Raw genomic sequence first — 72,089 nt, 5'->3', positions numbered from 1 at the left:
AAACAAACATAAAACTTACGCTCTGTAAACTACAAAACACTGTTGAAAAAAATTAAAAGATATAATTAAGTGGGAAAACATCCCATGTTCATAGGTTAGAAGATTCAACATTAAGACAGCAATACTCCCAAACTGATCTGCAGACTTAGGCATTCCCTATCAGAATCTCAGCTGACTTCTTTGTAGAAATCGACAAGATGATTCTCAAATTCATACTGAATTGCAAGGGACCGAAAACAGCGAAGACAGACTTGGAAAAGAAGGCCAAAGTAGAAGGACTCATACCTCCGGATTTCAAAACTTACACTACAAAGAAATAATGAAGACAGCATGGCTGAAATGTGTAAGAATAGACATATAACGGGAACCACACAAGGATACCCTTTATCACCACTCTTATTCAACATTGTGTTGGAGGTCCTAGCCAAAGCAATTAGGCTAGAAAAAGAAATAAAAGGCCTTCCAAATTGGTAAGGAAGAAGTAAAATTATCTCTATTTGCAGATCATATGATTTTATACACAGAAAACCCTAAAGAATCTACAAGAAAACTACAGGAACTAATAGGAGATTTTAGCAAAGTATCAGGATACAAGATAAACATACAAAAATCAGTTGGATTCCTCTACACCAACAAAGAGAACATTGAAAAGGAACTCACCAAATCAATACCATTTACAACAGCTTCCAAGAAGATAAAATACTTAGTAATAAATCTAACCAGAGAAATAAAAGACCTATACAAAGAAAACTACAAGACACTATGGCAAGAAACCAAAAGAGACCTTCATAAATGGGAAAATATACCATGCTCATGAATACGAAGACTCAACATTGTAAAAATGTCAATTCAACTCGAAGCTATCTACAGATACAATGCAATCTGGATACAAATTCTAATGGCATTTTTTAATGAGCTGGAGAAACAAATCACCAACTTCATATGAAAGGGAAGAGGACCTGGATAAGTAAAGCATTACTGAAAAAGAAGAACAAACCACACTACCTGATCTTAGAACCTATTATACCACCACGGTATTCAAAACAGGCCGGTACTGGTACAACAACAGATACACAGAACAATGGAACAGAACTGAGAATCCAGACATAAATTCATCCACCTATGAGAAGCTGATATTTGACAAAGGCCCAAAGTTCATTAAATGGGAAAAAGACAGTCTCTTTAATAAATGGTGCTGACATAATTGGATATCCATCTGCAAAAAAAATGACAAGACCATACCTCACACCATGCAAAAAAAACTAACTCAAAATGGATCAAAGACCTAAATATAAAATTTAAAACAATAAAGATCATGGAAGAAAAAAGAGGTACAATGCTAGAAGCACTAATACATGGCATAAAGAGTATACAAAACCTTACTAATAACGCACAATCGCCAGAAGAGAAACTAGATAACTGGGAGCTCCTAAAAATCAAGCACTTATGCTCATTCAAAGACTTCACCAAAAGAGTAAAAAGACAACCTACACACTGGGAAAAAATTTTTGGCTATGACAAATCCAATCAGCGTCTAATCTCCAAAATCTACAAGATTCTGCAAAACCTCAACAACTAAAAGACAAATAAGCCAATGAAGAAATGGACAAAGGATATGAACAGGCGCATCACCAAAGAAGACATTCCGGTACCTAACAGATACATGAGGAAATGCTCACAATCATTAGCCATTAGAGAAAGGAAAATGAAAACTACAATGAGATGCCATCTCACCCCAACAAGGCTGGCATTAATCCAAAAAACACAAAGTAATAAATGTTGAAGAGGTTGTGGAGAGACTGGAACACTTATACACTGCTGGTGTGAATGTAAAATGGTACAACCACTTTGGAAATCTAGAAATAGATTTTAGAAAGCTAGAAATAGAAGTACCATATGATTCAGCAATCCCACTCCTTGGAATATAACCTAGAGAAATAAGAGCGTTCACGTGACTAGATATATGCACACCCATGTTCACTGCAGCACTGTTCACAATAGCAAAAAGATGGAAACAACCAATGTGCCCATCAATGGATGAATGGATAAACAAATTATGGTATATTCACACAACGGAATACTATGCAATGATAAACAACAATGATGAACAGGTGAAACATCTCATAACATAGAGGAATCTAGAAGGCGTTATGCTGAGTGAAATTAGTCAGTTGCAAAAAGGACAAATATTGTGTGAGATCACTATTATAAGAACCCACGAAAAGGTTTAAACACAGAAGAAAAAATTCTTTGATGGTTACAAGGGTGGGGAGGGAGGGAGGGAAAGGGGTATTCAGCAATCAGATAGTAGACAAGAATTATTTAAGGTGAGAGGAGGGACAATACACAATACAGGGGAAGTCAGCACAACTGGACTAAACCAAAGCTGTTTCCTGAATACGACCAAATACTTCAAGGGACAGAGTAGCAAGGGCAGGGGTTTGGGAACCATGGTTTCAGGGATATCTAGGTCAATTGGCATAACAAAGTGTATTAAGAAAACGTTCTACATCCTACTTTGGTGAGTGGCATCTGGGGTCTTAAAAGCTAGTAAACAGGCATCTAAGATACATCAATTGGTCTCAACCCACCTGGAGCAAAGGAGAATGAAGAACACCAAAGATAAAATGAAAATATAAGCCCAAGAGAAAGAAACAGCAACATAAACCAGAGACCCCATCAGCCTAAAAACAGAAGAACTAGATGGTACCCGGCCACCGACAATGACACAACAGAGAATCCCTGATGGAGCAGGAGAGAAATGGGATACAGACCTCAAATTCTAGTAAAAAGACCAGGCTTAATGGTCTGAGACTGGAGGGACCCCAGAAGACATGGCCCCCGGACTCTCTGTTAGCCCAAAACTAAAAGCATTCTCGAAGCCAACTCTTCAAAGACTAGAATGGACTATAAGGCATATAATGGTATTGGTGAGGAGTGTTCTTCTTAGCTCAAGTAGACCCATGAAACTATGTGAGCAGGTCCTGTCTGGAGGCGAGCTAAGAAGGCAGAGGGGGACAGGAGCTAGCTGAATGGACATGGGAAATACAAGGTGGAGACAAGAAGCATGCTGTCACATTGTAGGGAGAGCAACTAGGGTCACATAACAATGTGTGTATAAATTTTTGTATGAGTAACTGACTTGAATTTTAAACTTTCACTTCAAGCACAATTAAAAAAAAAAAGACATATAGATTAATGTAATACAATTGAGAATGCAGCAATAAACTCATGTGTCTATGGTCAACTAATTTCCATACAACTGATTTGTATGGTGCCAAGACCATACAGTGGGGAAAGAACAGTCTTTACAACAAACAGTACTGGGACAACTGGAGAGCCACAGGCCAAATAATGAAGTTGGACCCTTACCTCATACCACATACAAAAACTAACTAAAAATGGAGCAAAGACCTAAATGTAAAAGCTAACACTATAAATCTTCGAGAAGGAAACACAGGGGTAAATCTTCATGACCTTGAATTTAACAATTGATTCTTAGATATGAAACCAGAAGCACAAGCAACAAAGGAAAAAATAGATAAACTGAACTTCATGAAATTTTAAAACTTTTGTGCTTCAAAAAGCACCATCAAGAAAGTGACAAGACAACTCACACAATGGGAGAAAATAGTTACAAATCATATCTGATAAGGGACTTATATCTAGAATAAAAAAAAAAAAAACCCTTAAAACTCAACAATACAGCCAAGGATCATACATCCAGCAAAACTCTCTCTGAAATATGAAGGTGAAATTAAGATATTTACAGAAAAACACAAGCTTAGAGAATTTGCAAAAACCAAACCAAAGCTACAGGAAATACTAAAGGAAATTGTTTGGTCAGGAAACCAATAATATCAGATACCAGCACAACACAAGGTCACGGAACAGAACATCCTGATATCAGCTCAAATAGGGAAATCACAAAAACAAATTAAGATTAATTAAAAAAAAAAAATGCTCAAAACAGGGAATCATGGAAGTCAGTATGTAAAAGATCGCAATAATCAAAAAGAGTGACTAAATACAGGTGGCATAGAACTGCCACATGGAGAGGGATACAAGGCGATATAGGACAATACAAGTTAGGTTTTCACTTAGAAAAATAGGGGTAAATATTAAGGTAACCACAAAGAGGTATAACAACTCCATAACTCAAAATAAAAACCAAGAAAAACGTAACGACTCAGCAAACATAAAGTCAAATACTATGAAAATGAGGATCTCACAATTTACAAAGAAAAACATCTCAGCACAAAAAAGTAAGTGGAAAAAATGAAATTGTTAACAACACACATAAAAAGACATCAAAATGACAAGACTAAACACTTATCTATAATTACGCTGAATGTAAATGGACTAAATGCACCAATAAAGAGACAGAGAGTCTCAGACTGCATAAAGAAACATGATCCGTCTATATGCTGCCTACAAGAGACACACCTTAGACTTAGAGACAGAAACAAACTAAAACTCAAACGATGGAAAAAAATATATCAAGCAAACAACAAGCAAAAAAGAAGAGGAGTAGCAATATTAATTTCTGACGAAATAGACTTTAAAGTTAAATCCACCACAAAGGATAAAGAAGGACACTACATAATGATAAAAGGGACAATTGACCAAGAAGATAAAACCATATTAAATATTTATGCACCCAATGACAGGGCTGCAAGATACATAAATCAAATTTTAACAGAACTGAAAAGTGAGATAGACACCTCCACAATTATAGTAGGAGACTTCAACACACCACTTTCGGAGAAGGACAGGACATCCAGTAGGAAGCTCAATACAGACACGGAAGACCTAATTACTACCATCAACCAACTTGAACTCATTGGCTTGTACAGAACTGTCCACCCAACTGCTGCAAAGTATACTTTTTTTTCTAGCGCACATGGAACATTCTCTAAAATAGACCACATATTAGGTCATAAAACAAACCTTTGCAGAACCCAAAACATCGAAATATTACAAAGCATCTTCTCAGACCACAAGGCAATAAAACTAGAAATCAATAACAGAAAAACTAGGGAAAAGAAATCAAATACTTGGAAACTGAACAATACCCTCCTGAAAAAAGACTGGGTTATAGAAGACATCAAGGAGGGAATAAGGAAATTCATAGAATGCAACGAGAATGAAAATACTTCCTATCAAAACCTCTGGGACACAGCAAAAGCAGTGCTCAGAGGCCAATTTATTTCGATAAATGCACACATACAAAAAGAAGAAAGAGCCAAAATCAGAGAACTGTCCCTACAACTTGAACAAATAGAAAGCGAGCAACAAAAGAATCCATCAGGCACCAGAAGAAGACAAATAATAAAAATTAGAGCTGAACTAAATGAATTAGAGAACAGAAAAACAATTGAAAGAATTAACAAAGCCAAAAGCTGGTTCTTTGAAAAAATTAACAAAATTGATAAACCACTGGCTAGACTGACTAAAGAAATACAGGAAAGGAAACAAATAACGCGAATAAGAAACGAGAAGGGCCACATCACAACAGACCCAACTGAAATTAAAAGAATCATATCAGATTATTACAAAAAATTGTACTCTAACAAATTTGAAAACCTAGAAGAAATGGATGAATTCCTGGAAAAACACTACCTACCTAAACTAACACAATCAGAAGTAGAACAACTAAATAGACCCATAACAAAAAAAGAGATTGAAACGGTAATCAAAAAACTCCCAACAAAAAAAGCCCTGGCCCGGATGGCTATATTGCAGAGTTGTACCAAACTTTCAGAGAAGAGTTAATACCACTACTACTAAAGGTATTTCAAAGCATAGAAAATGATGGAATACTACCCAACTCATTCTATGAAGCCACCATCTCCCTGGTACCAAAACCAGGTAAAGACACCACAAAAAAAGAAAATTACAGACCTATATCCCTCATGAACATAGATGCAAAAATCCTCAACAAAATTCTAGCCAAAAGAATACAACAACATATCAAAAAAATAATTCACCACGATCAAGTGGGATTTATACCAGGTATGCAAGGCTGGTTTAATATCAGAAAAACCATTAATGTAATCCACCATATAAATAAAACAAAAGACAAAAACCACATGATCTTATCAATTGATGCAGAAAAGGCATTTGACAAAGTCTAACACCCATTTATGATAAAAACTCTCACCAAAATAGGAATTGAAGGAAAATGCCTCAACATAATAAAGGGCATCTACACAAAGCCAACAGCCAACATCACCCTAAATGGAGAGAGCCTGAAAGCATTTCCCTTGAGAACGGGAACCAGACAAGGATGCCCTTTATCAACGCTCTTATTCAACATTGTGCTAGAAGTCCTAGCCAGAGCAATTAGGCTAGACAAAGAAATAAAGGGCATCCGGATTGGCAAGGAGGAAGTAAAATTATCACTATTTGCAGATGACATGATCTTATACACAGAAAACTCTAAGGAATCCTCCAGAAAACTACTGAAACTAATAGAAGAGTTTGGCAGAGTCTCAGGTTATAAAATAAACATACAAAAATCACTTGGATTTCTCTACATCAACAGAAAGAGCACCGAAGAGGAAATCACCAAATCAATACCATTCACAGTAGCCCCCAAGAAGATAAGATACTTAGGAATAAATCTTACCAAAGATGTAAAAGACCTATACAAAGAAAACTACAAAGCACTACTACAAGAAATTAAAAAGGACATACTTAAGTGGAAACACATACCTTGCTCATGGATAGGAAGGCTTAACATAGCAAAAATGTCTATTCTACCAAAAGCCATCTATACATACAATGCACTTCCGATCCAAATTCCAATGTCATTTTTTAATGTGATAGAGAAACAAATCACCAACTTCATATGGAAGGGAAAGAAGCCTCGGATAAAAGCAAAGCATTACTGAAAAAGAAGAAGAAAGTGGGAGGCCTCACTCTACCTGATTTCAGAAGCTATTATACAGCCACAGTAGTCAAAACAGCCTGGTACTGGTACAAAAGACACATAGACCAGTGGAACAGAATTGACAACCCAGATATAAATCCATCCACATATGAGCAGCTGATACTTGACAACGGCCCAGTGTCAGTTAATTGGGGAAAAGATAGTCTTTTTAACAAATGGTGCTGGCATAACTGGATAACCATTTGCAAAAAAATGAAACAGGACCCATACCTCACACCATGCACAAAAACTAACTCCAAGTGGATCAAAGACCTAAACATAAAGACTAAAACGATAAAGATCATGGAAGAAAAAATAGGGACAACCTTAGGAGCCCTAATACAAGGCATAAACAGAATACAAAACATCACCAAAAATGACGAAGAGAAACCAGATAACTGGGAACTCCTAAAAATCAAACACATATGCTCATCTAAAGACTTCACCAAAAGAGTAAAAAGACCACCTACAGACTGGGAAAGAATTTTCAGCTATGACATCTCCGACCAGCGCCTGATCTCTAAAATCTACATGATTCTGTCAAAACTCAACCACAAAAAGACAAACAACCCAATCAAGAAGTGGGCAAAGGATATGAACACGCACTTCACTAAAGAAGATATTCGGGCAGCTAACAGATACATGAGAAAATGCTCTCGATCATTAGCCATTAGAGAAATGCAGATTAAAACTACGATGAGATTCCATCTCACTCCAACGAGGCTGGCATTAATCCAAAAAACACAAAAGAATATATGTTGGAGAGGCTGCGGAGAGACTGGAACTCTTATACACTGCTGGTGGGAATGTCAAATGGTACAACCACTTTGGAAATCTATCTGGCGTTATCTTAAACAGTTAGAAATAGAACTACCATACAACCCAGAAATCCCGCTCCTAGGAATATACCCTAGAGAAACAAGAGCCTTCACACAAACAGATATATGCACACCCATGTTTATTGCAGCTCTGTTTACAATAGCAAAAAGTTGGAAGCAACCAACGTGTCCATCAACGGATGAATGGTTAAATAAATTGTGGTATATTCACACAATGGAATACTACGCATCGATAAAGAACAGTGACGAATCTGTGAAACATTTCATAACATGGAGGAACCTGGAAGGCATTATGCTGAGCGAAATTAGTCAGAGGCAAAAGGACAAATATTGTATAAGACCACTATTATAAGATCTTGAGAAACAGTATAAACTGAGAAGAACACATACTTTTGTGATTATGAGGGGGGGAGGGAGGGAGGGTGGGAGAGGGTTTTTTACTGATTAATTAGTAGATAAGAACTGCTTTAGGTGAAGGGAAGGACGATACTCAATATACGGAAGGTCAGCTCAACTGGACTGGACCAAAAGCAAAGAAGTTTCCGGGATAAAATGAATGCTTCAAAGGTCAGCGGAGCAAGGGCGGGGGTTTGGGGACCATGGTTTAAGGGGACTTCTAAGTCAATTGGCAAAATAATTCTATTATGAAAACATTCTGCATTCCACTGTGAAATGTGGCGTCTGGGGTCTTAAATGCTAACAAGCGGCCATCTAAGATGCATCAGTTGGTCTCAACCCACCGGGAGCAAAGGAGAATGAAGAACACCAAGGTCACACGATAACTAAGAGCCCAAGAGACAGAAAGGGCCACATGAACCAGAGACCTACATCATCCTGACACCAGAAGAACTAGTTGGTGCCCGGCCACAATCGATGACTGCCCTGACAGGGAGCACGACAGAGAACCCCTGAGGGAGCAGGAGATCAGTGGGATGCAGACCCCAAATTCTCACAAAAAGACCAGACTCAATGGTCTGACTGAGACTAGAGGAATCCCGGCGGTCATGGTCCCCAAACCTTCTGTTGGCACAGGACAGGAACCGTTTCCGAAGACAACTCATCAGCCATGGAAGGGACTGGACAGTGGGTGGGAGAGAGATGCTGATGAAGAGTGAGCTAATTATATCAGGTGGACACTTGAGACTGTGTTGGCATCTCCTGTCTGGAGGGGGAATGAGAGGATAGAGAGAGTTGGAAGCTGGTAAAATTGTCATGAAAGGAGAGACTGGAAGGGCTGACTCATTAGGGGGAGAGCAAGTGGGAGTACGGAGTAAGGTGTATATAAACTTATATGTGACAGTCTGACTTGATTTGTAAACGTTCACTTGAAGCTCAATAAAAGTTAATTAAAAAGAAAAAAAACTCAACAAAAAAGAGATAACCCAATTTAAAAATGGGCAAAGGATCTGTTATGGAAAGAATTTTGTCCCCCAAAAATGTGTGTCAACTTGGCTAGGCCATGATTCCCAGTATTGTGTGACTGTCCACCATTTTGTCTTGTCACCTGATGTGAATTTCCTATGTGTTGTAAATCCTACCTGTTTGGTGTTAATGAGGTGGGTTTGGCGGCAGTTATGTTAATGAGGCAGGACTCAATCTACAAGATTAGGCTGTGTCTTAAATCAATCTCTTTCGAGATATAAAAGATAGAAACCAGCAGAGAGACAAGGGGACCCCATACCAACAAGAAACAAGAACCAGGATAATGACACATCTTTGGACCCAGGGTCCCTCGACTGAGAAGCTCCTTCACCAGGAAAGGGTGATGACAAGGATCTTCCTCCAGAGCCGACAGAGACAGAAAGCATTCCCCTGGAGCTGGGACTCTGAAATCAGACTTCTAACCTCCTAGACTGTGGAAGAATAAATTTCTCTTTGTTAAAGCCATCCACTTGTGGTATTTTTGTTTCAGCAATACTAGATGACTCAGACAGGATCTGAGTACTCTCTCTGAAGAAAATATACAAATGGCCTATAAGCACATGAAAGATACTCCGCTTCATTAGTCACCATGAAATGCATATCAAAACCACAATGAGATACCACTTACACCCACTAGGATGGCTAGAATAAAAAAGTCAGTATCAGGTGTTAGAGAGAATGTGGAAAAATCAGAACTCTCATACACTGCTAGTGGGAATGTAAAACGGTATAGCACCCTGGAAAAGAGTGGTAGTGGTAGTTTAAATGATTAAATATAGAGTCATCATATGACCCAGCAATTCCACGCCAGGAGAAATAAAAACCTATGCACACACAAAAACTTGTAAGCAAATATTCACAGCAGCATTATTCATAATAGCCAAAAGGTAGAAACAACTCAAATGTCCATCAATGGAGAAAACTGAAACAAAATATGATATATCCGTAACAGTGGAATATTATTTATTTGGTCATAAAAAGGAATGAAGTACTAATACATGCTACACCATGGATGAACCTTGGGAACATCATGCTAAACGAAAGACGCCAGTCACAAAAGACCACATATTGTATGATTCCACTCATATGAGATGTCTAAAATAGGGAAATATAGAGATAAAATACTCATTAGTGTTTTCTTAGGAATGGGAAGGAGAGGGAGAACGCGGGTGACAGCTGCAGGCTACAGCACTTCTTTTCGAGGTGGTGAAAATGTCCTAAAATTGACTGATGGCCGCTCATACGTGGGTAAATTTATGGCACGTGAATTATATCTCAATAAAACTGTTTAAAAAACTAGAAGTTCGTAATAAAATGTTTACTTATGACCAAACCAAATAAGATTTTTGTAACTTCTGACAATCATTTCCTTGTTTTGTACCGTCATACTATCATTCCCTTAACCATACATTTTGACAAAGATGTAAAATTTAAATAAAAACTGGCCAGTTACACCAACTTTGTGACTGAATTTCAGAATTCTCTCAGAATACAGACTGAATATAACTAAAATGTTTTCTGGATGCAGGTGAGTGGGCACTATCCCAGTATCTGAGTCATCCACTGAATCTCTTGTTAAGTAACCAAATAGTAAAATTCTACATGCCTTCATATTATTGAGGGGCCCTGGTTAAAAGCTATGGCTACTAACCAAAAGGTCGGCAGTTCAAATCCAGCAGCTGCTCCTTGGAAACCCTATGGGGCAGTTCTGCTCTCTCCTACAGGATAGGTATGAGTCAGAATCGACTCGATGGCAACAAGGTTCGTATTATTGACCTACCACACCATGAGTAACCTTAGACAGCTCACTGCCAAAGCTTCCCCAGGCAGCCTCCACAAAATATAATTCTGGCCATATCTGTCAGCGACTTGACAATCTATTGTTACTGTCAGGGGCCGTTGAGTTGGTTCCAACTCACAGCCACCCTACGCACAACAGAACGAAATGCTGCCCAGTCATGTGCCATCCTCACAACGCTTGCTATGCTTGAGCTCATTGTGGAAGTCACCATGTCAATCCATCTCGTTGAGGGTCTTCCTCTTTTTCGCCAACCCTTGCTTTACCAAGCATGTCTTTCTCCAGGGACTGAACCCTCCTGATAACATGTTCAAAGTATGTGAGACGAAGTCAAGCCATTCCTGCTTCTAAGAAGCATTCTGTCGGTACTTCTTCTAAGACAGACTGTTCATTCTTTTGGCAGTCCATAGCATATTCACTATTTTTAGCCAACACCATAATTTAAAGGCATCAATTCTTCTTCGGTCTTCCTTGTTCATTGTCCAGCTATGTACTATTTTACTTATATATATACATATATATACACACACACATATATGTATACACATGTATACATATGTAAGTCCACTCTATATATTATTGTAATTTTTGATAGGTTTCATGATAAGTACCATAAGAGACAGGTGCCTTCCATATTCCTACCTCTAGGGTAGAACCACTAAAATGAGAAACAGAAAATTGGAATGGTGGCCTGAGAGGTGATCAGCACTTTTTTTTCAAACAGAGGGCACAGCAGCATCTCCCAGCTTATGGCATCATAAAAATTCTTCCACATTATCTGTTGGGTGGTTACTTAGTCATACGCAATAATGCCATCCCGCAGAAAGAAAAACCTTAATTTGTACACTCAGAGATACAGCAAAAAGAAGTAAACAAAGTCAGAGTTTGAGTTCTGGAACTGATCTACCACTAGAGATATTGGGCAAGGAACTTCGCTGAATCTCCATTTCATTAATCTGTAAATTAAGGAGTCTGGAAGCCCTAAGATTCCTTTTAAATCCAAAATGGAGTAATTCCAGGCCATAAAATATGAAATGACATCAAAAATATAAGAGTCTAGTGTTGATCAGATGCCAAAAAGGGAGAGGGGGGAAAAAAAAACACAATAGCTATATTCAAAAACACTAGAAAACATCTGCTTTAGAATACCAGCACAGGTCTAAATTCAGTGGCATCGGAGAAAAAAATCTTTCATAGGAATGCCAGCTAAGAATGTCGCCTTTCTTTTAACATGACTATTTCAACACTAGTGTCAAGTAGTTAATTCAAAAACCAAATATGTCAAAGTTAATTACAATGAGTATACCAAATAAACTCAGAAGATAATATTAAACAACATCCAAAACCCATATTTAAATACATTAATGATCACAACTAAACTTCTGCTTTAAATGTAGAATATGCTATACACAATATGTAAAGACACTTCAAAATTGACTGGCTTCCAGTTCAGGTTCAGCTACTTTGTTTTTAAGATTTTTATATAGCCTTTGGCCAATCTCAAATTATTTCTCAAATAAAAGCTGCCGCAAAGCAACGCTACTCTGGAGCGAACAGTCGCCACGCCTGGCTGCTAACCGAAACGTCGGTGGCTTCAGTCCACCTAGAGCTGCCCCGCAAGAAAGGTCTGCAGATCTACCTCCAAAAAATCAGCCACTGAAAACCCTATGGAGCAGTTTTAATCAGGTAGACACTGGGTTGCCATGCGTGGGAACCGATACCACAGAAACTAGTTTATCATTGGTATAAAGGTTAAGCACATGTTAAAAACAGACCCTCCGATTCCTGTACTTACGTACTAAAGTACAGAGTACTTAACTGTTATCTAAGAGTCAAAGAAAAATCATTTAATCGCAAACTGAAGTCTAACCTAAGCTATTTTGTTTAGTATAGGGCACGAACCCCCACGTGTCTGTCAGTTTATCGTACTGTGGGGGCTTGCGTGTTGCTGTGATGCTGGAAGCTATGCCACTGTTATTCAGCTACCAGCAGGGTCACCCACGGAGGACAGGTTTCAGCTCAGCTTCCAGACTAAGACAGACTAGGAAGAAGGACCCGACAGTCTATTTCTGAAAACAATTAGCCAGTGAAAACCTTATGAATAGCAGCAGAACACTGTCTGATATAGTGCTGGAAGATGAGCCCCCCAGGTTGGAAGGCACTCAAAAGATGACTGGGGAAGAGCTGCCTCCTCAAAGCAGAGTTGACCTTAATGATGTGGATGGAGTCAAGCTTTCGGGACCTTCATTTGCTGATGTGGCACAATTCAAAATGAGAAGAAACAGCTGCACACATCCATTAATAATCAGAATCTGGAATATACGAAGTATGAATCTAGGAAAACTGGAAATCATCAACAATGAAATGGTACGCATAAACATCGATATCCTGGGTATTAGTGAGCTGAAATGGACTGGTATTGGCCATTTTGAATCAGACAATCATATAGTCTACTATGCTGGAAATGACAACTTGAATAGGAATGGTGTTGCATTCATCGTCAAAAAGAACATTTCAAGGCCTATCCTTAAGTACAACACTGTCAGTGATAGGATAATACCCTTATGCCTACAAGGAAGACCAGTTAATAAGACTATTATTCAAATTTATACACTAACCACTAAGACCAAAGTTGAAGAAATGCAAGATTTTTATCACCTTCTACAGTCTGAAATTGATCGAACATGCAATCAGGATGCACTGATAATTACTGGTGATTGGAATGCGAAAGTTGGAAACAAAGAAGAATTGGTAGTTGGAAAATATGGCCTTGGTGACAGAAACAATGCCAGAAACTGAATGACAGAATTTTGCAAGACCAACAATTTCTTCACTGTGAATACTTCTTTTCGCCAACATAAACAGCGATTATACACATAAACCTCACCAGATAGAACACATAGGAATCAAATCGGCTACATTTGTGGAAACAGATGATGGAAAAATTCAATATCATCAATCAGAACAAGGCCAGGGGCTGACTATGGAACAGACCAACACCTGTTCAATGCAAGTTCAAGCTAAAACTGAAGAAAATCAGAGCAAGTCCACAAGACCCAAAACACACCCTTGAGTATATCCCACCTGAATTTAGAGATCATCTCAAGCACAGATTTGATGCATTGAACAGTAATGACTGAAGACCAGACGAGCTGTGGAATGACATCAAGGACATCATACACGTAGAAAGCAAAAGGTCACTGAAAAGACAGGAAAGAAAAAAAAAAACAAGATTAATGTCAGAAGAGACTCAGACTTGCTCTTGAACACTGGGCAGCTAAAGCAAAGGAAGGAATGATGAAGTAAAAGAACTAAACAGAATATTTCAAAGGGCGGCTGGAGAAAAGAAAGTAAAGTATTATAATGACATGCACAAAGAGCTGAAGTTAGAACACCATAAAGGAAGAACATGTTCAGCGTTTCTCAAGCTGAAAGAACTGAAGAAAAAATTTAAGCCTTGAGTTGCAATAGTGAAGGATTCCATGGAGAAAATGCTAAACGACGCAGGATGCATCAAAAGAAGATGGAAGGAATGAATACACAGAGTCATTATACCAAAAAGAATTAGTCGATATTCAACCATTTCAAGAGGTAGCATATGACCAGGAACCGATGGTACCAAAGGAAGAAGTCCAAGCTGCACTGAAGGCACTGGCAAAAAACAAGGCTTCAGGAACCGACGGAATATCAATTGAGATGTTTCAACAAACAGATGCAGCACTGGAAGTGCTCACTCTCTATGCCAAGAAATATAGAAGACAGCTTCCTGGCCAACTGACTGGAAGAGATCCATACTTATGCCTATTCCCAAGAAAGGTGATCCAACTGAATGTGGAAATTATCGAACAATATCATTAATATCACACACAAGCAAAATTTTGCTGATGAGTATTCAAAATCGGCTGCAGCAGTATGTCGACAGGGAACTGCCAGAGATTCAGGCTGGATTCAGAAGAGGACACGGAACCAGGGACATCATTGCTGATGTCCGATTGGTCCTGGCTGAAAGCAGAGAATACCAGAAGGAGGTTTACCTGTGTTTTATCGACTGTGCAAAGGCATTCGACTTTGTGGGTCATAACAAATTATGGATAACGTTGAGAAGAATGGGAATTCCAGGACACTTAATGTGCTCATGAGGAACCTGTACATAGATCAAGAGGCAGTTGTTTGGAAAGAACGAGGGGATACTGAGTGGTTTTAAGTCAAGAAAGGTGTGTGTTAGGGTTGTATCCTTTCACCATACCTATTCAATCTGTATGCTGAGCAAATAATCCAAGAAGCTGGACTGTATGAAGAAGTACGGGACATAAGGATTGGAGGAAGACTCATTAACAACCTGCGTTATGCAGATGACACAACCTCCCTTGCTCAAAGTGAAGCACTTACTGATGAAGGTCAAAGACCACAGCCTTCGGTATGGATTGCACCTCAACATAAAGAAAACAAAAATTCTCACAACTGGACCAATAAGCAACATCATGATAAATGGATTGAAGTTGTCAAGGATGTCATTTTACTTGGATCCACAATCAACACCCATGGAAGCAGCAGTCAAGGAATCGCAAGACGCATTGCATTGGGCAAATCTGCTGCAAAGGACCTCTTTAAAGTGAAGAGCAAAGATGTCGCCTTGAAGACTAAGGTGCGCCTGACTCAAGCCATGGTATTTTCAATTGCAGCGTATGCATGTGAAAGCTGGACAATGAATAAGGTAGACCAAAGAAAAACTAACACCTTTGAACTGTGGTGTCGGAGAAGAATATTGACTATACCATGGACTGCCAAAAGTACACACACACGTCTTGGAAGAAGTACAATCAGAATGCTCCTTAGAAGCAAGGATGGGAAGACTGCGTCTTACATACTTTGGACATCCTTCCAGGAGGGATCAGTCCCTGAAGGAGGACATCATGCTTGGTAAAGTACAGGGTCAGTGGAAAAGAGGAAGACCCTCAACAAGGTGGACTGACGCAGTGGCTACAACAATGATCTCAAGTATAACAATTGTAAGGATGGTGCAGGACCAGGCAGTGTGTTTCATTCTGTTATGCACAGGGTCCCTATGAGTTGGAACTGACTCGATGGCACCTAACAACAACAACAAGGTAGGGCATGAAATTAGCAGTATGAATGAGTTCAAGCAATTTATGGTTCATTACTAACACCATCTGATGATTGGATATCCGGCACAGGATACTACTTTATGAGCAATATTCTTTTCAAATATAAAACCTTCATTGGCCTCAAATCTTGCCCTCATTATGAAGTTAAAAAAAAAAAAGGGCTTCAAATGTGTGCACTTTCCACAACTGCCAAGTTACAGACGTGTTTTTGCAGATCATAGCTAAAAATGTACATTCAATATTAGAAAAAATTAAAACGTCAATTAGGTGTACAATTAAAACTGATTTTAATAAGTTTTATTTTAACAAATTCATGCTTGAGTTATAAAAAATGAAGTTTCTAGGTTTCTGGTATTTTCCTACTATATAGATATTCCTCTAATACATATATATGCATATAGAGAGAAAGAGAAAGAGAGGGAGACACAGACAGAGAAGGCTGGTAGTGCATACAGTGGCAAGAAGAACACATTACAGACATTAGAGAAACATTTTATGTTTTTAATAAAAAAATAACTTTTAAGACAGAGCTAATTATAAAGGGTTAGCTTAATTTTTAAAAAGAAAAATTGTAAGTAGGAAGAGCAGCAGAATTCTAGTGATAAGTGCACTGAGATCATCTTCTGAAACAAATCATCTTCAGAGAAAAATATTCATTCATGTCAGTGCCCAAAAAGGAAATTTGTCTTAGGATTTATACCAAAGGAACACCTGAAATATGTGTGTTACTGTGGTACAGTAGGCAGGAAGCCCTGCCTTCGGCTTCATACAGCCTTGATGTAAATACAGTCTGCCTTTCTGTACATACCTCACACTTTGTCACAAAAGTTGATAGTTACAGCAATTTTGGCAACATAATAAAAATGTCTTAATTCTTATTTTGCTAATTCTCTCAAGTCATGTCAATCTCACAAGGTCAGATTACTATTTTCAATTAAATGGTAGAAGAGGGAATAATAACATTTTAAAACTTTTTAAACAAGCTAAATCGTAAATATTTACCATAAAACAAAAAGTAAACGTAGAATGCCCTTAGATTTTAATTTTTTTTAAACATTAAATCGCTTTGTTTGCAATGGTGCATTAAAGTGATAAAAAGGACTAATGATGTGCATAGCCAACTTGTGTACAGTAAATAGGAAGACTGATGGATGAAGCAGCCCAATTAAGAAGCAGATGAGAGGTCTAAATGGATGGTCAAACCTATCACGTCATGCAGCTTCTTACAATAAGTCAAATTGCTATAGTCTTTTTTAGTGCACACTTTTGCTCATTTTTAGAACTTTTAAAATTCGCTCATTTTAAAACAAATAGCATGTTCTCAATGGGCTCACACAATGGATCTCTCATATATAGTGTTTTCATCACTACAGTGGAAAAAATGAGAGAGAAAAGTGGTTTCAGAAGATGGAATCTGTGGAAGAGGCTAGTAATGAATCCTCTGACCACAGAAATCAGAGACAGACAACTAATATGAATTACAGAAGACAACTTACCAGTGCCAGAACAGAGCGGCCCAATACATTTTTTCTAAAATATTCTATTTGTTTTTGTAATGAAAAGGTCTAATATTTGTTCTTGTAATGACAAGATCTAATATAAGTATTTATAAATTATGCACGTACTTTCACACGAGGTTAGTTTTGTTGTTAATATTTATGCTTTTCTGGCATTAGTTTTTCCTAATCTTGTTTCAAGATCTTCTCATCAACCTCTGAAAGTCACAAAGAGTAAACTACAAACATGATAATCCATCACAATGTATTTTTACCTATGTAATAAATAAATCTGTTGCGTGGTTCATTTCTCTCAGTCTGTATAAAACAATCCCATTAATCTATGAAAATTAATGATCATATGATTTTACTATGGCTCAAATCCTTAGAGAAATAGCTTTCTGATTACTTACTAACATAAAGAAAATTGAATAAATTTTGTATTTGTATTTAATCTACTGAATGTCTGTAAACAACGTAACATTTATTAAAATAGAATATGCGCTTAATTTATACTAAATCCTACTCATATTTATACAGGTTTTTCATCCTTCATTTTTTAAATACACACATCATTATTTCTGCAAACATCATCAGTCAAGTATACACAAAACTGATATCTGACATGCAAGCCAGAATGTGATTTTAAGAGAGAACCTCTAAATAGCTAGTAATGGACAATGTGTAAAATTCCAAGAAAACACAGGTGTAATTCCTATAGAAATGTTAGTCCTATAATACTGAGCGATATTTACAAGCAAACATGATCCAAACAGCACATGCAGATTCAGGGTATGTAAACACTCGGACACGAACTGCCAGTCGCACCTGGTCGCCACGGCAACAGATTATTTCTTCACAGAAAGGAGATCTATATGAGGAAGAAAAATAATTCAATTAAAAAGTGAACACAGCCTTTACTTTCTTATTCCCAAGTAAAACCAAAAAGAGCCCAAACCTGTTGTTGAGTCAATTTCGACTCACGGAGACCCCATGTACATCAGAGAACTGTGCCTCATAGGGTTTCGACAGCTGATTTTTCAGAAGTAGATCGTCATGTTTTTCTTCTGAAGTGCCACTAAATCAGTATTTAAAATAGATTTTAAAAATCCTGTCTATGCTACCAACACCTCTGTAATTTTGGTCAAGCTATTAAAATTATAGGCTATATAGTTGGAATCGACTTGAAGGCAGTGGGTGTGGTTTTTTTTTTTTTTTAATCTCCTCATAGTCTATAAATTGAAAAAATTACACCAGACAAGATCAGAGATTTGCAACTAAAGCTGCACCAAAACCACTGGGAAATTTATACCAAGATATACTGTATTTTTACACAAATAACACATGCCTTCTGTTTTGTCTGCACTGCAAAAATACCCCATGGTGGAAGGGAGTGGTTGGCCAACAGAAGAAGGCGCACATTATTTGGGTAAAACTGTGGTGTACACTAGGGCTGCATTTCAGACCTAACACACCAAAATCTGTGGCGAGGAGGCTCAATCCGGTACACTTTGTAAAAACTCCCCATGTGACTCTGATGTCATTCCTGAGGAACTACTGGACGAACTGATCTTGAAGAGTTCTAAGCAAAAACATTTATGATTCCATAAACGACACCTTACCGAAGACACGTGGCAAATGCACGCCTTGCATTTCTGTACACAAAGTGTATTGGGAAGCCTTTAAATGTGTGGCCATCAGGTACAGCCCTCCTTATGGCATCCTGAAATTCCTCATTGCCCGCAGATATGCTTGTTGTACGCTCAAATTCGTAGGAAGCCAAGGCTGGTGATAAAAGATAGGAAAGCTGGTCTTCCCAAATGGTAGTGAGGCCAAGATCCTAAAACAATCAAATGAGGAAAAAAAACCCAATTACATTAGAAATGTTGATCACTTTAATATATGCCAAGAAAAGATTTTTAAAATCTGTCACAATTATGTTCCTATTATTACAGGAATGCACAGAAATAAAAATAAAAGGAACAACAGGCATCGGGTTTTACTTTGAGAAACAGTCAAAAAGCATCAATACAAGAATGTTCATAAAGGCCTAAATCCCACACTTTTAAAATATTTTATTGTGTTTTCAGTAAAGGTTTACACAGCAGATTAAGTTCCCATTCAACAGTTTCTACACAAGTTACTCAGTGGCATATGTTACATTATTCACAATGTATGAACATCCTCAGTATTTCCATTCTGGTGGTTCTGTTTCCATTTTTCTGGTTTCCCTGCCCCCTTACACTCTCATCTTTGTTTTAAAGTAATTGTTGACTTTTTGGTCTCTTACAGATGATTTTGTAAAGGAGCACAGTACTCACAGCTGATACTCTTTTTTTTGTAAGCCAATATGTTATTCAGCTAAAAGGTCCCCTTAGGGATAAGTTTCAGTTCAAGGTTTAGAGTATTTCAGGGCAATAGTCTCTGACAGTCCTCCAGTCTCAACTGGTCCAGTAAGTCTGGTTGCTTTTTTAGGAATTTTATGTCCTGTTCCACATTTTTCTCCCATTCTATCAGGGTCCATCTATCATGATCAGGGTGGTCAGCAGTGGTAGCCAGGTACCAATTAGTGCTTCTGGTCTCAGGGAAGATGAGGCTGTGGTTCATGTAGACTACTTGTCCTGTAGACTAGTTTCTTCAAGTGTTTGGTTTCCTTCTTTCTCTTTTGCTCTGGACATGTACAGACCAACAGTTGTATCTTAGATAGCCACTCACAAAACTTTTAAGATCCCAGACATTACTCACCAAACTAGGATACAGAACATAAACTTTATGAACTATATTACACCAACTGACTGAGATGTCCCATGAGACTATGGTCTTAATCCTTCAAACCCAGGAAATCAATCCCATGAGGTGTCTGGTTATATCTAAGAAGTATCTATAACTGTGCCCCCTATGCACTTTATTATATATATGCGTATATGTGCATACAGTCACACCCATGCTTAACCCCACTTCTTAACATCTACTAAAAAAGTGTAGTCTTAATATGGAAGACAGTGTCAGTGAATTTTGAGATCACATTTTACTTAAAGAGTTTTGTAGGACTGAATTTAATTTGATTGCTTCTACCATAAGCTCACCTATAGTTGGAAGAGCGCTGGTGCTCAGTGGTTAAAGCAGTCAGCTATTAACAAAAGGTCAGCAGCTTTAACCCACCAGGCGCTCCATGGGAGAAAGATGTGGCAGTCTGCTTCAGTAAAGATTTACAGCCTTGGAAATCCTATAGAGTCACTGTGAGTTGGAATCAACTCGACAGCAGTGGGTTTGGTTTGGGTTTTTTGGTAGTGGGGGGGAAATGCTAACAAATTAACAACTGTCTACATAATTAAACTCAAATATTTACTGAGCAAATACTCTGTAAAAGGTGCTGACTTTTATACTGTAAGAGATAAAAATGTGAAGGGAACATGCTATAGGCCCTTTGGGAGCTTAAACATATTTCTTGTGGAATATTGACAGCAATTATAATTTCATTTATAAAATCAAATGAACTATTGATATCTAAACATATAATGTAAAAATATACATATACATGCACACACATATACATATGTGTGTGTGTATATATAGTTACAAGCATAAAAAAAAATCAAATTTTCTAAATATTTTGATTATCACAATAGATCTTTAGTATTTCCTGATTTCACATTCAAGGTTTTACCTGGTCATAAGGGACCTTAAAAGTCCATATTCATCTATACCTTTCCTGTGACAAAATCTGAGTCTCACTTGCTGATTTAGTGTCCAACACTAGCACCTACCACAACTTTGACTTGTCTATCACAGTAACTCTGATGATGTAATAAAATATAGATTTCATTTATAAACAGGGCCTAAGAGAAGAAAGCTAACAGGCAAAGGATGGAAGAAAAGAGAAAGTAATGAAGGGTTTCCTTTGCAATGTACTAGGTACCCTGACTGACCCTATTACAGAAACACACTACAAATTCAGATTAAATATTTTTCAAAACATACTTTAAAATGCTTTGATCAGTTGGCAAGTGAGTAAAAATTATTTTTTGGGAACAAAACTAAGATTAACCAGGAACCCAGAGAACATATTTGCTACAAATCAGTTTGCCTTTGGTGGTTTCAAAGAACAGGTAAAACAGGCTCACCAAGCTTGGGAGACTACTAGGGAACTCCAAAGAGTGAAATCAGAAATAAATCTTCTGTAGGAATTTTCGATTCTATTCCTCTGCTGGAAACCCTGGTGGCGTAGTGATTAAGAACTACGGCTGCTAACTAAAAAGTCAGCAGTTCGAATTCACCAGGCGCTCCTTGGAAACTCTATGGGGCAGTTCTACTCCACCCTATGGGGTCGCTATGAGTCAGAATCAACTCAATGGCAATCGATTTGTTACTCCTCCATTGACTGTATGTGTTGTAAATAACTAGGTACGTTTGTACCCAGTACCTTATCATTCTCTTAATGTTCTCTTTTGATGAACAGGAGTTCTTAATGTTAATGTAGCAGAATATATTAGTCTTTTCCTTTATGATTAGGGCTTTTTATGTCTTCTTTACGACAGCTTACCAAAAAAGAAATTTAAATGGCTAATCCACAAGAGTCTCAAATTCATTAATAATCACGGAAATGCAAACTAGTCAGGATGAGGGTATCTTTTTACATCTACCCAACTGAGTGTAACAGGAAAACAAAATAAGCAAACAGAAACCAATGTAGAAAACAACCAAAATGAATTATGAAAAAAATTTTTAAATTTGAAAATATTTGAGTCTCAGAACTCAACTCTCAAAAATTTCAAAACTATAAGCTCATAAGGGTAGGGGCTATATTTGCTTTGTTCGGGGTTAGAATAGTATATGGCACTATAGTACACAGATACACACACACAAAGTTAAATGCATAAATAAACTTTTAAAAAACCTGCAACTATTTCAGTGTTAATTACCTTCCTGTGTTCTGACACTAGTAGCCTCAGCTGCATCTCCATCTCATTACTTGTTACTGAGGCATCTATCATGGAAGCACACAGTGGCGGAAAGGGAGGAAGCGACGTTGTAGCTCCTGGAGCACACACAGATTTAATTGCTTCTTCACTCATTGGTTTCCACTTGGATTCATCATTCAAATCAAATACACAGACTTCCACTGAGTCAGAGGGCTGACAATTTCCCAGGAACATCTGATGATTGAAAACACAACCAATTGTTCGATACGGGTACAAGGGTTTGGGCTGTTCGGCAAGTGGAGATTCATCAGGATTGATAGGTTTGTGGATGTACCTAGAAGAAATTAAATTATAATTTTACATAATGAGAACTTAAAAATTAAGAAGGCAGCACTTTACTGAGAAAAAAAATCATTCTAACACTTAAAGTCAAAATTCCTTCCTAATGCTAGAGTTTATACTTGTTTTTCCTTCTTAGATCTCCCCAATTTAATTACTCTATATTCATTGTATGTTACATCTTCTTACGGATACGGTTCATCAGAACAGTTAATCTCACGTAACACAATTAAAATAACTTAGCCATAAATTATTAGGTACATCTAACCAAAACGATTATCAACCAAGGAGGAAGAACATAAAACGAAAAGAGGGCCCAGTGTCCTTAGGAATTATAACATTCGAAGACAGGATGAAGGAGAACTGGGAACAGACAGAGAGGAGAGGAAGGATAAAACTGAAAGACAGTAATGTCAGAGAAGCTAAGGAAAGACAGTGTTCCAGGAAAGAGGGAGCACTCAACTCTTTCAAAATCTGATGACAGGCAAAACGACTGGAAAAAAAAAAAAAAGTCCAGTTATTTTTTACAACATGGGGTTGGTGACTACGTCAAATTTTTTTTAAAAATCATGATATATAACTTGAACTTATTTTCAGGGTTAGGGATGATCATAAAAAAAGAAAATAATGCCAATCTTCCTATCCGAAAGTAAACAGAATTTATTTTTTACCAATATCATGTTTTTTGGGTTGGGTATCGTGTTGGCAAAGATTATTTTAGGGGTGTAAATTTTCTTGGAATTTATTTACATAGCTGTTTTCATTGAAGTGATTTTTCACGTAGTCATTGAAAAGGCTCTCATAACTAAAATGAACATATACCTTCAAGAACCATCCATATGAACAAAGAGCCTGTACTTTAAATCACTGACATCTTCATTTCAATATTCCTTTAAACTTAGCTAACCTGTGCCCTGTTAAACTCTCCCAAAAAGTGACTGTTCCATCAGTTCCACAAGTCATAACCCAAGCATGAGGCACACCCTTAGCCTTCGTTCCAACACAGACAAAGGCTTCTAGTCCATATCCGAGAAGAAGGCTGCACAGAAGGTTAGCATGGTCTTCACAGTCACCCTAGGAAATGACATGAAGCAAAATTAAGTATTTACTCTTCATATTATTTCTTCCTCAAATATACAATTACAATAAAAATATGTTAGTAAATTTTTCACTTTTAATCCAGTGTTCAGTTGAAACAATCGGGAAAAAAGAGAATATGCTAATTTTAGGATTACTTTATAAATTCATACTCACCAATCCAATAATCCTAACAAGTACACTTTAATAAGGGACATTCAGGTTCAAAAGCTTACAAAAAAACACACTATATAGGGTCACTATGAGTCGGAACTGACTCAACAGCAGGGTTTTTTGGGTTTATAGAAAGAAAAGCCATAACATTTCAACTGATCAACAGCTAAGGGACATGAACAGAAAAGGTGACCAATCACATAGCAGGAAATGCAAATAAATAGAAAAACTCTCAAATGTAAATTAAAATCAGTTATAATCTTTATATATAACTTTAGGCAAATACATACATAGGAAAAACTACTGGGAGGAAACACAATAAAATGCCATCAATGGTTACTGAAATAGGTTCATATGTGATTTTTTTCCATTTTCCAAATTCTTTTTGATATGGTTGTATCACTTACACAATTAAAAAAATATGAAGACTACAAAAACAATAGAAAGTATATAATAATAACCGAAAAAAGAAAACCAAACCCAGTACTGTTGAGTCGATTCCGACTCATAGCGACCCTATAGGACAGAATAGAACTGCCCCATAGAGTTTCCAAGGAGCGCCTGGCGGATTTGAACTGCTGACCTTTTGGTTAGCAGCCGTAGCACTTAACCACTACGCCACCAGGGTTTCCATATAATAATATGTTCTGTGAAAACACTATTACTGAAATACTAAACATTGTGGATATAATTATGCAGGTATTTGTGTGTATAGGAAAACTACACACAATATGCAAAATCAAAAACAACTATTGCATAACTGAGTGTTAGAATGGGCGTGATTTCCTTCTCCAAAAAAATCTGTTAGTAGCACTATACTGTTTTTTTTTTAACCATAATAAAATTTATAATTATTGACTTTTTAAAAATATGTAATCTTCAATCTTTTGGACCTAGTAATACCTATTCTAAGATTTTATCCTAAAAAAACAAAAAAATCAAAAGAAAAATAATAATACGCTCGAAGATATTCAATACAAAAACTCATTCACGATAATATCAGTGAACTGGAAGCAAGTCTAATAACTCAGTCAAGAGAAACCCTTCCTACAACAGGAAAATAGTTTAGGAGTCAACTCAAGTGTATCAACTCAAAAAGACTTTACACAGCCATTACAGACCGGAAGTCACAGACAGCAGCAGCACCTGGAAAACCACTCATAGAATAACGCTCAGTTAGAAAGGAGAACACAAAACTTTATCATGAAATTATGGAAAAACGGCAGACACACGGAGACAGACGTGACAAACTGGGGAGAGAATTATAGGGGAAGTTCAGCTTTAGAAATTTCCTTTACTGTTGTAATGCCATTATTTGTACAACAAAAATATTTTAAATGCTTAAAAATTTTCAAGCTTCTACTTTATGGTGTGCCTCTTTAAACAAACTTAGGTAGAAAATACAGAAGAGTAAATCAAGGGGCAATTATTTGCTTTATAAAAGAGTTATTTACATCACATTTTAAATATGTGCCATTCCTATCAAATTTCAAAACTTTAATAATAAAAATTTTAAATATATACACACAACTTTTAGGAACTATCGCTTGGAAATAAGTCAAGATAACTTTTTTTGTTAAGTAATGTTTAACTGTTTTTCTATTATTTTTAAGACATAATCTTTTGACAAATTGATCTCTCATCCATATGGTTTCTTTCACTGTAAGCTTTACCTTATGAACATCCATACTATTTATACAGCCTCGAACTAAACAAAATTACTTCAAAACAGTAATAATACATTAAGGAAATTTTCCTTCCTACCCTGTTTCAACAGAAACTGAATACAAGAAATAGTCTTACTTGCTTATTCTCGTATTATCAACAGTTTTATAACACAGAAGATTAGGAAACTGTTATGAACTGAATGTGTCCCCCCAAAAGACCACTTGAAGTCCTAACCCCTGTACGTGTCTGTGAATGTAACGAACTAGAAACAGTCTTCCTCACGTTAATGAGGTCATACATGTAGGAGTAGAAAATTCAACAAAAGCCAAACCCATTGCCACAGAGTCGATGCCAACCTATAACGACCCTATAGACAGGAGTAGGGTAGGCCCTAAACCTAATCCCTTCTGAGGGTGTTTTATAAAAAGGGAAAAAAGAGAGACGCACACTGCGAACACACCATGTGAGGACCCACTTACAAGCCAAACAACACCCAGAAACACCCAGGAATGACCCTGGAGTTGACACAGCCTCGCCCTGCCGACACCCTAAATTTGGATTCTCATCCTCCAAAACTATAAGACAATAAACTCCTATACTCTAAAGCCATCCACTTGTGGTATTTTTGTTATGGTAGCACTAGTAAACTAAGACAGAAACATTCTATAATCTATAAAATTGGTTTATGAAAATCAACTTGTATTTGAAATTAAACAAAATATCATGCAATTTCAAGATTTTTGTTCTATATTCATTTTGTACTGCCATGTTCCCCTGCAAAAAATGTATTAGCTAAGCAAATTTGAACATGTGTTAGCATTAGGAAACCATGGTTCCAGTCCTGGTACTGTCTCTAACCCACTGTTTAATTTACCTTGATTATCTTGGTTTCTATGTTTCTATAATCACACGTGAATGAATATTAGAGTACTCATATGCCCCTACCATAAAGAAATCACATTAAATATGAAACTACATGAATGAGAAAATAAAGATGCCAAGTTTTTCCTTTAAAAAAAGAAAATAACTTTTTTCTTTATTGACATTTAAATCTTACGAAAAATGGCGAAGATTCTGACTTGTTCAAGTTGACAAAATGTACTTTTTTCTAAGTTAATTTTTCTAAAATTGTACTATAAATTCAAAGTAACTGTGATGTATGCAAGCTAATTCTATTATGCACGTGGGATACCTTGTTTCTACAGAGAAAGGCCAGCAGAGTGCACCACTGCTCCTGTTTACCTCCTCCTCCAATGACAGGGGCTCTCTCATAACCCAGGACATTAACAAATCTTGCTGCTTGTCTTGGAGTATCCAGAAGCCGTCCAGCTCGAAGTGGTTTAACATAGGAACAGACTGGTCTATTTATCCCATTTTCATCCTGACAGAGAAAGAGGGGACAGATGAATAGTCTCCAATTTTAACACCTTTTCTTGAATATATGAATATAGATAAAGTAACCCTGGAGACACATATTAAGTGATGACCCTGCACCCAACACCAGGCTGCTCAGTGCTGTGCCACTGTTTCTCTTTTAATCCTCATAACATTGCTACTGTTTTCATTTCACGGATGAAGAAATAGCTACAGCCATAATGAAACACAGACAGGATTCAAACCCAGACCTACGTCAATCCACAGCCGGTGACCGAGCTCCTCCGAGAAAGGGTGGCAGGAGGGACGCAGGAGCGACAGGGCAGCTAAGCCTTAGTATTCATTCACAGTGTCATATGGAACATAAATACATACATGTATACATGTACATATATATATACATCCTCAGAGAACACACAACTTTTCCAACTGACATGAAAATAACTACCAGAGCTCATTCCCAGTTTGTTTCCATTACGGCATCACACTCAGAGATGCACAGGAAATAACGATTAACCAAGCCAACTGAAAGCAGAATTTGAAACCACCACAGGAAAACATCTGACATTCTAAGTAAACAATGTGTCCTAGCACTTGTGCTGAATAACTGTGGCGCACGTAAAGGTCTCCGAGCCCTGGTGGTGTAGTGGTTAAGAGCCTGGCTGCTGATCAAAAGGCTGGCGGTTCGAATCTACCAGCCACTTCTTGGAAACCCTGCCGGGCCAGCTCTACCCTGTCCTATAGGGTCGCTATGAGTCAGAATCAACTTGACAGCAACAGGTTTGGTTTTTTGGTTTGATGACTGTTCGCCATGTGTATTTACAGTCAATATTACCAAAGTCCATTATTTTCCTTAACTACATCTTTACTGAGATGGTAAAGTGCAAAAGTCACACACGATTCCAGGTTGGGTGGCACAAATGGTGTGCACTCAACTATCCTAAAGGTTAGTGGTTCAAACTCACCCAGCAGCACCGTGGAAGAAAGGTCACTTCCTATAAAGCAGTTCTACTTTGTAATACATGGGGTCACCATGAGTCAGAATCGACTCAGTAGTCACAGGTTTGTTCGTAACAGGTGGGCTCCTTGGGAAGACTCGGCCAACAGAAACACACCCATTTGAATTATTAGAATCACTGATGACTTTCTATACCAAAAAATCCCTTCTCCGATATAATCCTCTATCTTAGCAAGAAAAAAAACTCACCTACTTTTGATTATAGTTCAGAAAAATCATGAGTTTTTATATGTTGCAGAACAAAATGACTTATAATTTCCAGTCATACCTGTAGTTCTCAACTCTAAAAGGCACCTATTTTTAAAACAGAAAATCATAATTCTAATTTTGGAGGGATGCAGAGAATTATCATTTGGCTTTCCTCTACATTAGCTTAGCATTGCTAATAATCTACTGTGTAAAAAAAAAAAGTCTACTGTAGCATGAGAATATTAAGTCTTGAAATCACAATCTTAAACGTTAAAAAGGATATCCTCAGTCCTCAGGTAGTATTTGCATAAAACTTAGTGGTCTTAAAGTTCAATTTCCAAAGCTTATTTTAAAATTTCTTGCACTAAAAATTCAAAAGCCATCATTAAATAAGCTAGTATTGTGCCATTGCAAAACCAGCTATATATAGGGAGAAAAAGAACAATGGATTTAGTAAGTGTAACAACCCTGGTGATTCTACAGCTCTTCGGTTAGGATTAAGTTAATTAGTTCAATACTTACGTGGGCCAGTTAGCCTTATTTTCACAACTCCTATAGCAAGCAAGAAAGGAATGAGTGCATGAAAAGTAGATGAATCTGCCCAAATCCATCATCAATAGTAGCACCTCAGAATATGAGAGAGACCACGTTTCATTACAGCAGTCCAAAGTCTTGAGTTTTCTAGGACAAGGCCACATTTCTTAACACTATCTAAATATATCCCCACAAGCTATTTAAAGGTCTTAAAAACCTCAATATTATAGCCTCTAAACCTGTGCTGTCCAATAAGGAAGCCAATAACCACATGTGGCTATTTAAGTTGTAACTAATGAAATGTAAATTTCAGTTCTCAGTTGCATTAGCCACATATCAAGTGCTCAACAGTCACACATGGCCAGGGGCTACCATACAGGACAGCACAGATACAAAGCATTTCCATCACCGCAGAAAGTCAGACAGTGTTGCTCTTTAACTATTTCCTCTAGTGCCTTGAATCACTGGAAATTCTTTTCCAGACAACACACAATAATTTTTTTGTTTAGAAAACTGTATTTTTTAATTAGATTGTCTTAAACAATTCTAGTTAAATATAGGAAGAAGCAGTGAGAAACAGCTGTGGGGATCTAAATAAGACAAGCACTTCATTTGCAGTATGTATATGGAAAGAGGTCAAACCAAAAGGGCACTAGCTGAAACTGTAATTTACTGTGGACTCTGCCATTACTGTTTGATCTTAGAAAGAACTCATTTCACAATCCATAACACTATTTACAGAAAGGAGTAACGCCTGGCCACTTGACAGCCTCATGCGGGTATTATGAGGTCATTACATGGTTCAAATCTTCTTATAATGAATTCTAAGCAGAAAACTTGGTTAAGTAATATTTCACAAAATAAAATCCCAGTCCCCTCAGCTGCATATCCCGCCCCCTTCCTCCTCTGCTATCATATGCCATTTCCCTGACCCACCACCTTCTCCTTCCTGAGTCCTTTCTGGTACCAGACCCTACGCCCACCACTACCACCATCAGTTGCTGTCAGTTCCAACTGATGACGGCCCCATACATACATACCAAAAAAAAAAAAACCAAACCCACTCCTGTTGAGATGATTCCGACTCATAGCGACGCTATAGGACAGAGTAGAACTGCCCCACAGAGTTTCCAAAGAGCACCTGGCAGATTCAAACTGCTGACCTTTTGGTTAGCAGCCGTAGCACTTAACTACTACATCACCAGGGTTTCCAGTCCATACGTACGTAGCAATTAATAACTACACTTTAGCTATAGAGGCAGCAGGGGACCACTTATATTTTCAACGGTTTTTCCTTGCCCTTTTCCTGACATAAGTGGTCCCTTACCTACTTAGTTACTCGATATACAGATAACAGTACAGGGAAATCAGTTTTCCTCATTCCCACCACCAGCAGCCTAGGGTCTCCCATTCCCAAGCTCTTCATCTAGAAATTGAACCACTGAAGTAGAGGAATGCACAAAGATCCAAAAAATAAGTCATAATATTATACTGCACTCATATAAAATCATCTACATGTGGCTGAATACATATAAAATATCTGAACGGTTCCTCAGAAGTTACAAAAAATCAATGGGTCTGATCAGATATTTTAGTTTGGTATTGTTAACAAGAGAAAATGGGGCTTACGGAACAGGAAAAATAGAGGCAGAGATATATAGTTGAAATGCTGCAGTTAAATATTATTGGCCACTGCTTTTGAGATCTCAGTTATATAGAATTACTACAAGTAATATTGTTTGTTTTAAGAAAAAAAACTAAAACCCTAGCAAAAAAGCACATACGCCCAGAGCCCCCATTTTGCACACAAGAGCTTTGTTGTTATTATGTGGCATTGTGTTGGCTCTGACTCATAGTGACCCTACGTATAACAAAACAAAACATTGCCTGGACCTATGCCATCCATCCTCACATTAGTAGGTAGGTCTGAGCCCACTGTTGCAGCCACTGTGTCAGTCCTTCTTGCCGAGGGTCTTCATGTTTTTTCACTGACCCTCTACTTTAACGAGCATGATTTCCTTCTCCAGGGACTGGTCCCTCCTGATCACATGTCCAAAGTAAGTAAGACGCAGGCTCACCATCCTGGCTTCTAAGAGAACTCTGGCTGTACTTCCTCCACGACTGATGTGTTTGTTCTTCTGGTAGTCCATGATATATTCAATATTCTTCACCAACATCATAATGAAAATGCGTCAATTCTTCTTCAGTCTTCCTTTTTCATTGCCCAGCTTTTGCATGTATGTGACGTGACTGAAAATAGCATGTCATCAAAGTGATATCCTTGCTTTTTAAGATTTTAAAAATGTCTTGCAGATTTGCCCAATGCAATACATTGTTTGATTCCCTGACTGCTGCTTCTGTGGGTGTTGATTGTTATTCCAAGTAAAACGAAATCCTTGACAACTTCCATTTTTTCTCCATTTATCATGATGTTGCTTATTGGTCCAATTGTGGGGATTTTTTTCTTTATGTTGAGGTGTAATTCATACTGAAGGCTATAGTCTTTGAGTTTCATCAGTAAGAATTTGAAGTCATCTTCACTTCTGGCAAACAATGTTGTGTCATCTGCATATAGCGGGTTGTTAGTCTTCCTCCAATCCTGATGCCACTTTCTCGACACATAAATGGCAAAGTGTCCTAGTGGTTAATTATTCAGTTCTAAGTAGTAAGCAAGGACATACTGCAAGTTAAACAAATTAAATTCCATTTATTTTAAATCAAATATATACAGAAAGGGCTTACAAACACAAAAATTTATAATTTAAAAGCAAAATTAAAATATACAGGGAGTACTACAAAATTAGCATTCTATTTTACAAATAAACTTTCATTTGTCTGGAATAGATTTCACAAATTCTAATTAAATAAAATTTACATACACATAGTACATCTCAGCTATAGAAGTGTGAAACTTTTCAAATACAATTTACAAACCTGTGCAAATATCTTCACCAGTCGTGAGTTGTGTGAGGGTCGAATCTGCAAATATTCTCTCCACCACTGCTTAGCATATACAAGAAACAACCGCTCTCTCTCTGCTGTTTTCTGACGTTCCAAAGCAAGCTTGAAATAAAAAAGTATTTTTTTCTATTCATTCTCCTCAATTTCTATAAAATATGTAACATATCTACTTCTCTCCACCTCTACCACCACCCAAACCAAGCTACCTTAATCTCTTCTCTGAACTATGTAACAACAGCCTCCTAGCTGATGTCCCTATTCCTACACTTCACCCTAGTAAATCCATTTTCCATACAATGGAGTGATCTTTTCTTCCCCCAAGTGACAGATTTTAAAAAAATAAGTCATATTCTGTCACTTCCTTGCTTAAAATATTTACATGATTTCTCACTACACTGCAAACCACCTGCTGTGGGCTGTAAAGCCTGGCCCCTGGCCCAGGAGATTTCTTTATCCCCCTCACCACTGCACCTTCGCCACACAGGGCTCCTCCTCTTCCTGCCTAGGGCCTTGGACACTAGGTTGTTCCGACAGACAGAATGGTTGGCCCTCATCTTTGCGTGGCTGGCTTCTTCTTGCTGTTCATACCTTTCCCAATCACCTGATCCAGACCCCCGATAGCCACTCTCTCACATCACCCTGTAACAGTCTCCCACACAGCACCTTCTACTGTTTGATACTGTGATTACTGCTTGTCTCCCCACCAAAAGCTAGGCTCCTCAAGGGCAAGCTGTGTGCCTTATGCACAGCTACATACTCAGTGTCTACAACTGTACCTAGCACTTTTTATCATCTGTTTAAGATCAATAAAATTTGTTGGTATAATTAACATAAAAATATATTAATAGCACTGTAATTTCAAAGAGGAAAACCTCCAAAATTAGAAACAACTGGCATGTCCAAAATAGAAGAATAAACTTAAGTAAGCTTCAGACATTAAAAATTATTACCAATTTTCATCAGATGTACAAAAGGAACAGTATGATAGGGACAGGACGGGAAAAGGCACAGTTTCAGGACTAAAGTTTCAGATCCACGAGTCTGTGGGTAAACATAACCTGCACACTGACTGGCAAGAACTAAACAGAGGCGGCAAACTCAACCTGATGGGATGGCCAGGAAGAAAAGTTAATTCCTCAGAGACCTCAGTGGAATTTGGAAAGAAAGCCTCTCCCATCACATCCCAGAGGACCGCGTACTTCCACCCAAGAGTACAGAGGACAAATGACATAACAAGCCCTCAATAAATGTCTCTGAAAAGAAGGCTAAGATCCCAACCCACTGGATGTCTCTCCCTTACTTCTCCAGCCCCTTCAGCTTTGTAATTTTTCTGTTCTAATTCTTGTGTTGCTTCAATGAATGTTCATGGAATTTCCCAAATTAAACTACGACTCCTAAGCAAACAATCTTGCTTTTATTTTCTTTCTCATTTCTTCTGTTAACCTTCGAGGTCCTAATCTAAAAACTAATAACCAATGGCTTTCTAAAAAGAGTACTTTCTAAGGTCAGTAGGTAGGTAAACATACTAGTATAATAAAAAATATTTAAAAAAATGTAAAATCACTTACCTGTGTGTTCACTACTTCTTGAGATAACATCTGATTGAGCAGTGGGTACATCTCAAGTTTTATATTTAAGATTCCCACAGAAACTTTTGATTCTGTGCCTATAAATACAAATATTCAAAAATTCAGAGGTTTTAACATTATGCGCACGTAATCAAAGTCCAACAAAAATAATTAGGAATTTTGTGCTTTACCACTTATAAGAAATAAAAATAATATTCAATATCTTTGACAGTCATATTAAGAATTAACTGAATCAGATTAGTTCAGAGGTTTTATTTTAATTATTTGTATTAATGAACTTTTTTTTTTACTGTACTTTAGATGAAGGTTTACAGAACTAGCTTCTCATTAAATAATTAGTACATATATTGTTTTGTGACATTGGTTACCAACTCCACGACATGTCAACACTCTCCGTTCTCAACCTTGGGTTCCTTATTACCAGCTTTCCTGTCCGCCACCTCCCCCCACCCCCCCCCCACCCCCGCCTTCTAATTCTTGCCCCTGGGCTGGCATGCCCCTTTACTCTCATTTTGTTTTATGGGCCTTTCTAATCTTTGGCTGAAGGGTGAACCTTGGGAGTGACTACATTACTGAACTAAAAAGAGTGTCCAGGGTCATATTCTCAGGGTCAGAGATTTTATTTTTCACAAAGGTTTTTACCTAATTATGTTGTTGTTGTTGTTAGGTGACGTCGAGTCGGTTCCGACGCATAACAACCCTATGCACAACAAAACAAAACACTGCCGGGTCCTGAGCCATCCTTACAATCGTTGTTGTGCTTGAGCTCATTGTTGCAGCCACTGTGTCAATCCACCTCGTTGAGGGTCTTCCTCTTTTCCGCTGACCCTGTACTCTGCCAAGCATGATGTCCTTCTCCAGGAACTGATCCCTCTTGTATGTAAGACTTCGTCTCGCCATCCTTGCTTCTAAGGAGCATTCTTGCCGTACTTCTTCTAAGACAGATTTGTTCGTTCTTTTGGCAGTCGATGGTACATTCAATATTCTTCGCCAACACAACAATTCAAAGGCGTCAATTCTTCAGTCTTCCTTATTCACTGTCCAGCTTTCACATGCATATGATGCAATTGAAAATACCATGGCTTGGGTCTGGCGCACTTTAGTCTTCAAGGTGACATCTCTGCTCTTCGACACTTTAAAGAAGTCCTTTGCAGCAGATTTACCCACTTCAACGCATCTTTTGATTTCTTGACTGCTGCTTCCATGGCAGTTGATTGTGGATCAAAGTAAAATGAAATAAAAAATTATAAGATTAGATACACTGGGTTTTTTTTTATTATAAGATTACCTATTTTCTTAGCTTGAATTTTTTTCTTCAGTTCTTTCAGCTTGAGAAATGCAGAGCGTGTTCTTCCCTTTTAGTTTTCATCTCCAGGTCTTTGCACGTCTTTATAATATTTTACTTTGTCTTCTCAAGCCGCCTGTTGAAATCTTCTGTTCAACTCTTTTACTTCATCATTTCTTCCTTTCACTTCAGCTACTCGATGCTTAACAGTAAGTTTGAGTCTCTTCTGATATCAATTTTGGTCTTTTCTTTCTTGCCGGTCTTTTTTTTTAATGACCTTTTGCTTTCTTCACAGAAGATGTCCTTGATGTCATTCCAAAACTCGTCTGGTCTTCAGTCATTAGTATTCAATGCATCAAATCTATCCTTGAGATGGTCTCTAAATTCAGGTGGGATATGCTCAAGGTCATGTACTTTGTCTCTCCTTGACTTGTTCTAATTTTCTTCGGTTTCAACTTGAACTTGCACATGAGCAATTGATGGTTTGTTCTGCAGTCAGCCCCTGGTCTTGTTCTGACTGATGATGTTGAGTTTTTCCATAGCATTTCTCCACAGATGTAGTCGATTTGATTCCTGAGCATTCTATCTGTAATTAATGTCACTGAACAATTTGTGTAGAAATTGTTGAATAGGAGCCTAGTAAACCTTCACCAAGAACACAATAAAATACAATTCGGGGGAAAAAAAGTAAATCTTAGCTTTTCACAAGCCATGATTCTTGGTTTTCAATATGAACTCAGGAATTTATTCTAATGAGATACTGAGCCTTTGCTTTCCAGATTACACAAAGGATAAGATTAACTCTTCAATTCAGTAATTCAAGAAAAATTTTGCCATTTTAAGAGAGAAACCCAATTTTAACTTTATATGCTCTTGAAAAATCTTATAAATTAAGCCATCGAATGTCAGCTAAGAAAAAAGCTTTAATCATATCAAATAAAATTTCCTTATGCAAAAAAAGATATATATATGTATAAGTATATATAAAACATATTTCCAAACAAATTGTGGCTAAAAACACGTAGTAATGATTGAACCATCATACCTACACCCATAAGTTCCACAGTCACATTGGCCACTCCATTTTCTGACCCCAAAACTGATCGCCATTCAAGAAAATAGGATGCCACTAAAGTGGTCTCACCAAATACGTCTGTTTTGATTAGCACCATATGAACTGGATCGCTTATTGACAGCATCGTTGTTGAGTCAGCCATTCTAGTTCCATCACCTGGCAATGTAAACCAAAGATGAGAACACCACATTACATGTTCAGTTAAACCCCAGTGCCGTCGAACTGAGGCCAATAAAAAAGAATAACTTTATTGAAAGCTATACTAAATAATAAAGTTACATAAAACCAAATAGAATAATTTGGTAACGCCCCAGAAAGCATGCAACTGACTAGAAATAATTCTTAATTATAATCACGAACTTTAAGAAACCCGGTGGCATCATGACAAGTTATCTAGTAACTGCGCATCAATCCCTTCTGATCTGTAAAAGATGCTGTTCCCAAAAATTGCTTAACTGAAGTGTACACTGCTACAATAGAAACCCTTCACACACACTCACTTTAAACCTCAAACTACATTTACTTCTAAGTCTCCAGAAACAATCACTGTATTATCCTCACAAAACTGAAAAATCCAGCACCTTGAACCTAGCAATTTATTCCATTACTTGCTTTAATCGGTTAGCATTTTTCACTGGGAAAATAAAAATAGTTTCCAGTACTGTATTAGCCATCATGATAATCTAAAATTCTGAAGACAAAATTCTCCAACTTTGTAACACTTATAAGGATTTCTACATCGACAGCAAAAATGTATAAAAAACCTTTATGGAAAGAGATACGCTGTAGCAACTACTGGAATCAAGTATCATAGTTTTTAAAGCTATAAAAATAAGATAACTATAGATTCACATCTGAACTTCGATTTTTAAAAGCTGCATACCATCACAGACCTAGCCATGCTTCCTTCATTAATAAGAAGCACATCTCACTCTCCACTATGCTCCTAGCACCTGCCTACCATACTACCATGCACTCAAGAGGCACTGAAGTATTTATTATAAAAGAACTGACAATTAAAACAGTCAAAAAATATTAATGAAAATTAATTAGGAAACAATGAAGCAAGAAGGTGGGTAGAAGGAATTTAAATAGACTAGAGAAGAGCAGTGGGGACAAAAGAAAAGACTAGAGAGATTCATGCATTATAAATCTCCCCTTACAGCAAAGTTGTTACAGTTGTTCTGCAGTAAAACCTAACAAAGATTTACTCAATTAAATGATAATTAACTAATTGTATTAAGTTCCTTACCTAAGCTTTCTCTGTGCACTTCAAGTAAAAAGCCATCATGAAAATCTGGTTCACAGGCACATGGAACAGGTTTAGAACGAAAACGTTGGTTTCGAAAATGTAAACATAAAGTAAAGGTCGAACAAACTTGTCCCGGTAAGGGCTCGGGTTCTTGTAGATGTTCCAAGAAAGCTTTTCCACCCAAAACCTGAAGGTAAAGATACCTCCGTGTTGGATCAATATTAGCTGTAAAGTGTAGCAATATATATGAGGAAACTGCCAGAATAACTTAAGGAACGTGATCAAAACAACAGGAAATAATAACTTGACAGGAACAAAACCAAAGACTAAAAACAAGAAAAAATAACAAATGCACTATATATCAGGATCATGTACGTACTGGGAAGAGAGATACATACTACGACATCCTTTTCTGAGTTTACATTCTGGCTGCTTTCTCCCAGCCAGGAAGGAGTCTGAGGCAAGGTTTAGTATACCTGTATTTTAGCTCTTTATCTGACATTCCTTCACCTCCATAAACCAATTTAAACAATGATCAAAGACAAGACAGTGTACTTCTCAGCTAATTACATGACCATTAAAAACATAAGGCTGCATAGCTTTTAATAAGATTTGTTAATAAAATATATGAAGCAGGTGTTTCTATTTTTGCTTCCACCGTGCTATGGGTTAAACCTTCTGATACACTTCATGCAAGACAGAATCTAAGTTTTTCTGGCTGACTGACCACAAATACTTAACTATTTCATTTTGGGGAAAAAAAAACCTGAAATGTTTTCTATTAAATACCAAACACTACAACAAATCCACTACAATCTGTAGCTAAATTAATGCAAAAAACAAAACACATACTTTTTTTTAACAACGTTGATTGTTTATCAGTAAAACAAGCAGGTTGTTTTGGAGAGGTAGGGAGTTCTTGATCAACCTTGTCCTAGAAAGGCAAAACAAAAAAAATCAGAACAAATTAGAAAACAAGTTATGCATAGCCAAGAAAATGCCAATAATGGAAATAAGCACTGAACCAGAATTAGCTAGGATTTAAAAAAAAAAAAACCATTGCCATTTAGTTGATTCCAACTCATAGCAACCCTACTGGACACAGTAGAATTGCCCCATGGGGTTTCCAAGGAGCACCTGGTGGATTCAAACCAATGACCTTCTGGTTAGTAGCCGGAGCTCTTAACCACTATGCCACAGGGAAATCCTTTATTTTCCTAGCATAATTAAAACAATGAAAATAAAATTTTACGTAAAATATAATTTGTAACTCCTAAAAATCTAACACTAAGAAATTGTTTTCAAACAAACAGAAGTGTTAAATACAAACCCTTAATACTTAAAGAAAGCTAAACTTTTTCTAAACCTCATACAACATTTGGTTTATGAATGGTCATGAGCAGGTTTTTACAAGGAAGTGTAATTCACACAGCAGAAGCTGTTACTAGGTCATTTTTTAATAATAAATAGGTTTCTAAACCTCAAAAACTAAAAAAGGATGCTGTATTAAACACTTTATTCCTTCGTGTATTATAAAATCCATTCCAATTTTTACATCAGGTTATCCAGGTATTGAGGTCACAGCTTCTCATTATTGCCTCATTTTCAAAAGGCCTACTTACTAATTATGTACTGAGAGGCTATCACTCTGCTACTGACCTATTTGTAGGAAAAGATTTGAGGGCTCTTAAGCAGTCACACTATTTTCTTAAAGAAATTTATAATTTGTTAGTCATAGAAAATTCACTCCCCAAAAAATGCATTTATTTTAAAAATAAGCTCGTCAATCTAAAAAAAATTACACTATAATCTTAATGAAAAAGAACTCTGCTATGGTGACTAAGATGCACCTGACCTAAGCCATGATATTTTCAACAGGCTCATATGCATGTGAAAGCTGGACAATGAATACCGAAGACTGAAGAACTGATGCCTTTGAGTTATGGCAAAGAATACTAAATATACCATGGACTCCCAGAAGAATGAACAAGTCTGTCTTGGAAGAAATACAGCCAGAGTGCTCCCTGGAAGCCAGGAGGCAAGACTTCATCTCCTGTGCTTAGGACATGTTATCAGAAGGGACCAGTCCCTGCAGAAGGACATCATGCTTGGCAGACCAGAAGGTCAGCCAAAAAGAGGAAGACCTTCAGTGAGATGGACTGACACAGTGGCTGCAACAATGGGCTCAAACATATCAAAGATTATAAGGATGGCACAGGACCAGCATTTCATTCTGTTATACATAAGGTCGTTATGAGTCTGAACCAACTGGATGGCACCTAATAACATGATGAAGTAATGTGACTAAAATATGTGCATTTAAAATTGTAGACCTGGAGGATAACGAGAAAATTCTGTCAATATACAGACAGGAATGTGGAATCCCCTCCAATTTCACTGATATTATAGCAAATAATACTATTTGCTATATTCGTAGAGCTACCTTATACTTGAAAAAAAAAAATACTTGAAACTAGGGTATTACTAGACAAAAAGGTTTAAAGCGGTTTTATTAAAAGGAGGCCCCAAATATGCACCCTATAAACATTGTCAAGCATGAGAACAGACTTACACTGTCAACTTTTTTTCCCTAAATCATTACTCACAGTAACAAAATTCAGTTCCTTCATCACATCATCAATGATTCCTCTACGTCTAAGGGCTTTGATCAAATCTTCTGTTGATAACTGTTGTTGATCAGGTGCCAGTTCTTCACGTATAGTCTCAGCAAGGATTTCTCGTATTCTGCCGTGGACATCCATCTACGTAGAAAACTCACGTTACAATTTTTTTTCTCCTGAAGAGCACATGTATCAAAGCAGCCAAATATTACCAATTAACCAGTTTCTTTCTAAAATACTAAATCAAAGTAATAAAGAAAAAAACGGGGAACAATCAGAACAAAATTAAGGAGAATCTTGACACAACTTCAAAACCGTAACTAACGTCACTGATCAATCTGTGTGGAAATTGTCAAACGGGAACCTAACTTGCTGTGTAAACTTTCACCAAAAACACAATAAAATGTTATTAAAAAAAAAAATAACAGGGATGTTAGAGACTAAACTTAGGAAATTTGGGTTTCAGGCTTCTCCAGTTAATTGTAAACTTGTTACCACAATTCAGTGAAAACAAGGGCAAGTGGTTTCGTTGTTTTTAAGAAAAAAAAAAAAAGATGAAATTTTCAGTACAAATTTTTTAGAGTCTCTACTGGTCATCTGTTACTTTTTCCGCACAAACAAGACTCAAGTAAAATATGTATCTTTTAAAAAGAAATACAGTAACATCAAAAGAACCTGGAGTAGATAAATCAACGTTTGAATTTATTTTCAACTTATTAGAGGTGTAACCTCGTGCCAACTTATTTACCCTTCCTGAACCTGCTTCCTCGTCTATAACATGAGGAAAGTATTGCCCTCTCACAGGTTGGTGGTCAGGATTCGATGACAGATGCTCAACACCCAGCACAAAGCCTGGCGTACAAGTGCACAACACATGGCAGCTTTTATTAATATTTCAAATGCCCGGTTTTTTCAAATCAGCTTATTGCATTCAGTTGAGTGTCCCGAACATTCCGTGTTCTCCTGCTCCAAAGCATCACAAATATTTTTGTTACAGACTTTAGCGCCTTCTCTTCTATGACTTTTTGAGAACTGCTGGTTTAAGCTACCCGCTCAATTTCAACGGCACCCTCGTGTTTCACCCTTAAACCGATTCTGACTTTTCAAGTCTGAGTATAAACACGGGATCCAAGCGCAGGTTTGACTTCCTGCAGCGACTCGACGGACACTTCCTGTTCACCACGGTCCCCCAGAACCCGACCCGTCCGTCAGCGCAGCCCGGCACTCCCGCTTCCTCAGCGAGTCTCTGTCAGCGAGGCCAGAAAGCTCTCCTGGCTGCAAACCCAAGCCTCGCCCCTCCGACCTCTGCCCCTCCGACCTCTGCCCCTCCGACCTCTGCCCCTCCGACCTCTGCCGCTCCGACCTCTGCCCCTCCGACCTCTGCCGCTCCGACCTCTGCTCCCCCGACCTCTCCCGCTCCGACCTCTGCCGCTCCGACCTCTGCTCCCACGGCCCGGCCCGAACCCCGAGGACCGACACTGGCACGGAGGAGCCCGCGCGCCCTCACCTTGTTCAGCTGCTGGTGGATGAGCTGCTTCAGCTCCGAGGCTTTCTCCGCGGGCAGGGACATGTCGCCGGCCGCGCCTCGCCACCGCTCCTACCCGGCCTGGGAGTCCCAACGGCCGGCGTTCCGCCGAACCACTACCGCGACAGCGCCTCCGAACGACGACCGCGTCAGCTCCCCGCGCGCGCTCTAAGGCCGGACGGGGCGGGGCGGGGCGGGGCGGGGCGGGGCGGGGCGGGGCGGGGCGTCTGGGGCGGAGCCGGGGAGCGGAGCGGCGAGCCCCGGGGTGCCCCCAGCGCCGCCTGAGCGGCCGGGAGCGGGTGTCCCCGGGCCCCCGCAGCCTCCACACACCAGCCGATGAGCCTTTCCAGGGTCTCCGAACGTGTTGCCCTTCCGTTTCCCGTTCCCTCGCAGTTTCTTCCCGCCTTCCGCGCAGGCAGTTAAACTGGAAGGCCTCCGAGGACCTGGCGCCGAGGGGACGCAGGACCCCGCCGGCCCGGCCGCGTTCGAGTCCTGTCTGCTCCTTTCTCCGCGCGTTCCCGCTGTTCCCGCTCCGCGTTCCCGCCGCTCGGGCCGCAGGCAGGTCGACTTCGCCGCCGCCCCCGCTCTGTCCCTTCCTTCAGCCCCACGTTGCGGCCATGTTTGTGCCCTGCGTGGACCCGGCGCCCGAGCTCACGGGCTTCACCCTCTTGATGGTGGGTTCTCTGGCGAGTTCTCGGCGGCCCCGCAGGGCCACGGCCTCCGGAGGCGCCGGCGGCTTCATCCCCCGGGCTCGGGCCGCGCAGGGTCGGGGGAGAGAGGGGCCGTTTCTGTGCAGTTGTCAGCCCTCACTGAAGGGGCAGCAGAGGCTGTCTGTCGCGGGAGGCGGCGGTTCTCGAGAGCCTTCGTGGACCTGTGGGCTTGTGCGAGTCGGTAGTCCGTCTGTTAGCTGTGACACGAGCTGCTGGGCTGCGTGGGTTGTACAGGGTATCGTCCTCAAGTGTACCCTCAGAGGTCTTCCCAGCTACTTCTAGGTCGGTTTTAAGCTAGCAAAGTAATGCTGTTCTCCAGAGGTTCTCTCTGTTAAGAAACCATAAATGTAACCTTAAACCATGTCGTTTACTAGCTTGAATTTAAGCAAATGGGAGTTTACTGTAAAAGTATTAAAATCAGTGGTAGTAATAAAAGTCACTTTTTTGCCAGTAGCTAACACGGTTTTATCGCTTGTGCAGTTGGCCACGTTCATGCAGTGTTTCAGTAAACATTCTGGCACGTACGAATGTTAGGATAAGACTTGTCCACAGGAGTTCGTAGTCTACCTGGAAACGCGTCAGTGGACGAGGGCAGTGAGTGCTGGGGTGCAAGTTTGAAAAGATTGCTGACAGGCCCTAAGACTTGTGGGGAGGAGGAGTGGGCACAGGGCTTTTTCTTCAAATGCTTCCTAAAGAAATTAACGCCCAGAAAGTGAGGTATTGGGGGCTGGGGGGCAGGAATAGGGCATTTCAGGAAAATGGATGTCTACCCCAGAGACACACCGGCATGGGGGAGCTGGAGGATTTGGACTGGGAATGACTCATTGAGAGATAATAGGCTGCAGGCCTGTGAGCCCAAGAGACACCTTTGCAGAAGGCGCTGTTGGAAGTGGTGTATGGCTGAAGAGTGAACAGCCGTCCTTTTGTTCATTAAATATCAAGCACATGAAGCCAGAGAGGAGAGTGTTGAAAGAAGGAGAGAATACCTGTTTGTCACAAGTAGGCGAATGTGTAAGACGAGGAAGTGTGCGCTTGGGATTTAGCAACATGTGGGATGTGGGTGGTAACCTTTGCAAACAGTTCTCAGTGGAGAGGAAACCCATGCTGCAGCTTATGGAATGAGTTAGAGGATGTGGAGATTTGTATGTATTCGTTCAGCAATAAAATTCCTGCTCATGTTTCAGAGGACAAAGGTTAGAGGTATTGGCTTTGTGGGGACACAGAAATGAGATAGAGGGGCATGTGAGGACCAGGCAGGGCTGTAGTCTTTGTGGAAGCAGACTGCCACATTTTTCTCCCACGGGGTAGCTGGCAGGTTCAACGTACAGGAGAAAGAGTATAACCAAAGAAACAAAGTCTTGGAGAGGAAAAACGGAACTACTGGAGGTTGCCAGGGTTGATGACAGGTGTGAACAGTGGGAGACCACTGTGAGTGGCCCAGCAAAATAGGATGAAGGCCGGTAAAGAGCAATAGTTGGAAGTAACTCCATTAAAGAGATACTTTAGAGAAAGAATCAATGAAAATCAGTTATGTGTTAGATAGAGCTGGTAAGGGAAGAAGGTTCCTGTTTTAGGTGATCTGGTAAATGGTGTTGCTCTTTTCTGAAATACAAAATATGGGGACAGGTTTGGGCAGTTGTTTAGTTTTATACATGTTGAATGTGGGGTGCCTGTGGCATAACCATGTAGAGATATCCATTAGCTGCTAGAGCTCAAGTAAGTGTTCTCAGCTGTAGGCAGAGATTTCAGTTGGCTGTTTGAAGTCATGGGGATAAGTATGTGTGTGTTTAGTGTGAAAAGGTCACTCTAACCTTTAGATGTGGGCAAAGAAAGTGGTACAAGAAGACCCAAGATTGCTTTTGTACATACCTCACAACTTTCCCACTTCCTAGGATGTTCATTCCCAGGTTGTTGTATGCCTCTCTTCCTTACTCCTTCAGTTCCATAGTAGTCACTTTGCACCTGAAGTGAGTCTTCTTTGACACTCAATTTAAAATTACAAACAACTGCACACAGGGACATATACACTCACGTTATATCCCTTTTCTCTCTTTTATTTTTGCCCATAGTACTTACTACTATATATTTTACCTATTTATTTTGTTTATTGCGGGTAAACCACATCCTCACTAGAAAGGAAGCTCCACAAGGGCAGTAATTTTTTTTCTGATTTTTTTTTTTTTCCATCCCCAATGCCTAGAGCAGCGTTTGACACATAGTAGGTGCTCAGTAAATATTTGGTAAATGAATTGTGTGAAAGGTGGAGGAGGCCTCAGCTGACATCACAGTTATAGATAATGAAAGAGTCAGTATTTAGCTGTGATATACCCAAGCATAAGCGTTCAGTACTAGTACTATGATTATTATTTTCAGTCTAAATTTTAAAAGTGTTGCTAACATTTTATGACTTATCGAATATATCTTTTATGATTTCAGCCAGCAGTATCCGTTGGAAATGTTGGCCAGCTTGCAATAGATCTGATTATTTCCACGCTGAATATGTTTAAGGTTGGTTACTTTTATACCGATTGTCTTGTGCCCATGGTTGGAAACAATCCATATGCAACCACAGAAGAAAACGCAGCAGAACTCAGTATAAATGCTGAGGGTATGTACAACTTGCAGCATGTTTTATTCTACTACAGAGTTGTTTTAAATTAGAAATAGACTCACAGATACTGTTTTGAAGCAAATGTTTACTTAGTGCTGGTTTTGTGCTGTCAGTGAGTATTATGACCCAGTCACATTGCCCTGTTACATTCTGGCTTTAGGTCTTAGCCTTTTTTTGTAAATGGCAGCATTTATGAGGGGTGTAACTGTACTTGTGTCTTTAGATAGAATTTAAGATTTCCTTTTTTTCCCCCCAACATGAATTTTTTTCTCCTTCATCCTCAGTTTTATTTTCTGTTCTTACTGGCACGTGTAATCGTTATCACTCATACAAGGGAAATGTGGCAATGAGAATTCGCCTGGACTCAGTCCTAGTGTTTAAGATGTACTTCTCATCTAAGCCTCCAAGTCGTCTTGTTGCATTGTTATGGAATCCGTAATAAGCTGATTAGGTAGTAAGGCTTAGAGAGAGTGAGTTGCCAAATGCCACTTAGTAAGGGTGGGCTTTTCCTTTAGCATATGTTTCCAAAAGTCCTGATTTCCTCATTGGACATGTCAAGCACGGTTAATAGGGAACACTGTTCACATTGCACTGATGCTGTTGGGCGATTCTGTGAGATAGCACCATGGGAATCAGGGAAAGCTGTGGATCGTGAAGCACAGGAACTCCGTTACTTGGTTTGATGGCCAACTGCTCTATTGGCCTCTCGGTCTTCTGCTTACCATTTTGGGGTGAAAGCCAAAGGTAGTAGAGGAGCCTGAGGGGCCCAAGTGGATTAAAGAGCAGATGAAGAAGCATTTTGTTTTCTGTCAGTCTTATTAACCATGACATTATTCTAACTTTGCAATAAGGAAATGCAGTTTTGAGAAATAACTTTATTATTGAAATTCCTGCAGGGAAGATTAACATGAGATGAATTTCAGTTATTGCATTAAAGGATAAAAGATTTTAGTGAGAGGACTAGAATTCATATAATTTCCACTAATGATAACAGCTGTTTCTTACTGAGCATTTACTGTGAACTGAACACTGTATATTTACATGTATTAATTCATTTAGCCCTCACAGATACTCCATGAGGTAGTTTTATACATGAGGAGACGGTGGCAGAGAGATGATAAGTAAATTGTTCAAGGTCACGTGATTAATAATTGGTGTAGCTGAGTTTGAAATCAAGGCAGCCGGGCCTTGTGAGCTGCCTCTTCACCACGACACTGTCCTCTCCATGCTCGCTCACTCCAGTAAAAGATCCACTTCCTTTTCTCTGACACAGACTAGCAGCAAGTCAACTGTAGTGATAAAGTACTTCGATCCACTTTATTGTTTAAAATGAGGTATTTCAACTGTCAAAATGACATTTCATCCCCAAACATGTAACTATGCATCTCTGAAAGGTAAGAAACATACCTGAAATAACATGACATTTAACAAAGTGAGGCATTTCTTAATAACTTTCTACATGCCATCCATGTTGAAATTACCGCTTTACCACAAAATATCCCTTACATATGTCCAAACCAGAACACAATCTAGGACCCATAGTACATCTGATTGTTGTGTCCTTGAAATCTTTTAGAGTAGTCCTTCTTTTTTTTCCTTCTTCACAAAACTGACTGATTGAAGAGAAACTAGGTCCATTGTCCCATAGAATGTCCCACATGCTACATTTACCTGATTACTTCCTTAGGGAGTCATTTGGCTTGTTCCTCTACCCTTGTATTTTCTGTAACTCGAAGTTAGATCCAAAAGCTTTATTACATTTAAGTTACATATTTTTGACCAGAATGCATAAAAGATGATGTTAGTTTCATGCTGCCTTCCATCAGAAGAAAAAAATTGGAAAACATGAAACTTTTTTTTTTTTTTTTGCTTTAGGTGAAAGATTACAGCTCAAGTTAGTTTCTCATACAAAAATTTATACACACATTGTTATGTGACCCTAGTTGCTATCCCTATAATGTGACAGCACACTCCTCTTTTCCATCCCGATTTTCTGTGTCCATTCAGCCAGCTCCTATCCCATCCCGCCTTCTCATCTCATCTCCAGACAGGAGCTGCCCATTTAGCCTCTTGTATCTACTGGAACTAAGAAGCACACTCTTCCTGAATATCTTTTATGTCTTATAATAGTCCAGTCTAATCTTTATCTGAAGAGTTGGCTTCAGGAATGATTTTAGTTCTGGGTTAACAGAGAGTCCAGAGGCCATGTCTTCTGGGGTTCCTGCAGTCTCAGACAATTAAGTCTCTTCTGTTTTTGTGAATTTGAGTTCTGTACCCCACTTTTCTCCTGCTCTGTCAGGGGCACTCCGTTGTGTTCCCTGTCAGGTCGGTCGTTGGTGGTAGCCAGGCACCATCTAGTTCTGGTCTCCGGCTGATTGAGGCTCTGGTTTATGTGGCCCTTTTGTCTCCCGGGCTAATATTTTCCTTGTGTTTTTGGTGTTCTTCATTTTCTTTCCCTCTAGGTGGGTTGGGACCAATCGATGTATCTTAGATGGCCGCTAGCTAGCTTTTAAGACCCCAGATGCCACTCACCAGGTAGGATACAGAACATTTACTTAATAAACTTTGTTGTGCCAGTTGACCTAGATGTCCCCTGAAACCCTGGTCCTCAGACCCCCACCCCTGCTACTCTGTCCCTTGATGTGTTTGGTTGGGCTCAGGAAACTTCTTAGCTTTCGGTGTAGTCCAGTTGTGCCGACTTCCCAGGTATTGTATGTTTTCCTTCCCTTCACCTAAGATAATTCTTGTGTTCTATCTAGTTAGTGAACTCCCTTCTTCCTCCCTCTTCACCCTCATAGCCATCAAAGAATGTTTTCTTCTGTGTTTAAACCTTTTCTTGGGTTCTTATAATAGTGGTCTCATACAGTATTTGTCCTTTTGCAACTGTCTAATTTCACTCAGCATAATGCCTTCCAGATTCCTCCATGTTATGAAATGTTTCACAGATTCATCATTGTTCTTTATCGCTGCGTAGTATTCCATTGTGAATATACCATAATTTGTTTATTTATTCATCCATTGATGGGCATCTAGGTTGTTTCCATCTTTTTGCTATTGTGAACAGTGCTGCGATGAACATGGGTGTGCATATATCTATTTGTGTGAAGGCTCTTATATCTCCAGAATATATTTCAAGGAGTGGGATTGCTGGATTGTGTGGTACTTTGTATTTCTAGTTTTTTAAGGAAGCACCAAATCTATTTCCAAAGTGGTTGTACCGTTTTACATTCCTACCAGCAGTGTATAAGTGTTACAGTCTCTTCACAACCTCTCCAACATTTATTATTTTGTGTTTTTTGGATTAGTGCTAGCTAACCTTGTTGCAGTGAGATGATATCTCATTGTAGTTTGATTTGCAGTTCTCTAATGGCTAATGATCGTGAGTATTTCCTCATGTGTCTGGTAGCTGCTTGAATGTCTTCTTTGGTGAAGTTCCTGTTCATATCCTTAGCTCATTTTTTTAATTGGGTTATTTGTCTTTTTGTTGTTAAGATTTTACCATATATTGTATGTTTTAGAGATTACGCGTTGATCGGATTTGTCATAGCCAAAAATTTTTTCCCAGTCTGTGGATTGTCTTTTTACTCTTTTGGTGAAGTGTTTGGCTTTTAGGAGCTCCCAGTTATCTAGTTTCTCTTCTGGTGTTTGTACATTGTTAGTCATGTTTTGTATACTGTTTATGCCATGTATTAGGGCTCCTAGGGTTGGTCCTCTTTTTTCTACCGTGATGTTTATCATTTTAGATTTTATATTTAGGTCTTTGATCCATTTTGAGTTAGTTTTTCCAGATGGTGTGAAGTATGGGTCTGGCGTCATTTTTTTGGCAGATGGATAGCCAGTTATGCCAGCACCATTTGTTAAACAGACTGTGTTTTCCCATTTAACGGACTTTGGGTCTTTGTCAAATATCAGCTGCTCATACCAAAAACCCATTGCCATCAAGTAAATTCCACTGCCCCGTAGGGTTTCCAAGGAGTGCCTGGTGGATTCGAAGTGCCAACCTTTTGCTTAGCAGCTGTAACTCTTAATCACTGCTCTACCAGGGTTTCCTCAGTGCTTATAAGTGGATGGATTTCCATCTGGATTTTCAATTGTGTTTCATTGGTCTACGTATATATGTTGCTGTAGCAGTACCAGACTGTTTTGACTACCGGGGTGGTATAATGGGTTCTAAAATCAGGTAATGTGAGGCCTCCCACTTGTTTCTTTCTCGGTAATGCTTTACTTATCCGGGGCCTCTTCCCTTTCCATATGGAGGTGGTAATTTGTTTCCCTGTCTCATTAAAAAAAAGCCATTGGAATTTGGATCCATATTGCATTGGACCTATAGATCGCTCTGGATAGAATAGACATTTCCACAACGTTGAGTCGCCCTATCCATGAGCAAGGTGTCTTTTTCCACTTTGGTAGGTCTCTTTTGGTTTCTTCCAGTAGTGTCTTGTAGTTTTCTTTGTATAGAGCTTTTATGTCTGTGGTTAGATTTATTCCAAGAATTTTATCTTCTCAGGGACTATTGTAAATGGTATTGATTTGGTGATTTCCTCTTCGAAGTTCTCTTTGTTAGTGTAGAGGAATCCAACTAATTTTTGTATGTTTATCTTGTAATGTGATACTTTGCTGAAATCTTCTGTTAGCTCCAGTAATTTTCTTGTGAATTCTTTAGGGTTTTCTGTGCATAACATCATATCATCTGCAAGTAGAGATACTTTTTTTTTATTGTGCTTTAAGTGAAAGTTTACAAATCAAGTCAGTCTCTCACACAAAAACCTATACACACCTTGCTACATACTCCCAATTGCTCTCCGCCTAATGAGACAACCCGCTCCCTCCCTCCACTCTCTTTTCGTGTCCATTTCGCCAACTTCTAACGCCCTCTACCCTCTCATCTCCCCTCCAGGCAGGAGATGCCAACATAGTCTCAAGTGTCCACCTGATCCAAGAAGCTCACTTCTCACCAGCATCCCTCTCCTACCCATTGTCCAGTCCAATCCCTGTCTGAAAAGTTGGCTCTGGGAATGGCTCCTGTCCTGGGCCAACAGAAGGTCTGGGGGCCATGACCACCAGGGTCCTTCTAGTCTCAGTCAGACCATTAAGTCTGGTTTTTTTAATGAGAATTTGGGGTCTGCATCCCACTGGTCTCCTGCTTCCTCGGGTTCTCTGTTGCATTCTCTGTCAGGACAGTCATTGGTTGTAGTTGGGCACCATCTAGTTTTTCTGGTCTCAGGCTGATGTAGTCTCTGGTTTATGTGGCCCTTTCTGTCTCTTGGGCTCATAATTACCTTGTGTCCTTGGTCTTCTTCATTCTCCTTTGATCCAGGTGAGACCAATTGATGCAACTTAGATAAACACTTGGTAGTGTTTAAGACCCCAGTGCCACTCTCCAAAGTGGGATGCAGAATGTTTTCTTAATAGATTTTGTTATGCCAATTGATTTAGATGTCCCCTGAAGCCATTGTCCCAAAACCCCTGCCCCTGCTACACTGGCCTTCAAAGCATTCAGTTTATTCAGGAAACTTCTTTGCTGTTGGTTTAGTCCAGTTGTGCTGACCTCGCCTGTATTGTGTGTTGTCTTTCCCCGTCATCTGAAGTAGTTCTTATCTACTATCTAATTAGTGACTACCCTTCTCCCACCCTCCCTCTCCCCCCGTCTCGTAACCACCAGAGAATATTTTCCTCTTTGTTTAAACTATTTCTTGAGTTCTTATAATAGTGGTCTTATACGATGTTTGTACTTTTGCAGCTGACTAATTTCACTCAGCATAACGCCTTCCAGATTCCTCCATGTTATGAAATGTTTCACAGATTCATCACTGTTCTTTATCAATGCGTAGTATTCCGTTGTGTGAATATACCATAATTTGTTTATCCATTCATCCGTTAATGGGCACCTTGGTTGCTTCCATCTTTTTAGATGCAGAAGTTCTTATACTTGGACTTTTTTTTAGCATATTAATAATTCAACTTATAACTCCTTCATTTTTCTTATTGTATGATTCATTTTCTTCTTGTCTTTGCAGTATACTCATTGCCTTCAAGGAAGCTAGTGGCTCTTCAGTTAAGATCCATTTTTATTAAGGTTAGTATGTTTTATTTGCCTTTTGTAAGTTTATTAACGTAAAGTATAATGAGAAGATACCAAGTCCATATCATTAACAATTAATATTCAAAAATCGTTTCTATTATTTTTACTATATGTACAGTTAGGTAAGAAACGTCTGGTTCTGTAGAGAGAATAATCTTAAGATTTGAGATGTATTAACATTATTTTATGATTACATAGAAAAGAATTGGGACATACAACTTGGTGAAAAATTTTAAGCAGATGAATATCGTTAGGTTAGTCCAAACCGTTGTCATCTCTCACGCCCTTGATTCTACTTTTGCCCCCCGTCCCTGCCCAAACACTCGATAGTTGTTTCAAACAGCACGCCAGTGATCCTTTAAACCTTCTCTTCCCATTTCACTCACAGTGAAGCCCCTACCTGTGCGTGGCCTGCAGGGCTGTACATCTGCGCGTCTGATACGGCAGCCACTAGCCACATACAACTAGCTAAGTTGAATTTCAAGTACCTGATAGCCACAGGTGGCTAGTAGTGACCACAAAGGAAATGTTCATCATCACAGAAAGTTCTGTTGGACAGCACAGCTCTACCTAATCTAATGTCAGCTACTTCTGTGTACCCATTGGCTGTTTTCCCCCTTTCTCTCACTCTGCCCTGGCCACTCTGGCCTTCCTGTGGTATTCATACATACCAAGCTCACTCCTGTGTCAGCACCTTTGCACTAGTTTCTCTGCTGGAACGCCTCCCCCAAATAGCCAAATGTCTCCTTTCTGGTAGGTCTTGGCTTAAGTGTTACCTCATCAGAAAGGCCTTCCCTGGCCACCCTTTCTATCTCCTTATCGTGCTTTGCTTTTCTTCACAGCTCACTACCACCTGGCATGTCATATTTATTTGTTTATTGTCTGCCTCTCTAATTGGAAATAAGTTTCCTTGGAGGAGGTCGCTCCTTCTTAACTCCCCACTGCTACAGCAGTGCCTTGTATATGGAGATGTTCACAGGAAGTATCTGTTGGATAGATCACTCAGAATGACCACGGTGCCATCTACTCAGGAGGTCAGAAATAAGGGGCTTTAATGACATGGTTCGCTGCAGAGTACTTTTTTATTTAAGTGTAACATACACAGAGGAATGTGCACAAATCTTAAGTCTGTAGCTTAATGAATTTTCACAAAAGTAAATGCTTCAGCCATCCCAGCCTCCAGATCAAGAAATTGAATATTTCTGACGTTCCAAGCCCTCCCCCACACCTCATCCAGCCATTGCTTACTTAAATGGAATCTGAGGGTATGTGTTCCTTCACGGCCAGCTTCCTTTGCTCAGTGTTCTGTTTGTGAGGTTCGTTCATTTATTCTCAGTTGTGTGTGGTATTCCACCGTATGGATAAATCTTAACTGTATGTGCAAATAACACATTGTACTATTGATGAAGTGTTTGATTTTTTCCAGTTTGAGGCCCTCGGGAATAGTGCCGCTATAATTGTTTTTGATGTTCATATTTGATACGTATCACTCTCTCCTTTTTTTCATAAATGGTTTCATACCCAAAGTTTTGCAGTGAGAATTGCTGGCATTTTTACATTGTGCCACATGGCTTTTTTGTTGTCTTTCTAATACCAGTTAAAGAATTAAGATGATTCAAACACTTTTAAATGAAATTTTTAGTGGGCAAAAATAATTTATAAGGTAATTTCAAATGTTTATTGAATGTTGATTCTTTACACCAATGCTATTCTAAGCACTTTATGATTGTATTTAATTCTGACAGCAATCCTATGAGGTACATAATTAACATTATCCTTATTTTACAAATGAGGAAACTGAAGCACGGAAGGGTTAAGCAATTTGCCTAAAGGGTACAGTCCATAGCAGGTGGTGCCAGCATTCTGTGTAGGCAGCCTGACTCCAACATGCCTCTCTTAGCTACTGCACTATAAAAGTTATCCCTTTCCTTACCTGCATTTCAGATTTTATAGAACAATCATCTTAACAGCCTGTGAAGCGTTTCCATAAAGTGAGTTTTCTCCCAAATATTTTGTAACCCACATTCCATATTCACTGTTAACATCTTGTCACACCTGCTTGATCTCTGTCTATACTTGCACAGAGTTTTCCTTCTGCTGAACAACCCAGAAGTAGGCTTAGAGACATCATGCCATTTTACTCTTGACTACTTCACACATCTTTCAGTATCAGGGACATTCCCCTTCCCAACCACGCCACCATTACCACACCTGAGAAAATCAGCATGCAGTGAATTATTTAGTTGCATCATTCATTGTACTTGGATCAACAGTCAGTGCCGGTGCAAGCAGCAGTCAGGAAGTCAAACAATGTATTGGACTAGGCAAGTCTGCTGCAAAGGACCTTTTTAAAGTGTTGAAAAGCAAAGGTGTCACTTTGAGGACTAAGGTGCACCTGACCCAACCAGGGTGTTTTCAGTTACCTCATATGTATGTGAAAGCTGTACAGTGAATGAAGAAGATCTAAGGAAAGTTGATGTATTTGAATTGTGGTGATGGCGAAGAATATACCATGCCAGAGGAATGAACAAATCTATCTAGGAGTAGGTACAACCAGACTGCTCCTTAGCAGTGAGGATGGCAGGACTGCATCTTGCTTACTTTGGACACGTAATTAGGAAAGTTCAGCAGCTAGAAAAGGATGTTTGGTAAAGTAAAGGGTCAGGAAATCAGGGAAAACCCTCCATGAGATGTAAAGATTGTGCAGGATGGCACAGGACTGAGCAGTGTTTTGTTCTGTTATACATAATGTTGCATGACAACTAACGACGATCATCCAATATATTCGCGTTTCCCCAGGTGTCCCCAAAATGTTCTTTGTAGTTTGTTTGGTTCAGGTCAGGACCCAGTCAAGGTTCACATGTAGCATTTGACTGTTAACGTCTTTTTAGTTGGTATCCTTCAGTTTAAAACTAGCCACCCTTCTCTCCACAATCTTGATTCCTTTGAGGAATCTGCTGCATTCGGGATTCCTCATGATCAGATCCAGGTCAGAAATTTCTGGCAAGAACATCTTATAGATGATCATGTGGTGGTTTTTAACAATAAGTCATTCAAATTGAGAACTGAGAAATTTTCCTCTATCAAAATAGAAAAGTTTTAAAACCTAGAGTACTGGCAAATAATTTATTTCTTATTAAAAAAAAAAATCATAAGCTTGTATTAAATAACTCATTGATCTTCAACTTTTACCTTCAGTTTAGGGATGATAAATGTATTTGAAAATACTAATAATTTTAGTATATGTAAATATATAACATAAAATTCTTTTATTATACTTTAAGGTCTAACTTTTTGACTTTATTTTTTCAATGGTGTATAAAGTATAAATCCAAACCATTCTGTGAAAAGCTGCTTTCCTGGATAAAAAGCAGTAACCTTGCCAGGGTTATTGTACTTTCAAGCAGTCATTCGTACCACTGCAATGATCTACAGCTTCGCAGGTATGTTCTTGCCTTTGAAAATTTATTTTTGTTACGGTTCGTTACAGTATGTTGGTAATTTCACACTATTAAAAATTTTTTTTAATACCGATGTGTATCGTTGCCTCTCCTCTCTGAAATTTAGAAAGAGGCAAGTGAGAGAAAGCTGAGAGATAAAAGAGAGTGCCTTCAGGTGGATACTGTTAGTTCCTATGAGATAAGTACAAGTCGGGGCACAGGACAGGCTTCGGTGTAAAGTAGAGATGTTCTAGAACATGCTTTATCATTTGGTATCACACTTTAGGATATACATGACAACATCACAGCCTAGTTGGAAGAATACCCAAGATTTATCATTGAATAATTTTAAAAAGATCGGGTTGATATTTCTACATATTGCCAATATGCAACTGTTTGTATTACAGAAATCCAGTTGCCTCTAAGTATAGCTCCCTGGCGTGTCAGAATGAATTCTTAAATGTAAGAGTGACCAAGATATAGAAATATATTTTATTGCATTATCATTTATACACCTATAAAAGCAGGATTAAAAATGTCTATAAGCCAAGAATTACCTTTCAAAACCAAAGCTAACTTCTAAGAATCCTGTAGTAGACACTCCGGGCCACATGGCCTGAGGGAGCCTTGGGAGATAGGTTTGTTCCCACGATGGTCTTCTGCTCTCTTCTAAGTAAGTAAATAGCAAACTAAAGCAATATTTTTTATATGTTGTTCTTTCTTGTATTTTATCTTGGGCAAACAGATACATGGAGAATAAGATAATTTTAGCTAAAAGAACTGATAATTTGATTTATTCGTGAGTTTTAAAAAAATTAATTATATAATTGTTCCCAGTACTCCCTTCCGCTACCTTCTTACACCTTCCATGCAAAGAAGTGTTCAGAATAAAATAAAGAGCCTTAACTGGGAAGAAATGGAAAAAAGCCAGTGCGTTCCCGGAATCGAGGATTCTGAGTTTTGTGTCCGTATCCCTGGAGGAGGTATCACAAAAGCACTCTATGAGGAAAGGTGAGTTGGGTTACCTGCTCACTTGTTTGTTTCCCACCTTGATTAAAAATGAAATGAAGATCATTAGGAGGGTGTATTGGATTACTACTTAGTTGAGCATTGGAAATGTATTTGTAAAACAAGTGCTTTATTGGAGACCATACGTTCCGGGGAAAGATTTAAATTTGGTTGTAGCAGGATTGGTTCCTGAAAACCTGTGTTTAATGCTTTAATGTGTGTGGCATTTTAGGGATTCTGGTCCTTATTGCATTCAGCCTCTACGATCACTCCTGATTAGCGTTTGGAATCGTGAACTTTAAAACAGCAAGTTAATGTAAAGATAGAAAAGAGAAAGCGATGTCCTTTTTTTTTTTTTAGCCCCCCTCCTTTTTTAAATTGATTTATATGTCCACACCCAGTTTACCATCTGATTTTTTTGTACATGTGGTACAGATACACACAACAAAACATTTGCCAGTTGAACGTTTTCCTCATGCACAATTCAGTGACATTGGTTACACTCTTCATGTTGTGCAACCCTTATCCCTTCTTTTTCCTAATAATTCTACCAGATTAACATAAACTCAGTTTCATCCCCCCTCCAGCAAAAACTCCCCATCCCCCTTCCTCCCACCCCTGGTAATTACTAATAAGCTTTGGTTTCTAGATGTTTGCTTATTTCATGTAAACGAGGTCATACAGTATTTGTCCTTTTGTGACTGACATCTTGCTCGCATAATGTTTTAAAGGTTCGTCCATGCTATTCATTTCTCTTTGTGGCTGAGTCATACTCTGTTGTGTGTATGAACCACATTTTGTTTATCCATTCACCTGTTGATGGACATTTCTGTTGTTTCTACCTTTTGGCTTGTTGTAAAAAGTTCTGCAACAAGCACTGATGTACAGATTTCTGTTTGTGTTCCTGCCTTCATTTTTGGGGGGTATATACTTAGGTTTGGAATTGCTGGGTCAACTTTTTGAGGAGCTGCCAAACTTTTCCACAGCACTGTACCATTTTGCATTCCCACCAGGGATTGATGAGGGTTACACTTCCTCCACGTCTTCACCAATACCTGTTGTTTTCCCTTTTTTTTTTTGATCATTGCTATTCTAGTGGGGGTGAGGTGATAGCTCATTGGTGGTTTTGATTTACATCCTCCTAATGGCAAATGACATTGAGCATCTTTTCATGTGCTTGTTGGCCATTTAAATATCCTCTTTGGTGGACTGTCCGAGTTCTTTGCCTATTTTTTGATTGTTTGATCAGATTTTTAGACACTTAAGCTATACTTAGAAACACTGGTGACGTAGTGGTTAAGAGTTCGGCTGCTAACCAAAAGGTCGGCAGTTCGAATCCACCAGTCACTCCTTGGAAACCATATTGGGCAGTTCTACTCTGTCCTGTAGGGTCACTATGAGTTGGAATCAACTCGACAACAGTGGATTTGGCTTTTTTTTTTTTCCTTGAAGCTGTACTTACGTAACCTGTCTCATTCTTTTGCCTCCTATTTCACAAGATCTGAGGCTGCCTTAGAGATTAACCAGCAGTCTTGCTTTATGCTTTAATGTCCCGAGCCTTCCTCCATGCTGTGGGGTTGATGTGCCTGATAGGTTTATATAAGACAGAACCAGTGACTATGAAATAAGGGTGGGGCAAATCTTCACAGGGTAGTGAGCCAGAGGGTGTCTTCTGCTGCTTCACAGGCACGTGTGCTGTACTCCCCACTTTGCATAGAAAAGATCACTGAACAAGCATACTGCCAGCGCCCTCATCAGTGAGCTTGTAGAGTTGGGCAGAGCTAACTCTAGAAAAAATTTGTTCTCCAGTACTATTGCTAAAATTCAACGGATAAGTCTGTCTCCTTACTTACGATTGTAAATTTCGAGAGTATAAACCTAGTGTTGCAAATCAGAACCACTGGTTTGCTTGCTCTGAAATCATCACCATGACTTGTGCATGGCCAGAGGGAGTAATCGCAGCAGTAATAGTGATGTAAGTAGTGGTGATAGTATTAGCAGCTAACTATGTGCCTGGTACTGTTCTGTGCACCTTGCATGTATTTAGTCACTTAATTCTTATCACAACCACATAGAATACATACTGTACTAACTTTCTTTTATACACAATAAAATTAAAGAGCAGCAAAAACTTATTAAAAGTCATACTGGTAGTGACAAAGCCAGGATTTGAACAGTCATCTGGCCCCAAACCTCTGCACTTTTTTTTTTTTAATTCAGGCTTAATTTCTTGTTGTGTTAATGGTGCTGTCTACTCGGTTCTGACTTACAGTGACCTTATGTACAACAGAACAAAACACTGGCTGGTTCTGCACCATCCTCACAATCATTGCTATGTTTGAGCCCATTGTTGCAGCCACTGTATCAGTACATCTCTTTGAGGGTCTTCCTCTCTTTCCTGACCCTCTACTTTACCAAGCAGGATGTCCTTCTCCAGGGACTGGTCCCCCCAATAACACGTCCAGAGTATGCGAGATGAAGTCTCAACATTTTCATTTCCAAGGAGTACTCTACTATTTTCCATTCAAGACAGCTTGTTCGTACTTCTGGCAGTCCATGGTATATCCAGTATTCTTTACCAACACTATAATTCAAAAGTATCAATTCTTCTTCAGTCTTGCTTATTCATTGTCCAGGTTTCACTTACATGTGAGGCAATTGAAAATACAATGGCTTGGGTCGGGTGCACCATAGTCCTCCAAAAAAGAAGGTCCTTTGTAGCAGATTTGTCCTGTGCAATATGTCATTTCATTCCTTATCTGTTGATCCTTGACAACTTCAGTCTCTTCTCTATTAATCTTGATGTTTATTGGTCCAGTTGTGAGGATTTTTGTTTCCTTTATGTTAAGGTGTAATCCATACTGAAGGCTGTTAGTCTTCGATCAGTAAGTGTTTCAAGGCCTCTTTGCTTTCAGCAAGCAAAGTTGTGTCATCTGCATATCACAGGTTGTTAATGAATCTTCCACCAATCCTGATATTACATTCTTTTTCATGTAGTCCAGCTTCTCGGATTATTTGCTCAGCATACAAACTGAATAAGTGTGGTGAAAGCTACAACTGCGACACACACTGTCATGGATTGAATTGTGTCCCCCCAAAATATGTGTTAACTTAGTTAGGCCAGGATTCCCAGTATTGTTTGGTTGTCCTCTATTTTGTGATTGTAATTTTGAGAGGAGTAGGGTGGGGTTGTAATACCACACTTACCAGGTCACCTCCCTGATCCTAGCTAAAGGGAGTTTCCCTGGGGTGTGACCTGCACAACCTTTATCTCTCAGGGGATGAAAGGGAAGCAAGCAGAGAGTTGGGGACCTCATACCACCAAGAAAGCAGCAGCAGGAGCAGAGCATGTCCTTTGGACCCGGAGTCCCTGCACCTGAAAAGTTCCTCGACCATGGGAAGATTGAGGACAAGGACCTTCCTCCAGGGCCAAGAGAGAATTCCTTCCCCTGCAGCCAACACCCTGAATTTCGACTTGTAACCTACTAAAACCCAGCCAGTCGAGTGTAACCTACTAGGCTGTGAGAAAAGAAATTTCTCTTTGTTAAAGCCATCCATTTGTGGTATTTCTGTTATGGCAGCACTAGATAACCAAGGCACACACCTTTCCTGATTTTAAACTATGCAGTATCCCCTTGTTTTTGTTGAATGACTGCCTCTTGGTCTATGTACTGGTTCCTCATGTGCACAGTTAAGTGTTCTGGAATTCCCATTCTTGCAATGTTATCCATAATTTGTTATGATCCACGCAGTCAAATTTCTTTGCATAGTCAATAAAACACAGGTAAACATCTTTAATCTATCTGACATCAGCAGTGATACCCCTTATTCCACTTCCTCTTCTGATATGGCTTGAAGCTCTGGCAGTTCTCTGTCAGTGTACTACTGCAACTGCTTTTGAATTATCTTCAGCAGAATTTTACTTGAGTGTGCTATTAATGATATTGTTTGATAATTTCCTCATTCATTTGGATCACCTTTCCTTGGAATAGGCATAAATATAGTTCTTTTTCAGTCAGTTGGCCAGGTAGCAGCTATCTTCCCAGATTTCTTGGCAGAGACGAGTGAGCACCTCCAGCGCTGTATGCGTTTGTGGAAACATCTCAATTGGTATTCCGTCAATATTTGGAGGTTCTTTTTCGTAGATGCCTTTAGTGCAGCTTGAACTTCTTCCTTCAGTACCATCGGCTCTTGATCATATGCTACCTCCTGAAATAATTGAACATCAACCAGTTTATTTTGGTATAGTGACTCTGCGTATTCCCTCCATCTTCTTTGGACACTTCTTGCGTCGTTCAATATTTTACCCATGCCAAAAATCTGAAACCAAACCAGTTGTCATTGAGTCGATTCCAACTCATAGCGACTCTGTACGATAGAGTAGAACTGCCCGTAGGATTTCCAAGGAGCAGGTGGTAGATTCTATCTTTTGGTCAAAACCCTAGCTCTTAACCAGTGCACCACCAGAGCTCCATTTTGCTCATAGAATCCTTCAGTATTGCAACTCAGGAGTTGAATTTTTTCCTTAGTTGTTTCAGCTTGAGAAATCCAAGTGTGCTCTTCCTTTTTGGTTTTTCTAACTCCAGGTCTTTACACATTTCATTATGATGCTTAATTTTCTTCTCAAGCCATCCTTTGAAATCTTCAGTTCAGCTTTTTTACTTCCTCATTTCTTCCAGTCAGTTCAGCTGCTTTGCGTTAAAGAGCAAGTTTCAGAGTCTCTTCTGACATCCGTTTTGGTCTTTCCTGTCTTTTTAATGACCTCTTGCTTTCTTGTATGATTTCGTTGATGTCATTCCACAATTTGTTTGGTCTTTAGTCATTAGGATTCGGTGTGTCAAATCTGTTCACGAGATGGCCTTTAAGTTCAGGTGAGATATACTCAAGATCATATTTTGGTCCTTGTGAATTTGCTTTCATTTTCTTCAAGTTCAGCTTGAACTTGCATGTGAACAATTGATGATGGTCTGTTCCGCAGTCAGCCAGCCCCTGGCCTTGCCCTTGGGTGATGATACTGAACTTCCCCATCGTCTCTTTCCACAGATGTAGTTGACTTGATTTCTGTGTATTCCATCTGGTGAGGTCCACGTGTGTAGTTGCCGTTTATGTTGTTGTAAAAGGTATTTGCAATGAATAAATCATTGGTCTTGCAGAACTCTGTCATGCGATCTCTGATGTCATTTCTGTCACCAACGCCATATTTTCCCACTGCGGATCCTTCTTTCTTTCAGATTTTGCGTTCCAATCACCAGTAATTATCAGTGCATCTTGATTGCATGTTTGATCACTTTCAGACTGCAGAATTTGGTAAAAATCTTAATTTCTTCATCTTTAGCATTAGTGGTTGGTGCGTAAATTTGAATAATAGTTGTATTAATTGGTCTTCCTTGTTAGGTGTATGGCTATTACCCTATCACTGACAGCATCGTATTTCAAGATAAATCTTGAAATGTTCTTTTTGTCAATGAACGCGATGTCATTCCTTTTCAATTTGTTATTCCCAGCATAGTAGACCAAAAGATTGTCCGATTCAAAATGGCCAGTATTAGTTCATTTCAGCTCACTAATGCCTGGGATATCGATGTTTATGCATTCCGTTTCATTTTTGATGACTTACAAATTTCCCAGATCCATATTTCATACTTTCCATGTTCCACTTATTAATGGATATTTGCAGCTGTTCTCATTTGGAGTCGTGCCACATCAGCAAATGAAGGTCCTGAAAGCTTAATTCCATCTGCATCATTAAGGTCGACTCCACTTTGAGGAGGCAGCTCTTCCCTAGTTGAATTTTGAGTGCCTTCCAACCTGAGGGGCTCATCTTCTGGTACTCTTATCAGACAATGTTCTGCTGCTATTCATAAGGTTTTCACTGGCCAATTTTTTCAGAAGTAGATCACCACGTCCTTCTTCCTAGTCTGTCTTTAGTCTGGAAGCTCCACTGAAACTTGTTCACCGTGGCTGACTCTACTGGCATTTGAAATACCAGTGGCATAGCTTCCAGCATCACATCAACACGCAAGCCACCACAGTATGACAGACTGACAGACGAATGGTGGTAGGCTTAATTAGTCCACTTTATTTTTCCTATATAAAAACATAAATATTGTACCTTTAACTGCTTCACTATCAGGTGCAGTACTTATGGTCCAGGATAACAGTGAGCTTTATTCTTTGTCTAAAAGTTGAGCTTATTCCCAGTTATTTGAAATTACTTATATGTTTTTTCTTTCTGAAAATATTTGATTTCTCTGTCAGAAGTGGTACAGGCATTTCATCTTGTCTTTCCAGTACAACTTGTTTTGCTCATCTCTGACCATACTTGCATATCTTTTCAGCTTTCCTTTATTCCCTGAAAACCTAATCCAGTTAAAACCACTATTTCGTTCAACAATTCCTTTTTGTCTAATTCCTTATCCACGTCATATCTTTCCTTCTTTTTCTATCTCACTTATACCCCACAATATATCACTGCAACTGCTCTCTTACCATGGCTGCGTTATCACCCTCCATACTTGGCCTGCAAGCCACCAGCTTTGCATCATTTCAGTTATCCCCCTTCCCTTACTTAATTTAGGGCATGGGGTTTCTTGCACAGACTGCTGTCAGGGTCTCTTCATTGACTTCTCTGCCTCCATTCTGACACATTCTGATGCATCTCAACAATGTTGCCAGAATTAACTTTCTAAAATGCAAAACTGATCACAACACTCTCTGATTACAATCCATCAGTGACATCACCTGTCATCTCCAGAATCCAGTTTGTACTCTAACTTGCCAGCGAGGCCCTCCACAACCGCCTGGCCAGCTCACTCCTTGCCACTCCATCCACCTCCGGTTAAACTGCTTGCAGCCACCATGTCCTAGAAACTCTTTCATTCTTTCTTGTTTTTGTTCCCTGTATTTTCTTCTTTTTGTCCCTGTTGAAAAACCTGCCTAGCTTCCAAGAGTTAGTTTATGCATCACCTCCTCCCTGAGTTCTTAATTGTTCCTCCCTGTATTAGGCTGCGTCCTCTAGAGGAGCAAAGCTAGTGAAGCATATCTGTAAATATATAGAGAGATTTATTTCAGGGAAATGGCTCATGCAGTTATGGAGGCTGGCAAGTCCCAAATCCATGGGTCAGGTGGCAGGCTGAAGGCATCTCACATCCTGAGAGCTGGAGGTCAGAGGATGATAAAGTGAATGCAGGATCGGAGAAAGACGAGGCAAGTTTTGCTAGACATCCGTATGTATATATATTTGATGCAAGTCACACTGCCAAGAAAACTCCCCTTCCAACTAATTGGCTGCTCACATCAGGTTATAAAATGGAGGATGATTACCTAATGTCTGCCAAATCACTGAGAACATAGTCTAGCCAAGTTGAGACATAACAGTAACCATCACACTCCCCTTCTCCACAAGGAATTTACTACTCCCATTGCTCTACACACCTGTAAAGTTTTTTTGCACTTCTTGTTACTTTTCTACAAGTCAGTCTTCTAGACGGTTGCTTCTGACCATATCAGTAGCTGGTATCATACTTGCCCTCCTGTCATAAACAAGTGGAAACTGGACAACATAAATGAAGCAACTGTTTCTCAGACATAGGACAACATGCAGCACAGGACTGTGATCCCTGAGGGAAGGGAAGCAAAAGCCCTGAAGTTGATTCTGCCTGGAGATACTTTCCAGACTGCAACACTGGAAGGAGACCCAAGTGGAGCACAGTGGTCCTGAATTGAGACAACAGACCAGAGTTCCCTGAAACACAGAACCCGAGAAGAGGAAGCTACTCATAAAAAGAGCTCTAGAAACCTTCCTTGGAGTCTTCCTGTGTCTTCTCTGAATTCTAACCACACATGTGTAGGGTGAAACTCCATGAAACTGTTAGGTAGCTTCAGATGGGACAATTTCTAGAGCTCACAGCAGCTGGGAGATGTTCGGACACAGACCAGAATGTAGAGACCTTGTTGAACCTTTGGGTTATTTAGTAGAGACCCCAGAAAGATCCAGCCTTAGAAGCAGGACTAAACTAGCCCTGTAATAAAGGCTACTCAGTAAGAACACAAGTAAGAAGACTTAAGAACAAACCTTAAAGGGATCAGGCTGATACATGAAGTAGATTAACTGTCTACCAAAACAGACTTCACTCTAAAGCAAGAGTCAGCTAACTTTTTCTGTAAAGGGCCAGATAAGTAAATTTTTTAGGTTTGGAAGGCACTCGGCTATGCTGTTATAATGCAAAAGCAACCGTTGACAATAGGTAAATAAATGGACATGGCTGTGTTCCAGTAAAACTTTATTTACAAAAATAGACAGTGGGCCAGTTTTTGTCTTCGGGTGGTTGTATGCCAAACCCTGCTCTAAAGAAAGACAGCAAAATCCAGGCACTCAACAACATAACATTCATAGTGTCCTACATCCAACAAAAAATTATTAGAGTCACGAAGAAGCAGGAGAATGTGACCCATAACCAGGAGACGTATCAGTCAATAAAAACACATCCAGAAATAACAGAATTATCAAGGACTTCAAATTAGCTGTTATATAAGCTCACGGATTTAAAGGAAACTGTAAACATAAGGAAGAGCATAACCAACTTTAAAAAATAACCAAATTGAACTCCTATAGCTGAAAGATGCAGTTTCTGAAATGACAGTTCACTGGGTGGGCTAACATCAGAACAGAAGAAAAAAAATCAGTGAACTGGGAATAGGGCAATAGAAACAACCTGATGAAGCACAGAGAGAAGAAAAACAAGTAGAGCCTCAGTAATCTGTGAGACAGTATTAAGTCACCACATGTGTATAGTTGAAGTCAAGGGTCAGTTGGGACGGGCATTGCAGAAACCAAAAAGCACTTGAAGAACTAATGGCCAAAATTTTTTCAGATTTGGTGAAAACTGTTAATAACACTACACCAGCACCCATCTGTCTGATTGTTCTGTGGTGGGTTATATGTTACTGTGGTGCTGGAAGCTATGCCACTGGTATTTCAGATACCAGCAGGGTCACTCACCCATGAAGGACAGGTTTCAGTGGAGTTTGCACATTGAGACATACTTTTTTTTAGGAAGAAAGGTCTAGTGATCTACTTCTGAAAATTAGACACTAAAAATCTTATGGAATATTGCCTGAGATTTCAGCTCACTTTGGATGCGTCACCAGGAAGGACTGATTGCTGGAAAAGGACATGTGTGGTTAAGGGCCAGTGAAGGCAAGGGACACCATCGATTAGACGAATTAACACAACATCCACAACAAATTTTTTGACTCAAACATACCGACAATCATGAAGATGGCACAGGACCATGCAACATTTTGTTCTGTTGTACGCAGAGTCACCATGAGGTAGAACTGACTCGATGGCAACTAACAACAGCAGTTAACCTCCAGATCCAAGAAACTCAACGAACTCCCAGCAAGAAACACAAGTAAATCACACCAAGACGCATTATGATCAAAGCTTATGAGGTGGGTTCTCTTATCGCCCTGTTACGTATGACGAACATTAAAACTCTGATTGAGTAACTTGCCCAACATGTCTGGTAAGTGGCAGAGTAAGAATCTGAACCCAGGTACAGGAGTACCTCAGAGAGAGTGCAGATTGGGTTTCAGACCTCTGCAGTAAAGCGAATATCACAATATAGCAAGTCCATGTGAGTTTTTTGGGTTCCCAGTGCATATAAAAGTTATGTTTACACTATATCTTAGTCTGTTAATTCCTTTCATGAAAGGTTTCCTGTTGCGTGGGATGCTGCGTTTCGCCCGCAGTAGAACTTCTTTCAAGTTGGAGTCAGTTCTCTCAAACCCTGCCGCTGCTTTATCAACTAAGTTTATGTAGTATTCTGAATTCTTTGTAGTCATTTCAGTAATGTTCACAGCATCTTCACCAGGAGTAGACTCCATCTCAAGAAACCACTCTCTTCGCTCATCCATAGGAAGCAACTCCTCGTCTGTTAAAAGTTTTATCATGAGATTGCTGTAATTCAGTCACGTTTTCAAGCTCCACTTCTAATTCTAGTTATTTTGCTATTTCTACCACATCTGCAGTTTACTTCTTTCACTGAAGTCTTGAACCCCTCAAAGTCATCCATGAGGGCTGGAATCAACTTCTTCCAAACTCCTGTTAATGTTGGTATTTTGACCTCCTACCATGAATCACGAATGTACTTAATGGCATCTAAAATGGTGAATCCTTTCCAGAAGGTTTTCAATTTACTTTGCCCAGCTCCATCAGAGGAATCACTATCTATGACAACTATAGCTTTATGAAATGTATTTCTTATATAATAAGACTTGAAAGTCAAAATTACTCCTTGATCTATAGGCTGCAGAATGGATGTTGTGTTAGCAAGCATAAAAACATTAATCTCCTTGTACATCTCTACCAGAGCTCTTGGGTTACCAGGTCCATTGTCAATGAGCAGTGATATTTTGAAAGAAATGTTTTTTTCTGAGCGGTAGGTCTCAATAAAAAAAAAAATTTTTTTTAATAGTGAGGTTAAAACATTCAGCAGTCCATGTTGTAAGCAGATGTGCTGTCATCTAGGCTTTGTTGTTCCATTTAGAGAGCACAGACAGAGTAGATTTAGCACAGTTTTTAAGGGCCCTAGGATTTTTCAATGATAAATAAACATTGGCTTCAACTTAAAGTCACCAGCTGCGTTAGCCCCTAACAAGAGAGTCAGCCTGCATGTTGAAGCTTTGAGGCCAGGGATTGACTTCTCCCCTCTAGCTATCAGAGTCCTAGAAGGCATCTACTTCTGATATAAGGCTGTTTTGCCTGCACTGAAAATTCTGTTGCTTAGTGTAGCCGCCTTCATCAGTTATCTTAGCTAGATCTTCTGGATGCCTTGCTACATCTTCTTCATTAGCACTTGCTGCTTCGCCTTGAAATTTTATGTTATGGAGATGGCTTCTTTCCTGAAATCTCATGAACCAACCTCTTCTAGCTTCACGCTTTTCTTCTGCAGCTTCCTCACCTCTCTCAGTCTTCATACATTTGAAGAGAGTTAGCCCCTTGTTCTGAATTAGGCTTTGGTTTAAGGAAATGTGGCCGGTTTGATCTTCTATCCAGAACACTAAAACTTCTTCCATATCAGCAATAATGCTGTTTCACTTTCTTGTCGTTCATGTTTTCACTGGATTAACGCTTTTAATTTCCTTCAAGAACTTTTCTTCTGCAATCACAATTTGACTAACTGGCACAAGAGGCCTAGCTTTCAACCTGTCTTTCTCAGTAAGTTTAATCATTTCTCAGTAAGCTTAATCATTTCTAGCTTTTTATTTAAAGTGAGATGTGCAACTTGAACACTAAGGGGCCATCGTAGGGTTATAAACTGGCCTAGTGTCGATATGGTCTTGTCTCAGGGAATAGGAAGACCTGAGGAGAGGGAGAGAGATGGGGTTCGTTGGAGCAGTTAGAACATACACAGCTATCAGTTAAATTCGCCATCTTACATGGCATGTTTTGTGGCACCCCAAAACAATTACAATAGTAACATCAAAGATCACTGATCACAGATCACCATAACAGATATAATAATAATGAAAACGTTTGAAATATTGAATTACCAAATTTTGAATTACCAAAATGTGACACAGGGACTTGAAGTGAGCATGTGCCGTTGGAAAAATGGTGCTGATAGACTTGCTTGACACAGGGTTGCCACAAACCTTCAATTTGTAAAAAACAATATCTGCAAAGCACAATAAAGTGAAGCACAGTAAAACAAGGTATGCCTGTAATGTGTCCTAGTTACCGTTATTCCAAACTGATATGCTTATAAAATGGAGATAATTACAGCTTCCTCAAGAAATGTTTTAAGGACCACAGCAGTCAAAACAGCCTGGTGCTGGTACAACTGCACATACATAGGCCAATGGAACAGAATTGAGAATCCAGTCATAATTCATCCACCTATGAGCAGTTGATATTTGACAAAGGCCCAAAGTCTTTTTTATGGGGAGAAGACAGTCTCTTTAACAAATGGTGCTGGCGTAACTGGATATCCATCTGCAAAAAAAAAAATGAAACAAGGCCCATACCTCACACCACGTTCAAAAATCACCTCAGAATGGATCAAAGACCTAAATATAAAATCTAAAATGATAAAGATCATGGAAGAAAAAATAGGGACAACACCAGGAGCCCTAATACATGGCATAAACAGAATACAAAACATTGCTAACAATGCACAGACACCAGAAGAGACACTAGATAAGTGGGATAAGTGGGAGCTCCTAAAAATCAAACAGTTATGCTCTTCGAAAGACTTCACCAAAAGAGTAGAAAGACAGCCTACAGACTGGGAAAAAATTTTTTGACTACCACATATCTGATCAGGCTCTAATCTCTAAAATCTACAGGATAACTGCAAAACCTGAACAACAAAAAGACAACCCATTTAAAAAATGGGCAAAGGATATGAACAGGTACTTCACCAGATAAGACATTCAGGTGGCTAACAGACATACGAGGAAATGCTCATGATCATTTACCATTACCAAAAAAAGCCAAACCCAGTGCCGTCGAGTCGATTCCAACTCATAGTGACCTTATAGGACAGAGTAGAACTGCCCCATAGAGTTTCCAAGGAGCGCCTGGCAGATTCAAACTGCCTACCCTTTGGTTAGCAGCCATAGCACTTAACCACTACGCCACCAGGGTTTCCCATTTACCATTAAAAGAGAAATGTAAATCAAAACTACAATGAGATACCATTTCACCCCAACAAGGCTATCACTAATCCAAAAAACACAAAATAATAAATGTTGGAGAGGTTGTGGAGAGACTAGAACACTTAAACACTGCTGATGGTACAACCACTTGGAAATAGATTTGGTGCTTCCTTGAAAAATTAGAAATAGAAGTACCATATGATCCAGCAATCCCACTCCTTGGAAAATATCCTAAAGAAATAAGAGCCATCACATGAATATATATAGGCACACCCATGTCCGTTGCAGCACTGTTCACAATAGCAAAAAGATGGAAACAACCTAGATGTCCATCAACAGACGAATGGATAAACAAATTGTCGTATATACACAGAATGAAATACTATGCAACGATAAAGAACAATGATGAATTCATGAAACATCTCACCAACATGGATGAATCTGGAGGGGATTATGCTGAGTGAAATTAGTCCCAAAAGGACAAATATTGAATGAGACCACTATTGTAGGAACTGAAAGGTTTAAACACAGAAGAAAACATTTTTGGGTGGTTATGAGGGTGGGGAGGGAGGGAGAGGGAAACTCATTAGATTATAGACAAGAATCATCTTAGGTGAAGGGAAGGATCACACCTAATACCTGGCAGTCAGCACAGCTGGACTAAACCAGAAGCTAGGAAGTTTCCTGAATACAACCACACACTTCGAGGGACAGAGCAGGGGCTGGGGTCTGTGGACCATGGTTTCAGGGGTCATCTAGGTCAATTGGCATAACAAAGTTCGTTAAGAAAATGATCTGCATCCCACTTTGGTGAGTGGCGTCTGGGGTCTTAAAAGCTTTCAAGTGGCCATCTAAGATGCCTCAATTGGTCACAACCTACTTGGACCAAAGGAGAAGGAAGAACACCAAAGACAAGGAAAATATTAGTCTGAGAGACAAAAGGGCCACATAAACCAGAGACTCTATCAGCCTGAGACCAAAAGAACTAGATGGTGCCCAGCTACCACCAGTGACTGCCCTGACAAGGAATACAGCAGAGAGTCCCTGACAGAGCAGGAGAAAAGCGGGGTGTAGAACTCAAATTCATTTAAAAAGACCAGACGTAATGTTCTTACTGAGATTGGAGGAACTCTCAAAGCCATGGCCCCTGGACACTCTGTTAACCCAGAACTGAAACCATTCCCAAAGCCCACTCTTCAGACAAAGATTAGACTGGACTATTTTTTTTTTTTTTTTTTTATGAAACATAAAATAGTACTAGTGAAGAGTGTGCTTCTTAGCTCAAGCAGGTACACGAGACCAGAGGGACAGGAGCTGGTTGGATGGACACAGGAAACCCAGGGTGGAAAGAGGGAGTGTGCTGTCACATTGTGGGGGTTGCAGCTAGTGTCATATAACAATATGTGTATAAATTTTTGTATGAAAAAAGTTTTTTAAAAAGATTGAATCATAAAATATGCAGACAATGCTTAGCACATGATAATCACTCGATAAACAGTATTTTTAAGAGGCATTTATTTTTTCCTTCTCTGACTATTCCATTGTCTTCCAGTTTTCCTTCAGTGCTTTAGATCATTAACAAGGCTCTGGAGCCCTTTCACTCACTTTACTGTGATGCTGCAGAAAATCACCGTGTTCTAAAGCAGGTGTGGGCGGAGGTCGGAAGCTGCTGCGTGCACCACAGCCGCGGACAGAGGGCGGTTTTCGTTGAGCCTGGGGGAGAGGTACAGGCAGTGCCACAGGGCTCCTAACCCTGTCCCCACAGATAGAAGAGTCCATTTATGGCAGAGGGAGAGAAGCAGTCATCTGAGGAAAGTCATCTCCTTGTGGAAGCCTGGCAAGTGCCTACTAAAATCTGCATCTTGTATCAGTGGAAAAATACTGAATTATTTTATTTGTTATAGCTGTTCTAGAGAAATCCCAGTGGCGATTCTGCTGAAATTTGTATCCGAAGGAGACAATATCCCAGATGCATTAGGCCTTGTTGAGTATCTTAATGAATGGCTTCAGATCATTAAACCGTGTGTAAGTTTTTTATTGTTACTGTTGTTTTAGTATTATCTAATGCTCTCATTTGATGATGTCTTCATCAACTTGCATGTTTTTATCCTATATAAGTAGACCAAATAAGTGAAGTTGATGTTAAAAATAGACAATCTTTACATATAATTTAAGCTGAACTTTTGAAAAGAAAATAAGGACGGTAGACCAATCTCCAACCTACTGTTGTTTCATTAAAGCTGGCAGTGCTTCCAAAAAAGGAAAATCTGAAGTTCTTCTTTGTTCATGTTTCGTTAGTTATACCAGACAAATTCTTATAAAATAAGCAAGTCCTCTTTGGAATTCACGATCGTTTCTTTTTTTAAAGTGAAGTAGAAGGTATTGCTTACGTGAGCAATGTTGTAGCTATTGAACATGCATCATGGTTAATATACTTTCCTCTATTGTAACAGCACCCAACCTGGGAAGTCAGTTAGCCTCTGGGTACAACGAGCACCAGAAGGCTGCTCTGTGTCGTCCTGTCTTTTTAATCCGTGCTTTGGCGGAGAATAAATTGATACAAGCCATACAACATGGTGATTTTTTTTTTTTTTTTTTTAACTCTTCTTGATTTTGAATTTGATTTTACTCCATATGCAGTCCCTTCTGGCTGTTTATATGATTTGAAACTTGAGGAAATTTATCTTCAGTTAGCATAAAGACATAGAAATTTATTACTTTGTTTTTTCTTACCAATAAAGCTAAAAGTGCCAGAACCAAAAGGAGCCAAAAAAAAAAAAACTAGAGAAGGAAGAGTTTTACAATACTTGTGTGTTAAAAGGCAATTTGATTTTAAAATTTAAAGATGGGAATATTCTGTTTTTAAATTACAGGTGGATGCCCCCACAGTGTCTGCCTTGCCATGGAAAATACCAAGTTCTTGGAGATTTCTCTTTGGCAGTGGTCTTCCCCCTGCACTGTTCTGATCCGGTTTCAGTTTTATACCATGTGTCTCAGGATACTTGTCACCAACACAGCTGTTAAACATGCTATACAAAAATTTGTACTATCTGAGAATGTATTAGGAAATAGGTATTTACTTTTCATAGAAATCTCAAAGAAGAAAAGATTAACCTTCAAAGGCCACTTTTACCATACTTTTCATCATATATAACAGATGTAAATTTTGTATAATAAAATAATTTTGTCTAAAGTGTGTTTTTTTTTTTTTTTAACTCAAACTCTGTATGAGTTTTCTGAGGCCTCTGTAGCAAATTACCACAAACTTGATGGCATAAAACAACACGAATATATTATAGTTTTGAGGTCAGACGTCCAAAATCAGTCTAATTGGGCTAAAAGCAAGGTGTTGGCAGGGCTGGTTTCTTCTGGGGCTGTAGGGCAGAATCCTGTACCTTGCTTTTTTCAGCTTCTCGAGGCTGCCAGCATTTCTGGGCTCGTGGCCCTGTCCATCTTCAAAGCTGGCATCTGCCAATCCCTCTCTGACTCTGACCCTCTTACTTGCCCGCCTCCCTTTTTCACTTACAGAGACCTTTTGATTACATTGGGCCCACCCAAGTAATCCAAAATCACTTTCCCATCTCAAAAGAATTTTAGTATAAGAGAAAGAAAATCCGTTTTCAATTTTTGAGTGCCTACTACTGTACACAAGTCACTGTCTATACATGATCTTATCTTTCTGCCATTTAGCTGAGTTATCTCTTGCTGGGCTTTCTCATCTGTGAAACTGGGGCTTGTAATATTGGGGGTGTGCCTTATTCCACAGCACTCAGTAATTGTTTCCTTTTTGTAGGTAAGTCATTCTGGGTTCTGCAACCTGTTTCTGTATTAAGTGGAGAGCCTCAGAAGCTTTTAATTGAAATGCTTTTTTCCAAGGGTTTCCCTTTCCAGTGCGTTAATAAAATGTTTTTCTTTTGACTCAGCTATTTAACTCCATTGATAATGAGTTTCTCTGAGATTCCTTAGGGAAGTTGAGACACAGAAGCCTCATGGGGACTGTTAGGATCTGCATCATACCATCAGCTCTGTAGCGGCTCACGTTCATTCGGACACTGCAGCACTATCCGCTGTCCACCACTCCAGAGCCCACTATGCTCAGAACCTGGTCTGCGGGCATCCAGCCTCATGCTTCTCGATATGTCTGTCTCTCCTTCACTCTGCCAACTCCATGAGGAACAAGCTCTGTTTGCCCGCACACACGCACACATGCAGCCCACCCACAGCCAGGAGAGCTCTCAGGCCCTCAACCATGGCAGGAACAACAGTACAAATGGGAACCTGTGTGGGCAAGATAACTGGTGGGCCTGCAGGGGCTGTACAGCCTGTCCAGATGTAATGGGCAAGGTTATGTGCA

General features: G+C 39.2%; 2 protein-coding genes across 7 annotated transcripts; one reads left to right on the top strand and one right to left on the bottom strand.

The window, feature by feature from the left end:
- Positions 1–12,359: 12,359 nt before the first annotated feature.
- Positions 12,360–41,393, bottom strand: CEP76 (centrosomal protein 76). Of its 5 annotated transcripts, none has more exons than XM_049901131.1 (13): positions 41,201–41,393; positions 39,679–39,834; positions 37,925–38,006; positions 37,073–37,327; positions 35,791–35,976; positions 33,440–33,537; positions 31,845–31,973; positions 26,988–27,176; positions 23,784–23,950; positions 22,538–22,871; positions 19,238–19,455; positions 18,444–18,486; positions 12,360–14,193 (listed from the first exon to the last, which is right to left on the bottom strand). In XM_049901131.1, the coding sequence occupies exons 1-13, from the start codon at positions 41,261–41,263 to the stop codon at positions 14,191–14,193; spliced, it is 1,923 nt and encodes a 640-aa protein (XP_049757088.1). In that variant the 5' UTR covers positions 41,264–41,393; the 3' UTR covers positions 12,360–14,190. The 5 variants fall into 5 exon arrangements, with proteins under 5 accessions (XP_049757088.1, XP_049757084.1, XP_049757086.1 ...); XM_049901127.1 differs by having other exon boundaries at positions 12,361–14,193; positions 18,371–18,486; XM_049901129.1 differs by having other exon boundaries at positions 12,361–14,193; positions 18,371–18,486; positions 37,073–37,297.
- An 84-nt stretch (positions 41,394–41,477) lies between these two features.
- On the top strand, positions 41,478–70,928 carry PSMG2 (proteasome assembly chaperone 2). Of its 2 annotated transcripts, none has more exons than XM_049900908.1 (7): positions 41,478–41,892; positions 44,365–44,536; positions 50,557–50,615; positions 53,946–54,064; positions 54,899–55,072; positions 69,640–69,760; positions 70,609–70,928. In XM_049900908.1, the coding sequence occupies exons 1-7, from the start codon at positions 41,836–41,838 to the stop codon at positions 70,699–70,701; spliced, it is 795 nt and encodes a 264-aa protein (XP_049756865.1). In that variant the 5' UTR covers positions 41,478–41,835; the 3' UTR covers positions 70,702–70,928. The 2 variants fall into 2 exon arrangements, with proteins under 2 accessions (XP_049756865.1, XP_049756867.1); XM_049900910.1 differs by having other exon boundaries at positions 41,479–41,780; positions 44,369–44,536.
- Positions 70,929–72,089: the final 1,161 nt, after the last annotated feature.

The sequence above is a fragment of the Elephas maximus genome, chromosome 11, assembly GCF_024166365.1.
Source record: "Elephas maximus indicus isolate mEleMax1 chromosome 11, mEleMax1 primary haplotype, whole genome shotgun sequence".
Classification (NCBI taxonomy): domain Eukaryota; kingdom Metazoa; phylum Chordata; class Mammalia; order Proboscidea; family Elephantidae; genus Elephas; species Elephas maximus.
This window is presented reverse-complemented; position numbering and strand designations above follow the sequence as displayed.

Bases quoted from the DNA above. Each gene is read 5' to 3' on its own strand.
- CEP76 (XM_049901127.1), bottom strand. From the start codon at position 41,263: ATGTCCCTGCCCGCGGAGAAAGCCTCGGAGCTGAAGCAGCTCATCCAC. The intron at 22,872-23,783 runs GTTAGCTAAGTT...AATTTCTTCTAG, and splicing joins GAGAGTTTAACAGGGCACAG to GTACATCCACAAACCTATCA. The intron at 18,487-19,237 runs GTAAGGTGTCGT...TTCCTCATATAG, and splicing joins GCATTTGCCACGTGTCTTCG to ATCTCCTTTCTGTGAAGAAA.
- PSMG2 (XM_049900908.1), top strand. From the start codon at position 41,836: ATGTTTGTGCCCTGCGTGGACCCGGCGCCCGAGCTCACGGGCTTCACC. The intron at 41,893-44,364 runs GTGGGTTCTCTG...TTATGATTTCAG, and splicing joins CGGGCTTCACCCTCTTGATG to CCAGCAGTATCCGTTGGAAA. The intron at 44,537-50,556 runs GTATGTACAACT...TTGTCTTTGCAG, and splicing joins ACTCAGTATAAATGCTGAGG to TATACTCATTGCCTTCAAGG.